Below are 60948 nucleotides of genomic sequence, written 5' to 3' on the forward strand. Positions count from 1 at the left end.
TCCCATTACTTCTTTCAGGATTATTTAAAGTAATTTGACATCACCCCAAAAGTGGTTGTGATGTGACTGGTAAAAACCCTCTGGGGTGTCAGTGATCATATTAACATGAGTTCATGTTCACTTCATATTACAAAGAGTTTTTATTACACACACTAGAAACTATGAACTGTTAAAATGGTTCCCTAAGCTAGAGATGGCTAGAATATTTCATACCCCAGTGAACTGGCATGAGACCTCACACACCTCTCACGGAGGTTGGCGCTCCATAGCATCCGATAAACAACAGACTGGTGGGAGTATACGACTCCCGCTACTTTATTGTTACAGAACACTGTATTTGACTGAGTGGGAATGAAAATGTGTTTTCTATCTAATGTTGTTTTTAAGTGATACATCAATGGGTTTCATACGTGAGAGAGGAAGAGAGAGAGAGAAAGACTGATACACACTATACCTAGCTTTACTGTCCGCACGTTACTAACTTCTAAGCGAAACTTTTTTTGAAAATGAATGTAAAACCGCAGTTATGAATTGGGAAATTACAGTAAGTACAGTTACAGTGTCATTTTTGTGCTTCATTTTGTGAACATTTTTAGAAAACTTCATAAGGTTGTTTTATTTAATCCAATATGGTGGTTACATATTTGTCCGACATGATAGGAGATCCCAAGGACGGTACATCACAACCTAAGGCCTTGTTTAGACTGCCAGCCCAAATTTGTGGCATTTCCAGATTGATTTTTTAAAAGTCTGGACAGCAAAAAAACATGTGAAATCCGATTTTTGTAAATCAGACACAAACCACATTTGGACATGTGTTTTAGTCAGCTCCTTGACTAACCAAGTCCAGTTCCTATGCCAACATTTTAGTTGTCTTAATGCTTCACCAAAAAAGCCCCATTTGTGCAATAGTTGTTTGGCCAGCTTTTGACTCATCATGCTCTTGGCACATGAAACAGCAAGTCTACAGTGTGATATCCCAACTGTGGCATGCCTGTCACGTAAACATGCATACAAAGCAAACAGAAGCAGAGACGATGCCATCTCCAACCTGCTAAACACCACTCTTACTCATCTGGATGGTGGGGGGGGGGGGACTATGTGAGGATGCTGTTCATTGATTACAGTTCAGCTTTCAATACCATAGTCCCCCTCCGCCTGATCGGCAAGATGAGGTCGCTGGGGATCAACACCCAAATGTGCAACTGGGTGCTCAGCTTCCTTACTGACCGCCCCCAGGTGGTGAAAGTGGAGGGTGGTGTAACCTCTGGGCCGCTGACCCTCAACATCGGTTCCCCCCAGGGCTGTGTTCTGAGCCCGCTGCTGTACAACATCTACACTTATGACTGCACAGCCTCCGGAAGTTCAACCTCCATCATTAAATTTGCAGACGACACTGTGGTGCTGGGTCTTATCTCTGATAACAACGAGCAGCCCTACCAGAACCAAGTGGCAGACCTGGCACTGTGGTGTCAGTCCAACAATTTGGCCCTAAATATAAAAAAGACAAAGGAAATGGTGGTGGACTTCCGGCGGAAGCAGGACAGCGGGTTCACCCCCCTCATCATCAACGGGGAGCCTGTGGAGAGGGTTCCTAGTTTTAAGTACCTGGGTGTGCACATCACTGAAGACCTAACCTGGACCCTCCACACACAACATGTGACAAAGTCATCTAGGCAGCGACTGTACTTCCTCCGGAGGCTGAGGAAATTCAAGGTCTCCCCTTCCATCCTGAAGACCTTCTACTCCTCAGCCGTGGAGAGCGTCCTCACAGGATGCATCTCCGTCTGGTACGGAAGCTGTACCGCTCAAGACCAGGCCAACCTACAGAGGGTGGTGCGCTCAGCTGAGCGGACTATCAGAGCGTCCCTACCCAACGTGAAGGACATCTACCACAAGAGGGTGGAGTCGAGGGCAAAAAACATCAGGAGGGATGACACACACCCCAATGCCAGCCTCTTCACCCTGCTGCCGTCGGGTAGACGCCTACGAAGCCTTAACTCAAGGACTGAGAGACTTAAGAGAAGTTTTTATCCACAGGCAGTGAGACACTTGAATTCAAATTTTTAATTCAACACCTTATTTTTAAATTTTATTTTATTTACATTTTTTATTTTATCTATATAAATTAACTAATTTATTTTATTTTATATTTTTATTTATTTTTGCACAGTGTGGAGCATTGACCCTTTAATATTTCACTTCAATTTATTGTATGTGACAAATAAAAACACTTGAACTTGAACTTGAACTTGAACATGCACTCGTGAGGAGTGTGTGCGACTTTCCATCGCCAGCTCATTTCTTCCATCCTGCCTTTTCTAGCAGATTAAAAGAAAACTCTTTTTGTGTCTGATTACGGATTTGACGCAATAACCCGTTGGGCTAGCCTTGTGGTAGAGAACGTGAGAGTAGCCTAGTTGATTTACTCTGAAGTAGGAGTCTGGGCATAAGCCTATGCAGTGGTGGACGAAGTAAACCAATTGTGTACTTGAGTAAAAGTACAGTTACATTGCATTGAATATTACTCAAGTAAAAGTAAAAGTATTCACCTAATTTTTTTACTTGAGTAGAAGTACAAAAGTATCTGCCTTCAAAAATACTTAAGTATTAAAAGTAAAAGTATTTTTTTTTTTAACTGTCACATCAAAACCCCTACTTGAACAGGTGAACAATGCTTTACATTTGCCTAATTAAACCCAAAATAGCTACTCAAAACTATATTATCTTTAAGTAAGACGAAGTGGTTTTGAAGCAACAACACAAAAAGCATTCCTTCAAGTTTCATTATTTTATTTTCCATTAATTTCACTTGTCATAAACAGAGTAGTCATAGAAATGAATTGCGAAGTTCTCTTCGCTTGACCATGAATTGTGTCCCCGGCGTTAACGTTTGGTGAGGGAGGCTGTATTAAACTGGCACTTAGCATCTCCACAGATAATTTGGGTGCTAGCATATTGCTTTGGATAAAAGCACCTGTTAATGTAATGTATTTCAATGTAATATAATCAACCGGGGCATATTTATAACCACTCTGTTAGTAGTAGTCATGTAATGGCGAATTTACATTGATGTGCTTTTTTAAATTTGATGGCGAGTTCCAGAATGCCGACAGCGTAGTGTTCTTAATGCAGAGGCGACACTTGAAGTAATAGGACTCTTTTTTCTTTTCGATGAATTCAAACAATTCGGCTAAATAAGGCAAGGGGTGTTGGGCACCAACTTCTGTTTCATCCAATGATGCTGCAGTCAGCTCCTCAGCCATTTACCTGACAAATAATATTAATAATCTCTAGGAGTAAGAACTCTCAATGACCACAAGCACGTACACCACCTTGTGCTTCCAGCTCCAGCGTGACTTTGCAATTCTTCAATCAGGACGACACCTGTTGTTAACTTCAGCAGATAATCGCGCGCTGGGCGCTGCCGCTGATTTGTTATAGTCGCGATACACTCAGGGGCGGACCGGACGAACGGGCAAACCGGGCAGTTGCCCAGGGCCTCGGCCACCAGGGGGGCCTCGTCGTATTTCAGATTTTTTTTTTTTTGCTAATTAAAATAAATCACTTTTCATTGTAAAATAATGACAATTCATAATAAGCATGAAAAACGATTATTTTCTTTTCAGTATCAGCTTAAAATGTATCTTAATTCCATCATGGAAAAAATTAGTCCAGGTCACGTGACTTTTCTGTCACTGACAATTTTTCTTGTGGTGACGTGTGTGGTTGCATGAAACGCTTTTTAAGTGGCAGCGAGAAAAGAAAGAGGAAAGGGCAGGATGAGAAGTTCAGGGAGAAATTGCCTAAGGTAACACACAATTTCCAATAAAGGAATTAGTCCGTTGAAGTGGAAGAAATATCTGATAATGTGTCGAGTTCATCTGATAAATGCGGCTAAGTCAAGTTTAGCGATTGTTAGCAGCAGCAGCAGACAAACAGCTTAGTGACACCAACTAGCTCTGCTGGCTTTGCTTCTACAAACGGTGAGCCATCATGTACCACAGCTGCCCATATCCGAGACACTGTCACACCCCTACTGACGACTCGCATGATACTGCCATGGTCATGAACACAGCTCAAGCACAGCTGGCTGATAACGACAGCAGTGATGTCAACAATGTGAGTAACATCGATGGTGGTGATACAGTGATTAGTGAAGACCCCTATGGCATGACAAATTAACAGATATAGAGAGAATTGAAATGGTTAAAGCAGGACCTGTAGGCCTACACATTTGGAGGTTTCAGTTGAAAACATTCAGAAACAGAACTATAAAGCATTAATCAAATGTAACAAGTAACATTGTTTTGATTAAGTAATACAAAAGTAACACGTCTAAAACACTGCACTCAAAACCTCATAATTCAAATAATTTACAACTGTTTAATTGTTAAAGTCATATACTCACAATAAATGTCAGTTCCACATAACATTAAAACGATGTTTTATTTTGGGGGGGGGGGGCCTCAACATTGTTCTTTGCCCAGGGCCTCCAATTGGCTAGAACCGCCCCTGGATACACTTTGACCTTTTGGTATTTTATTAAAAATAAAAAAGGAACGAGTAAGGAACGAGTGTTTCTGTAAATGTAAAGAAGTGAAAAGTAATAATTTTCGCTTTAAATGTACTGAAGTAAAAGTATAAAGTCTTACCAAATAAATGTACTTGAGTAAAGTACAGATACATGGAAATGTTACATGTACTTCGTTACTGTCCACCACTGAGCCTATGTAATACCCTCATAGCAAAAGGCCAGGTTTTCAGAGTGGTGAGTTATAGACAAACGGCCCACTGTTTTGCCACTCGCTTTCAATAATTTTTCCTTTACTCATGAATACTTGACCATTGTTCACCTTGAGAGCCTTTTAGTAGGCTACCATGAATTACTTTTGTTAGGCAATTTATATTCTGGGAAGGAGAATAATTCTGCATTGAATTTTGAATGCTAGAATTTTGTTTTACAATTGAAATATACAACCCCAATGAATTTCGGAGCAGAAAAGTTCAAACTTCATAAATGCTGCGAGTTAAAAAAAAAATTGGTTTCAACTGCAATGCAAGAGTTGTTATTATAATGATTTATTCAGCCATTTTGCATTGGGGTCGTCAGGCACGGTTATACTTCCATAGAGAGCGGACCAGAAGTTTGTATCTGATACCTTCTTCCCCAGAGCAATTCAGTGGAGCCATGTTACGTATATGCAGCTATTCACCCCATGGGATTTCCTGTCACTATGAGATTCTGGGGAGGTCTGTCTCTCTCTTTCGATCTACCTCTGAAAATGAATAGAGTATACAGGTCTTAAGAAGCAACTATATTTGTATCATTCCCAGATTTTCATAGTTTATGTTCCCGGAAGCCTTAAGGGATAGAGAAACACACCTATTGTTCCTATTAGTCATCTGGGCTATTCACAAGGGTTATGTAGCACTCTGGATCAGGAACCTTGCATAAATGTTAGATTAACTTTTACAGCACAACATTGCTAAACAAAGGTTAATTACATGATTTGAAGTTACTTAATCTAAATGAATCAATTTGCTATGAGAAGAAAAAAAAAAAGGCCTTTGATGATTTTCCATCCACGTGAATTGACAAAGTAGTCCTAAACCAGCCTTGGCAGTGTGATGTTCATTACACATTCATGGCAAACAGATCATTCAATAACTGAGAAACAGCTGCTGGATATGTTGTATATGTCTTTTGAGTCTGCTAGCAGTTGCTATTTCGGGCGAAATTCTGTTTTCGGTTAGCTGTGGCTAATTTGCATTTGGTATATTAGAGTAGGCTAATAGTTACTAGTACACTCAGCTATCAGGGAATAGAGTAAAATATTTAGTGGCATATTTGCTATTTCGGTTTTGGTTAGCTAATTTGCGGCTAATTTGCCTTTCTTAACAGTTTGTACTTACCTTCCCGTTGACTAAGCTATGGCTTAAGGCCCTTTCCTATTTGTCATGTATTAACATTTCCTTACAGTTAGGTTGAACTATGGTTAATTAAATCTTTACACCAGCATCCTTTTTCCTAATTAAGCTCTAATATTATGATAAGGTTAACAGTGGTTTGTTACAAACACTTGTAAAGAGACACAGATAAAGGTTACAGTGAGTGATAAGCGAGATGAAAGAGGTATGTCTTAAGTGCATGTTTAAATCTTTCAATCGTTTCAACCATTCTTATGTATTCTGGCAGAGTATTCCAAAGGCTGGGGGCATAGAAACTAAAAAGCTGCTTTCCCATGTCTCTTTTTCCTGGCTTTTGGAACTGTTAGGAGTTAAGTGCCAAAGGACCTCAGGGATCTACTGGGTGTGTACCTTGAGATAGGGAGACCAGGCTTGAGTTTGTGTAAAAGTGGACACTTAGGGCCTGATTTACTAACAGGATTGCGCCCATTTCTGGCGTAAAATAGCGGTCGTAAACATAAAACGGTATTTACTAAGGGGGCGCATTTGAGTAGAGTCGCATATTAACGCTTTGAGGGTGTGTCCTGCCAACAGGTGGGATGGCACGGACACGTGGGTGGTAACGTAGGCGTGAAGCGCACTTTAATGGGAGGAGTGCGCCTAATGATGTATTGCGTGGTATTTAATAAACTGCCTGGCGAGCGCACGTCTCCTATTTGCGCGCTAATTCTCCGCCTCATAAAAGCACGTCTTAACCAGGAAGCGCATTTCCATTGAGTCTGAAAACGTTGATATGGCAGCAGTGATAACAGCAAGGCGAAGAAAGAAGACAGAGACAGCGCACAGAAATATTTTTTTCAACTCGTATAACACATTTTCAGTTAAGCGAACCACAAATCATTAGACGGTACAGGTTAACCAGCCACGCAATACTTCAATTACTGGACCAGATCAGAGAGACATCCAACCCTCCACCCAGCGATCACATTCCATTCCATCAGTTGTTAAAACTAATTTGCAAATATTGGCCTCCGGATAATTTCAACCAGTTTGTGGAAAAGTGAATTCCCCTTTCCACCGTCAACATTAACATTGACTTATAACTCACGTTGCCCCACAGACACGGGAGAAAGACACTTCACTCTCGTTGCCCGCAGGAGCGAGAGAGAGAGAGAGAGAGAGAGGCATTGAACTCGCGCACACACACACACACCCACACACACACAGAGCCATGACTATCGCTAGTAGCTACCCATACAATGCCGCGAGTTCGGCTCTGAACGCAATTGTGGACTTTGAAATCGCAAACTTTCCGAACGTAATCGGAACCATTGATTGCACCCACGTCCATATATATTGTAGTGAACCCATGTCCCTTGTAGAAATTATTAATCTCGCCATGTACACATCTATATTTTTATAATAGACAGTTTATGCATTAATGCCACCAATAGCATATTCTTTATAATCGTGTTCTTGTAAACATCTCGCTGTAGGTGATGGCGGGCAGAACAACAATATAGCAGCGCACACATTGAATCAGGTTCAGTGATTGAGCGAACGTGAACCAATATATATATATATCCACCTCACTGAACCTTAATTTTCTCTTCCTAAATAAATACCACGGAAAATGCGCAAAAACGCCGTGCGTTACTGTGCGACAGCAGTTTAAGCAGCGGTCGCAGTGTTAGTAAATCAGGCCCTATATAGGGCGGAGTAAACACAGATTGCCCAGCGCGATCTGGTTTGATAAATACCAAGTAAAATGTGCAAAAACACCGTGCGTTAATGTGCGAGCGCAGATTAAGCAGCGGTCGTATGTTAGTAAATCAGGCCCTTAGTGACCCCGCTACGGATGACCCCTTCCTGCCCCCTCCCACGCAACTAAATTTTGACATATTTTTCACATGCAGATGACCCCGCCCCCTCCCCCGCAAGTTTTGACCTCTTTTTCACATGCAGATGTCATGCTATTGTAAACAATGAAACTAATGAAGGGGACCAGGTGCTAAGTGTTGCCACATTGGAAATGTCGAAGTATCATACCAAATGCTCAAAATGATCCTATTTGAAGGATAATTATCTTGCTTCTGGCAACACTGAGATGGCGTTTGACCAATGACATTTCTCTCTACAGTCAGAGCTTGCGCAAGAAGGTGGAAATTAAGGGAGATACCCTTTCCAAAACTTGTAAGGGCGGAAAAACTATTTTGTGAAAGACCCAGAGAAACACAAATATCCGACGAGGCAGAATCCCGGAAGATTTTGGAATCCCTGCCGGACACATTTTTGAGGACTTGAAAAGAGGACATGTCCGGGTAAAAGTCTGTTCACCCTACTTGAGAGCATGTCTGTTATATATTCAGGTGCATGACTATGGAGTGATTTATAGACTAGTATGAGAATCTTGAAATCTATTCTGAAACTAACAGGTAACAAGTGCAGTGATTTTAATATCGGTGTGATGTGCGCTCTCCATCTTTTTTAAGTGAGGACTCGCCCTGCTGCATTCTGTATTGTTGGCAGTTGACTAATGGCTTTTTTTGGTAGACCAGACAAAAGCGAGTTACAGTAGTCTAACCTGCCTGTGATAAACTAGTGCATCAGTCTTTCAGTGTCAGCCTGAGAGACAAACGGTTGCACCTTAACAATGTTTCTTAAGTGATAAAAAGATATTTTAATTATATTTTTGATATGGGTTTCAAAATTGAAATCTGAGTCAAATATGACACCTAGGTTTCTGGCTTTAAGGTTAGGGTTAGGTGCTAGTGTTTTTAAATGTGCAGATAGATTCTCTCTGTTTTATCTTGGTTGAGCTGGAGAAAGTTTTGTGACATCTATACATTTATATCAGAATTGCAATTTACCAAACAATCAATAGAGCTGTAGTTGTTGGGTGTTACAGCGATATAGAGCTGGGTGTCATCTGCATAGCTATGATAGTTGATGCTGTGCCTCCTAATGACACTACCAAGGGGTAACATGTATAGACTGAAAATGAATGGCCCTAAAATGGACCCTTGAGGGACCCCACAGGTCATACAAATGTATTTTGAGCTGTGTTTTCCGAGGGCGACAAAGTAGATAGGTCCTTAAACAGTTTAGAACTGGACCAGCAAGGCCAACCCGATTTTTAACTCTATCAATAAAGATTTCATGATCGACAGTATCAAAGACTGCGCTCAGATCCAGAAGGGCCAAGACAGATCATTTTGGAGTCAGCATTAATCCTGAGGTCATTTAGTCAAAATCAAAGTCAAGGTAGCTTTATTGTCAATTTCTTCACATATCAAGACATACAAAGGAATTAATAGGACGTTTCCCACTCTCCCATGGTGAAACATATAAGGCACAAGTCACAACAGATAAGACAAGACATTTCCTAATACTAAGTAAACATAGAAAATTCACGTACAGTGGTTATAAATAAGTAATACAATCTTAAACGTAATGCAAGTGCTAAAAGTGCAAAGTCCTGAGTGATTTTTAGGGGGGGATTTCAGCTGCCTGTCAGACTGGAGGATATGGCTATCAATTATATACCCGTCCACACTAGCCCGGGTAAATACAAATACGCGTATTCGCAATTAAAACAATCTCCGTCCACACTAGCATTATCAATACAACCTTGACTAATGCCGTTTCTGTGCTATGATTGGAATGAAAACCAGATTGGAAAGTGTCCAAGGCACAGTTAGTATCTTTGAAATTTAGTTTAAAGACAATTTTTTTTCCAGGATTTTGCTTGGAAAGGGAAGATTGGAGAGGGGTCTAAAATTGTTTAGAACTAAAAAGTCTAAATTGTTTTTCTTCAGGAGGGGTCTCACCAGGGCAGTTTTAAGTTCTGATGGGAAAATACCTGCAAGCAGGGAACAGTTTACAATGGAGTTTCTATATCAGACAGTGCAAAAAAAGCTCACACTGTTACAGCATGGCGAAGGGGATCAGAAAACAAGACAATTTCCTGAGCAATATTTATCCTAATGTTCGTTATCTTATCTCTGAAGCATGCTGCAAATTCCTCACATTTGGAGGTGGAAAGGAGACTCATCTACTTTACTATCTTCTATAAGCATTGATCACAGTGAATGGGAAGAGGTCAGAGGAGGATGAAGGCTCTCTCTCTTATAATCTCCAGGGAGGCATAAGTGGTGTGTTTGGTATGAACCACCCATGTTTATTGTACATTTAGCGGATTGGAAAACACCTAGATCTTGCCAGGAATTTACTACCACGTCATCTCACTATTCTTCCTGGTTCTCATAGCACATCAGACTGCCTGCTGGCTGCTTTTATCAGAAATGATGTGGGTTACAGGTAATACCAGCGCCAGGCAACATATGTTGCTATATTATTGGTAATATATAACAAAGCGAAAAAAGATGAAAAATGTCATCCCTTAAAGAAGACATTGTAAGTTAATGAATTATGTTAGTGCTGATTAGTATTATATGGGACAACCACACGTTCCCCTTTAGTTCATTAGTTAAATTACATGTTGTGTGTTTTATTTCTGATCATTTTGTGAATAAATGCTTTGATTGTATACGCTTGTGTCACATAACAATTAATACTGCCAACCTCTTCTAACCAAAACTCCTAAGACTTTCAACCTTTACTTGCTATTAATAAGGTAACTGTGGTTGTAGTTATTAAATACATAATTTATCAGAGTTCCAAATTAATAGAGCTAAAAGAGTTCCACACTTTGTGTGGTGCCCCCATGTGTTCAACTTAAATTATCTGCTCTCGTGTTGAATGGCTTATGCTATCCAATCGAGTGAGATCACCCAGATTTGACAAGGTTTTTGACTGCTGAAAACTTCATAAGGTTGTTTTTTAATCCATTATGGTGGCTACATACATTTGGCCGACCTGATAGGAGATTGGCACATCACAACCTAAGGCCTTGTACAGACTCAGTTGTTGAAAGTCTGGACAGTAAAAAACAGACACAAACAACATTTGGAGACGTGTTTCGGTCGGGATGCTCTGGCTGCTGAAATCAGATTTCAAAGTGTCTTTTGCAACCTGACAGAACGACGACATCAAACATGCTTATTCAAAATGGGGTCCAAACTAAAAAGGCAAGGTTTAGTGTCTGGGCGAACCAAAAATCCATAAAGACACCTTTGTGAGGCCGGGTCTGAAGATTATCTGTGCCAATTTTGCGGAAATTGTTATTATACTGTTGGACTGAGCTTGATGTAAGGGATCCAACCATACCTAACTTTTGTCACCTGGCCAAAACAAACTGTTTAGTAAAGGAATGCAGTATGACAGTAACACAAACACACACACCACCAGTATTTAATCTTTTATCCTTTTACTGATACCTTGACCAACCCAGTCCAGTTCCTATGCCAACATTTTAGTTGTCTTAATGTGTCACCGAAAAAGCCACATTTGTGCTGTAGTTGTTTCCTACTTGCCTTTTCTGATTTGACGCAAGAACCTGTTGGGCCAGCCCTTTGGTTGAGAACGTGGGAGTAGCCTAGTTGATTTACTCTGAAGTAGGAATCTGGGCATAAGCCTATGAAATACCCTCATAGCAAAAGGCAAGGTTTTCAGAGTGGTAAGTTATAGACAAACGATCCACGGAGTTTCCTTTACTAATTAATACTCAATACTTGACCAAGTCATTGTTTACCTTGAGAGCCTTTTAGTAGGCTACCATGAACTAATTCTGTTTAGCGACTGTTATTCTGGGAAGGTGAATATTTTAGGTCAGCCATTACTCACTTCCCACCTACACTTAAGGCCCAAAGTCTTGGAAGGAACCAATCATCATGCAGGTACATGTTCGTTACACTGGGTGGAAGCATTTAAAGGGCAGCATTCAAATGTGATCAACCTGACGGGCTGCATCCACATAGTTATTTTGGACAAAATCCAAGGATAAATTTGTCTTTGTTAAAGATGAATTGTGTTGCATTTAGTGGCATCTAGTGGCAAAGTTGCAGATTGCAACCAACTGAATACCCCTCCCTTTCCAAGCATGTACAATCAAAAAAATAAGTTGTTCAATATACTTCATATTGTTATGTCAATGATTTCCACATAACTGAGTTGTGTTCAAACTAATTAAATGCTATTATTACGAGGAAATTACTAACTTATGTGAAACCAACAAGACTGTATTAAGTAATTTCAATATTATTTGGTCAAGTTAGCCTTTATTGATCAGGCAGTGTTCTTCTAACTAAACAGACCTTCATTACACTGACCTAACTCACTTTTGTAATTCTAACTCAACTGGATTTACTAACACCAACGGGACAACTCCTTGTAGTTCCAACTAAACTGACTTGAATAAGCAGTACCTAAATGTTTTTTTTTGATTGTTATAAAGTTAGTGAATTTATGATGGACTTACTTAACCTAGTTATGTCAAGAATGTTCACACAATGTAGTTAAGCAAATTAAAATCACAATACAAACAAACCCGCGTATTGCCCTATTCCGCGGTTAATACGGGTCCATATTGCGCTCTGACGAAAAATTCAAAATCATAAGTGTTTTTTTTTTGCCCACACCATGAACTGTAACAAAACATACATCAAAACCAATGTAATGTTGCATTTGCCGAGATCCTTAAAACTATATTCTAGAATTATATCGCTCATGTCTGTCAGGTGGCATTTTGTTAATTGGCTAGCTCGTTAGCTAGCCAACATGCGCTCATATATGCTTGATTTAGCATGAATACAGTAGGACCAGCAATATCACTGTTAAACCATGAACAATTGTTTCAACATCAGAGAATAAAATATACCAGCTGGGTAAGACCTTGAGCACATTCATTTGAACACAGCATCACACTCAAAGTGGAGTCAGCTTCTGAGCATGTGCAATGTACGACCTACAGAAACCCATCTTGTAGGTGGGGTAGAGGTGATTGTGCCATTCACTAAACAGTGTTATATTGAATTAACTTTGCTGGCTTCTTTAGCTTTAAGACTTACTAAAGTGGACTAGATTTTAAAACCAAACACAGAAATGCAAATACTTACTTAAACAGCGTTACCTCACGGGTGAATCGTGTGTGTCAACGCGGCCTCCATATTGAACTAGTTGCCCTGTCTCTATGAACTGTAAGTCTATGGAGGCAGTAGGTCTATCATAATTACAATCAGTTTAATTAAGTTTAAAATTAATGATTTCAGTTGCAACATATTTGGTGGCCCGAGTGTCCATAAGTTGTTTTTAGAAACTTTACAATAAAAAATAAATTGCTTTTTGGTTTGGTTTCTGCTGCTTTTTTAACTGTATTTAAAACATTTAAACATGCTTACCCTAAAGTATTTTACCAATCAATTAACTAGTAAAGATAACAGTAAAAGTAAAAAAAAGTAAAAGATATATTTATTGTCAGTCCCCCCTTCCCCCCCAACAGAGAAGGACAAACGTGTTTAGTACTTAGAGGATCAAACCCAATTCAGAAATCAATTCACAACTTTGACAGCCATTTGCTTAGTTAGTCATCAATATCAGTAAAACACAATGGCCTGAGCCTGGATACTGACCTTTGTTCAATCAGGGCAAAAATAAAGACATGGCATTTTCAGCAGTATCCCTTTTGTATTGTATCTGATAGCATTTTCTGTTTAACAGCAACAGTTGTTCCTACTAAACACCCAGGTGAGAATAGCTCACATTAGCAACATTGCTAAACTAGGCTAAATACTTAATTTCTGATTAATCTAAATTCATTGCATACTAATTCACTATGATAAGAATTGAAAAAGGCAGATTTTACATCCGAGTTAATTGACAAAGTTCAATACATCAATGAACTTTATGTAATGAAAAATACATTTTCCTTTTTCCTGAAACTACTTTACAACGTTGCTTCTCCACTATCAAATGCAATGGGATGATGGGGTGAATACAGGTTGTTCTTCTTACCCATAGTTACCCAAAGTTTTTTGCGCAAGTGTTTCTGAAGAGGCTGCAGAGCTAATATCAACTTCCAATTCAGCTCAAAACATTGATAGAAGCTTCACGGTCCTCATAGAGGTTTTCTGATCCTGTCCATACTAAAAAAACACTAGATGGCTCTGCAGTCTCATTTTTCTATTTTCAATTGATGTTGCAGTGGTGTTGGTTGTTAGTATAATATTATATCAATTTCTGATTCTGATTTATCAGACTGATTCATAAGATCAGTAAAATAAATGACCTCATGTGAATGATTACTAATAGGTATGAGAGGTGTGCTTTATGGCAGGATAGCAGTGTGGTTGGAGTACAAATTATGTTGACAAATTTAGAAAAATTTAGAGAAAGTAAAAGTGAAAGTTATTCTTCTCAAGTTGGATTGCACAGTTAAACACTTATTACCCTCATGCATTATAAAATAATTATTAACACATATATCATATTCCATGATGATGATACCATGATACCATGATGTCATTGGTGCAGTAGATTTTGAATTAGAATTATTGACGTAATATCCATTGCCAGGCAGGGTGGTACAGTCAGGGAAATTAGGGGCAAAGACAGGGAGAGAAAAAAAGGGGGAAAAGAAAACTCAACAGATACTATTAACTGACTTTTTCACAACAAAATGCACTTTTAACATCAGTGTGTACTATATCCTAACATGCCATAAGAGTGTCTTGATTCAGTGGAAAGTTGTCAACCAAAAACAAAAAAAACTTACCTACCCATTCTTAGATTGACCTACATACAAAATAGAAAGCTTATCTTCATCACGTTTTTGTTTCGCTTCGCAAATGATACAATTGAACATTTATTCTTTTCAGACGGTGTAACTTGCATGGACGTGTAAGCATTGACGTTTACACTTAAATATCATTGTGTAAGTGCTGCAATTATGTACCAAATTCAATGTTAAACAGATCAGTTCACAGTGGATGTCGTGGTTGTTTATTGTTTTACTTTCATTATAGGTACACGTAGGAAATCCCCTAAACTTACAACAGAAACCACCTATCCTGTCATGGGTCACACAGCATTGTGTTTGGGCAGTGTTCATGGTAAAAGTCACGTAGCAACAGTCACGTGGGGCAGAGAGGGCCGAACACCCACGCAAATAAGCACACACAAACTGCTAAATGCTGTGTTTGTGTGTGGTTTGAGGAGACAAGCAGAAGCTATGTTACAGATACGGATACACTGTCATTTAGAATGGCCTTCATCTCAGCAGGTTACAGTTCAGATGGACTGAAATATGTAATGGTGTATTCATGAAGATGCAGTAATATTTTTGAAAGAGGTAAATGCTTGGATTGCTTCTTTGGAAGTAAAGCTTTCCATAACTACAGTCCATTGTCTGGATTGTGTAAATAAAAAAACAATGCATTCTAGAACCTAGCTTGAGGAAAAGTAGACTATACAGTTGCCTCTGCCCATGTATAAGAGATATTGAGTCTTCCACCACAACTTGTACCCTGTTTATTCATCGGTTTAAGCCTCAATATCACACTCGTGTTCCCAACACCTGCCACTTTTTGAAATTGTCTGAAGCAAAGAGGGAAAGGTGATGATGAAGCAGACATGTTTTATCACAGCAATTGGATACCCTTTCAAAATTAGATTAATTTTAACTTAAGCAAGACCAAAAGAGAAAACATAAAAGACTGCAACTAGTAGAAGTACCCATGTTTATTGTCCAGTCTGAGGATTGGAAAACACCGAGATCTTTCCAGGAGTTTATTGCTATCCCACTGTTCTTCCTGGTTCTCACAGCACATCAGACTGCCTGCTGTCTAAATGTAATCAGAAATGATGTGGGTTACAGGTAATACTAGTTCCAGCCAACATATAAGCTTTATTTTTGGTAATATAATATATAACAAAGCGAAACAAAGAGAAATCAATAAAAAAGCAGATCAATATCTTAAAGAAGACTCTCAATGGGCCCTTACGCTAACTAGTAAGCACACATCTCTTTATACTTTTTCCAAAACACCTGGTTGGTAATGGTGGGAATTTGTTTTGATGCTGAAAATAGTATTTTGAAGCTACCTTTGCGTTCCCTCGTAATACTTTTATGTTCTCTCGTAATACTTTTGCATCCTCTCAAAATATATTTGCGTTCCCTTGCTATGTTTTGCATTCCCCACATGTGCTTCGGCAATAGGCTACTATTTCTTACGGTCATGTCAATAGGCAAGTCTATTTAACGGAAAGAGAGAAACCTTCACTTGTTAGACTTGGCCGTGAGTAGCCTACACCGTAGGCTAACTATTGGTGTAAAGGCTATCCATCTTGGGTTTCTATATCACGTCAGTAAACGTTGTATTGGCATGAACAAAATGCAATATAGTGTCTTATACAGACGCGCAATGATTTACCTTCTCGTATGGCATTTTCAAGAAGGCTCTTTTTAACCTGAGATTTTCATCTTGGGGCGTGCGTCTTCCAACTTTTGTGGTACCTAGGCTACTGTGCAGCGATTGATTATTTATCCGTTCTGTGGACACTGTCAATCAAAATCCAATCTGTTACACAGTCTTTCTGTTGTTTTGCTATAAACCCCTTCTAATTTGGGCAAAGATATTCGTGACTATGGCTCCGTGTGATTGGACCTAACGACGCCATTGGTTTAGGTATTTAGCAGACGTTTTTGTTCAAAGCTACTAATTAAAAAATGTGAAACAATTAAATGCTTCTAAACTGTCAATTTACATTTACTTAAAATAACAACAATTCCAAATATCAAAACTATTATTACATGTATAAAGTAGCCTTCAAATTTACTAACATATTTTATCCTTGAGGTCAATTTGACCCCAGCAATTTAAACCTCCAAAAACATTTTTTTTTACCCAAACTTTATGTTTGTTTGTTGACTACCTAAATAGCCCTTTAAATAAAACAATACCACCACCCACCCCCCTTAAACATCCAGAATACCTGGTACGCGACTGTGGAGAAATAAGCAGATGACCATAAATTCTCACTGATTTACCTAAAATTGGAAAGAGATATCCTTTTGGTGTTTGCATCATATTATTTCTAAGAACATTTTGTTGTTATCTATAACATTTGGAATGAAAAAAATGTCAAGAATAATAACAATGTGTGTAAAATGTTGATATTTCTTGTATATTTTATACAATTAAAACAGCCTGGGGTCAAATTGACCCAGAAGAACACCTATGCGTACAGCATGTGTACAGGACATTGAACATTTTGTGTTTACCCAGTTTTCCCCATTAAATTAGACAAAAAAATGTATTTCAATCATTTATTTAGAGATGGTAAACGTTGAATGGGAGGGTTAGATAAAGATTATAGGAAGGTTAAGATAAAGATGGTTGGATTCAACCGCCAGTGCATAGCTGGTAGGTCTGAAAGGCAGCTCCTGACTTAACACCCAGTTCTCCAAGACTTTGATGATCTTGGACAGGCTTCCCATCAAGGATCAGGTTGAGTTTGCCACACACCTCGGCATGCAACTTGATGTATTCTCCCTTCAGTTTGGCTATGGTGTCTCTGCTGCTTAGAGTCAGGACAACCGTTTTGCCAACGGAGCCATTGATGACGGACAGTTGAATGGGACCTTCTACAAGTGACTCTTTCACAACCTCCAGAGTAACGTGGGTGCTCTTCTCCAGCCCAGGATGAAACGGAACATCGACAGGCAGTGGGTTTCCTCTGCACAGCCCTTTTGGGGTAGGCTAATGTACAGAAGATGATGGAGAGATGGTTATTATAGACACAAGAAAGAAAATGAGTGGTACAAGAGACTGCAAAGCCATTAAACCACTGCCTCTAAGCCTCTGTTCATGGGAAAACCTCACTCCATTAACAACAGTTGAATATTCAGTAATATACCAAAAACAATAACGAACTCTTACCACAGGAATCCTTATGCAAGTCTTAGTAGCCATCGTCACTGTAATGTCTTCTTCTAGGGTGAGGTGGTGCACATTTATAGACATTTATAGACACAACCCCCCCCCCCCCCCCCTCCCGCCCGGAAAGCCCCAGAATTTCCATTCCATTGATGGCTCAAGACAACCCATTTTCTCTTTCGATTTTGTGAGCTGTAAACCGTCAGCCAGTTCGTCAACATGCAACTACTGTCAAGAAGAAAAAGTCTACATTTATTTCAACCTATGCATGCTCTTGCCTATTTACAGAAACCTAACTTTTGACCAGGGGTGCCCAAACTTTTGCATGCCACTCAATACTATATTCTGAACTCAGAGGTGTAGTTGAGTGCACAACAGAAAGTGAAAGCTCTGCTTTTTACAGACACCCCAGTCCCCTGGTATTGCTGAAATTATTATCGTAGGTCAAACTAAGTTCATGCCCATGTGTCACCATTACACAAGCAATAATTTACAAGGTTTTCAATAATCATGATTTCACTATTTCATTCTAACTCCATATATAGAATAAATAACTCCAGTCAAAACACTCCTACTACCTTCCCCATATGATGGCCATGGGCACTCTGTTAATCTGATTACTGAGATTATGAGTACGTGGCGTTTTGGCTGAAGTTGCTTCTGAATGACAAGGCTCTCCTAAGTAACAAATACAAGTATTTACTTACTATTATTAGTTTTTTATTACTTTATCATTAGTATTATACTTCACAGAGGCCTTCTTTTTGTGCTGTGCATAATTATGTCAAAAAAAGAAAAATCATGCAACAATGGATTCATGTATGCGGTCCTGTGCCAGGTTTTTTATATCATCGGGAAAAAGGCAACATAAAGGGCAGTTTCTTGTTTAATAGACAAATTCAGATCAACCTGAGTTATACATCAAAATAGGCACTGAACTAAAGGCTCTCTCTACCTCCAGTTGCAAGCTGTGGTCAGCACTTCATTTTGAGTCAATGAGGGACATACGGAAGACTTTCCCATTTCCCATTTTATAAAGCCGACATACAAAAAAAGGGTTTGAACTGCCCCTATATCTCAATTACATACTCAGTGCCAACACCATGAAAACAATAGGGTACACTGATTTTACAGAATATGCAGTGTTCCCTCTGAGAAATCAGTCACACACTGCACTACATGGCGCTAACTGGGCATCATATTCTTAGTCCCCCTTCTGTGGCTTCCCAGGCAGCTTGCCGTTATTGGGCTTTGACTTCTGTAACATGGGTAAAGTGTCCCGCTTCTCAATCTTCCTCAGTTGCTTTTTCTTCATCCTCTTAATCTTTGAAGTGTTGCGGATCTGCAAAATATCAAGAGTAGGCAATTTGTAGTGAATATAACAGTAGTCTTGATTGACAAAGTGCATGCTGACAAGCCAGTTAAAATTAAAATGTGTTTAAGTTACTAAAGGATGCTGGTTACTTTTGGATTATCGAGAAAGCAACATTTTGTGGCTGATTTGGGACATGTGGGTTACAGATGCAGAAAGAGAAATAGGTGTTCTCGTTCAGTTGCCTGGTCCTCAAACCCAAAGTCATTTGAAAAAAACCATCACACATTGACTGGACAGACACTTTTCTGCAACAGTTGTGATGGTACACTGTGGAATCCTGTACTCTGACATACCTGCTCTTATTGGTCCTGCAAAGGAAACATTTTCAATACTCTATGCCAGGGGTCTCAAACTCCCGGCCTGCAGGCCAGACACAGGCCTCAATTGATATGAAGTATTATTTTACGGCTCTTCAGAATGTTGCAAAAAGTTCCATTGACTTTGAAGGGCCACCCTAACGTTTATAGGTTTCATTAGCAATGGGGTTTGAGCTTCTATTTCACATATTTCATTCTATCACTTGACGTAACCCTTTGATGTAACCGAATAATAAGGAGACTATTAATTGTATCACTATAGATGGAAAGATGCTGTTTTTCGACAGACAAATGAAATTATACACTTGAAATAAATGTCTTATAAATTAATGTATTTTATAAAATAAAATTCAGATTTTTGCTTAAATTGTATTTAGTTTTGTGCTTTGTTTTCTTTGTTTGCAAAATTGTTACCAACTATACAAAAGTGGTGCAGTACAGCATTTGCTTTGAAAATGTGCATGTATGAAGGAAAAATAGATGCAGTAGGTGATTATCCCACTATTACTGCTGTATATGTAAGTCATGGGCACAGTGACCCAAAAATGCAACTATAACAAACACCTTTATCCAAAAAGCATTTTGTATTGCCAGGAATTGAACCCTGGCTATTCAACACAACTAACCACTGTAACACTGATCACACACATTTGCCACACTCAAAAGTTGTATCTACAGTATTGTGATAGGCAAGCCAACAGATCAGAAAATCTGGCCTCATACTGACCAGACTGGACACTCATTGGCCCCTAGGTCATTTGAGTTTGAGACCCCTGCTCTAGGCCATGCAGTAGTCCTGTGATTGGTCCATTTTGTTCTCTCTATGAAAACAAACCTCCCCACAGTTGCTTGCAAGAGGAATTACCATTTAATCCACACACTACTGGGGCAAACTAACATAAAAGGTCACTTTTTATGGCATTAACTACAAGTGAAAATGTGTCTGGTTATACCAGGCTAATTTGCCTCTCCAATACAATGGCAATTCCCTGGCATTATAGTAACAATATGCAACAATTGAACCTTAAAAATAAATTAAAATTAAAATTAACTTAATTAAAATAAACAGCTTCAAAATAATTTTGGCGGTACACTGACTTGCAATAAGAAGAATGGCATATCTGCCAATGATATTGCACTATGTAACTTTGGGGCTCAGGGTGCGAGACCTCTTGAGTGAACTACGTGATGCTTTATGGCATACCTCATGCAACAACAACTAGACCCACGTGCTAGCTATGAGAGGAAGCTAGCGCAGTTTTCTCTTAATCACAGCAGAAGCGACGAAGAAACCAAGGAAGATGTTGTCGGAGGATAAGAAGAAGAAAAAAAACCAGAGCAACAGAGCAAGAGACTGAAAAAGAGTTGGTCACGGACCGACTTTTACTCGTTGGTGAGAGCTAATAACTTAGACGTCTTGCTTTGTTTTGTGTTGCGCTTGCTTGATGTTTGCCTGTGTCAGGAAAGTTGTTGACTCATTAGTTCTCATAAACATCTCTGCCTGTTACTTTTTTTTTAAATTTGACATAGGCTGCCTCACAGAGATTTGTAGTTTTTCCAGAATGCAAAAGAGTTTGATTAGTTTTCGTCAATCTCACACCAATAAGCCTTAGTTTGCAACCTTGAAAATCGAATTAAATTAGCTTAGATTACACACACTCCACATTTGAATGCTTAGAAAACAATGTATATGGGCTGAAAGCGCAAGCAGCATTTCAGCTAAATTTAAATTTGTCCTTTTTTTTCTTTGGTTGTGTGAGCATTAAGTCCAACGGCAACTAGCAAGAAACATTGGCAAAAAAAGATGTTTTGAAAGGGAAGTTCCACTTCAAAGCCCTGTCAATGGGTCTATCGACAAGACCAAAATGATTTGCGTTACTATCAATGTTCCCACCGGAGTACATCTAATCTTAAATACCATTTGCAAGCCAAGCATACAAACACTGTAGGTAGCCTTGTTAGCCTGGAATACCTCTCTTGTGGCAAGGCATGTTTGCACATGTATGCGCACATTTAGGTAAAATGTCTCGTCAAAGGTGCTGAATGCTGCCGCAAGCCTGGAGAATACTACCTTATGAAAGGATTATCAACATTTTGAGCTCTATCAACCCAATGTGACCTTTTGAAATACCTCTGGGCTCTGCCTCTGAAGGTCTGCTCAAACACTTCTGCGAATAATCACTATTGCCCAACCATGCCACAATTGAATGCAACCTTGAATAATTGTTTACATGCCCACATGGTCCTTACCACTTGCACTATCTCCGCTTTCCTCTCATTTTCAGCTCTTCTTTTCAGGGTCTCCTCTCTCCTTTTCCTCTTGTCCTGCACATAATAACAGATAAATCAATACTAACATACAAGGGTGGTCATGGCCAAGGAAACCCATCTAAGTAGTCCTGAAAAAGAGAACATTTGAAATACCCACCTGTTTCTCTTTAGCGCTCCCTTCTCTCAGCTGCAGGTGATATTTCTTCACAAAGTCCTTCTCTCTCCTGGCCTCCATCTTTTTCTCCCAAGATGTGCATAGCGGCTTGTCCCTTAACAGGGCTGAAAATCTTGTAGATAAATGGAAACAAGACCAAACATTTTAAGGGTCACACTGAAATGTTGGACTTCCAAGTAGTTTCTCCTCAAACCTTCACTTTTTTCAGTAATCAATATTTGAATCCCAAGGCTGTCTCAACTAGGCAATATATAAAACAGAACACTCACCTTTTGTAAAGTGTTGTGTACTTAGGTACAATGCACTTCCTTTTGTAAAGTTCATAATGTACAGACGTGGCCAAAAGTTTTGAAGATGACACAAATATACATTTTCACAAAGACGGTCCTGGTGCTTGTTCGACCAAAACATCCTCCAAGAGCAACTTCTCCCAACCATCCAGGAACAGTTTGGTGATGAACAATGCCTTTTCCAGCATGATAGAGCACCTTGCCATAAGGCAAAAGTGATAACTAAGTGGCCTGGGGAACAAAACATCGATATTTTGGGTCCATGGCCAGGAAACTCCCCAGACCTTAATCCCATTGAGAACTTGTGGTCATTCCTCAAAAGGCGGGTGGACAAACAAAAACGCACAAATTCTGACAAACTCCAAGCATTGATTATGCAAGAATGGGCTGCCATCAGTCAGGATGTGGCCCAGAAGTTAAATGACAGCATGCCAGGGCGGATTGCAAAGGTCTTGAAAAAGAAGGGTCAACACTGCAAATATTGACTTTTTGCATCCACTTCATGTAATTGTCAATAAAAGCCTAACTTATTAAATGCTTGTAATTATACTTCAGTCTTCCGTAGTAACATCTGACAAAAATATCTAAAGACACTGAAGCAGCAAACTTTGTGAAAATGTATATTTGTGTCATTCTCAAAACTTTTGGCCACGACTGTACAACATGCACATATAAGTGTAGCCAGCATTATTTGTTGCATACCCTGGAACCGAGCAAAACCAACTTAAAGAAAACGTTACTCTGCTTTTTATCAAAATACTGGTGGCGACAATAAACTAAATACAACACAAGATGTCGCTGTTTAAACCCAAATATATATGGCCAGATATTGTTGATAGCCTGCATCTACCCTAATGCTTCAATGAGGCCTTGTGATAAACCGAATAGCTCGTGGCGTTCAAGTAGTATTAATGATCTTACCTTTGCTTGTTACGGTCTTTCCAGACACGACCTGATTTGGGTTTTCCCAACGGTATCATCGGCGTGGGTTTCTCACTGGATTCTGAATGTGTCCTCTTCTTGGATTTCTCATTTGTACGAGTCCATATGTCTAAGGTTACATTTAAGCTAGCACAGTTTTCGTTGTCATTGCTCTTATCGGACCTCACACCTAGGCAATTGTCAGGACTAATCTTGTCCATCGGTACTTCTGAAATTATGAATTCTTTGGTGAAAGCCAATGCAACTTGTTCAGTGGCCTCCACTTTGGGTGTGTTGGTCGGAATTGACTTTGATTCTCCATCTTCAACACAACTTTTTGTAACAACAGCTTGACATTCAGCCGTGTCTTCTGTTTCTGAAGTGACGGGTACCTCTTGAATTACCGATTTTCTTGTTCGGCGCACAGCAGGTTTCGTGGTCACTTCAGAGTCGAGAAGAGCAGATGGGATCCGTACTCGACGACCACTACGTGTCCGCGTTACAACTGGAGGCAACTCGAGACTCGCCGCTTCGTCGGATACTAGTTTGTCATTTGAATTCATCTCATCTTGAACGTTTGTGGCCGACATCTTGTACTCTTTAGTTATCAACTACAATTTGGATATAGTCTCTTCAGTATTTGCCTATGTAGACTACAAAAACACCATCTTTCACCAGTCAATGTCCATGCAGCTCTTGTCACACGTGTTTATTAAACAGTGAATGATGGCTAGAGACAAGAGTTGTCGACTGGTGATAAAGTGTTGGTTTATTCTAGAGTGCCACCTACTGTTCTCCGTATGCCACTACCAATACATCTTCAGTCACATGCAGTCACATTACACATTTCACTTCCGCACCGCCTTAACTAAATAGCCTACTCTGCCTTCACATACACTCACACCATCAGTGCATGCTATCATCAACCTGTTGAACATGGTATTGGGAAAGAGTGCTGCTTTGTGGTTTTGCATTGTTGCTGTTTTTCAAATAACAGTAAGTGTTAACATTTTTCAAAAATAGCCTATGCCAACTTTGTACATTTGGTGTCAATTTTGAGCAGGAGCGACATAAATCCTCTCAATGGTATTTAAAATGTGCAACGTTAAGTGTTCTGTATGCTTTGTAAGGTGCAGTCAGTGCTCGACAGTGACAATCGTACCATTAGCGTAACGTTACTTCCCCCCTTATTTGCTTCGTGTGATTGTGAAGTTTGCTTTGCAACCTAACTTACAACTAGCTAATAACCTAACTAACTACCCTAAGCTATGTTTGTATCTTTGTTCTATCTTTTAGAATTCGAAATGTGAAAAAAGGAGTCAAATAGGTAAAGAAAGGAAGGTGGAAGTGACTTATTTTTTGAGATTATAAGGGAAATCTGACAAAATCTTACTCTTGGCAAAATTAGGTATTCCCATGAAAACAATGCAGGACTAGGGAACTAAGGTGTTGTCTTATAGTGTAACAAATGATATGATCGAAAATCAAGCAATCACGTTGATCTCACATGGAATTTCATGAAATGAATCATTGGTATATGCCCTTGTATTTTTCCCACTCTAGCATTTCTTTGTGGGCCTTCTCATCCAGTGTTGTTACAGAAGATGGTAGGCTGTTTAATTAACTCTTACATGTTAAGTGACATTCTGCTTAATTTCTCTCCAGGTAGCCTCACCTCCCACTTTCAACATTGACTACAAACATGACTGCTTCCTTAAGGATGGGGAGGTTTTCCGCTACATATCTGGAAGCATCCATTACAACCGGATTCCCAGAGTTTACTGGAAAGACAGGCTACTCAAGATGTACATGGCAGGACTGAATGCCATCCAAACGTTAGTATCACCTGTCTTCACCTGAAGCACAATCCTGCACCCACTGTACACCATTACAAGGCATCATTGGACAGTAATCTTAAGAGCCCCCCCCCCCCTGCAGTGGCTGATGATCGTGTTCTTTCAGGGCTAACAGCATTGTATTGTTTATTTCATATTATTTGCAGTTTCACACAGCTTAATTTGCATAAACTTAGAAAACAGTAATCAGTAATACTGCATCACACTCATGAAACACAGACACAATAAACACTGTATTTCGTACCATCAAGGCTTACTCTTTTGGTGGTCCTCAGGTATATACCGTGGAACTTTCACGAGCTGGATCCTGGGCACTATGATTTCAGTGGAGACCGTGATGTCACACACTTCCTTCAGCTGGCCCAGGATCTTGGGCTTCTAGTCATCCTCCGACCTGGTCCCTATATCTGTGGCGAGTGGGATATGGTAAGGCAAGGACTGAAATTTAGCTTGAGAATTAGAGGTCTATGCTAGTCTCAAAAGCACTATGCCACTATCTGGCAGATAGGCATCATTAGGTACACTATAAAATATTTTTGTGTTTTAAAGAACATTACAAACCATTTTTAGAACAGTCTCTTGCTAAATAACAAACAAGAAATGTGAAAGTGACCTGAATTTTTTTTTAAAAATGTCTCCCCTCTTCCTAATAGGGTGGTCTTCCAGCTTGGTTACTTAAAAACAAGGACGTTGTCCTGCGTTCTTCAGATCCAGGTGAGTGGCTGTTACACTACCTCCAGCTTGCCTATAGGTATTCTTCCCCACCAGGATTAACCTACGTTTAACCCCATGTGTTGTGATAGACTACATTGCTGCTGTTGACAAGTGGATGGGAAAACTGCTTCCATTGATAAAGCCCTTCCTTTATCAAAATGGTGGACCAGTCATAACTGTTCAAGTGAGTAATCTTAAATTACTTTTGTGCAATCCCTAGCCTTTGCTCTGCAATTATATTGTTTATCCATAAAATAAGTTACTTTGCGCCTAAGGTAAAAAAAAAAAGTAACATCTCTTGATGTTTCTCATGTATAAGCCCATGTGTCTGTCTGTCATTGTTCTCCTTTTCTCTGTTCTTCCACTCTCAGGTCGAGAATGAGTATGGGAGCTATTTTGCCTGTGACTACAATTACCTCCGTCACCTCACCTCACTGTTCCGTTCCCACCTGGGGAATGAGGTGGTGCTCTTCACCACTGATGGGGCAGGTGTGTCCTACCTGAAGTGTGGCTCTCTGCAGGGCCTCTACGCAACTGTTGATTTTGGGCCAGGTGAGCACACATGACTGTCACACAGTACTCACATAAAACCAGATTCAATTCAGGTTTGATCCATAAGATATCACATGAGGAACATAAAAGGGGTGGGTCAAGGAGAGAATTTGTTGTCAGGCATTTTTCAACATCTCATTCCTGGATGAGCTGGTGAATCATTTCCTTCTTTGGGCTTGTCATTCTGTAGATGGTCACATGTTGCTCTGGTGTTTCTGTGGCTTTTGAAAGGTGATTATTAACTTTAAGACCCACTCTCGACAGGCTCCAATGTTACAGCTGCTTTCTCTGCTCAGAGACACGCTGAACCACATGGACCTTTGGTAGGTTGGCAACACATCTCTGTAGTTGAGCTCAGCAACAAGGGAGCAGTCATAAACACATGAGGAATCTAAAAGTATACAATATTCATGCAATATAAAGCTCTGCTTTCAGTGCAGCTGAAGTCAGCTGTCCCTATCAGAAGGAAATAATGTATTTGTTTTGTGTGTGCTCATATGGGAGACAGTGTGCACACAAGAGTTTTCCCTTGCAGAACATTTTGTCTTCCCATTTTCCAGAGACAGTTGTGTAAGTTAGGCAAGAGATATTCCTGCCATTGGCCCTGACTAAGGCTGTTACCACTGAACTGGAGAGATGGCTCCCTGCTAATTGCACTGGGACTGTCCTCTGCATGAAAGTTACTTAAGATTGGTCCAGTGGACAAAGGATAACTTTGGTCTCTATAGATACACATGTTTAATGCATGAGAAAAAAGGGGCAAAATAAAAGTAGACATCTGTTTTTTCAAAGTATTCTTTTTTTGTGGTTGACACAGGTGAACTCCGAGTTCTACACAGGCTGGCTGGATCACTGGGGAGAGAAACATTCTGTAGTTTCTACGGCTGCCATTGTCAAGTCTCTGAATGAGATGCTAATCTTGGGGGCCAATGTGAACATGTAAGGATCTGTTCAAATATTATCACCTCTGATTCTACTCTTGTATGTGTGTATGCATGCATGTGGTATATTGGGTCTTTACAATACTTAACGAGGATATGTGTTTTAAAATGTATCAAAGGTTGAATTCTGAGATCCATGTCTAAAATAAGCATCATTTTACAGGTATATGTTCATTGGAGGGACCAATTTTGGTTATTGGAATGGTAAGAGGTCACAACATACAAGTGAATACAATACAGGACATGCAAAAGGTTGACATGATCAGTTGAGTTGTGGATTTCTATCATTTTAGGAGCCAATACAAAATATGCACCCCAACCTACAAGTTATGATTACGATGCACCCCTAACAGAAGCTGGAGATCTTACAGACAAGTACTTTGCCATTCGGGATGTCATCAAAATGGTACGGAATGATAATACTTAACTCTACACTTAACTATGATCTGTAAAGTAATGCACTTAGTGATGGCAAGTTGAAATCCAAAAGCTAGTCAAAGGCACAGTATAGGAAATATTTTCTGAGGGATTGCAAGAGCCTCACCAAATGAATATTTTGTCTGACACAGTACAGGAAAATACCAGAGGGTCCAGTACTGCCTTCCACACCTAAGTATGCATATGGGCCTGTGAAAATGACCCAAGTAAGTATCACACGGATGTAACTATAAACTGAAGAATGAATCCCTGTGATTGATAAGATTAGCTTTTTGTTTGTATATTGTCGATGGAATTTAAATTACACAAACATATGCTCTCTTAACTTTGAATCTGTAGCTTACAACAATCTCCAAGGCAGCTGACATATTATCCTTCGCTGGCCCTGTTAAAACCATGTATCCTCTCACATTCATTGAGTTAAACCAGGTACAGTATTTTTCTTCAGTGTGTTTTACCTACATTATTAAGAACATGACACTGGTAACCAAAGTCTCTGTTCTGTATGCACTTACACATTGTTACTGACTTGATCCTTATTTTCTCCCAAAGAAATTTGGGTATGTGCTCTACAGAACCACTCTACCCGTGGATTGCTCCAAACCTACCCCTCTGTCCTCACCGATGAATGGAGTGCATGATCGTGCCTATGTGTCTATCAATGGGGTGGGTTTCTTTGTGTGTGTTTAAAAAAAACTAAAAATATTCCGTATACGTGATCCAAATCATGGCTGTGCTCCCATTTTTTAACCACTGTTACTTTGTCAGGTTGCCAGTGGAATTCTGGAGAGGAACAAAGTTATAACAACAAACATTACTGGGAAAGCTGGAGACCAGTTGGATGTTCTAGTTGAAAACATGGGACGCATAAACTATGGGAAGGAAATTAATGACTTTAAGGTTGTACATTTTCAAAGCCATGCATCACCAGCAAGAATATGATTTTCTGTATGACTGACGTTCTCAAAATGCTGTTGGTCCTACCAATTGCACATTGAACTAAAGGAATACTTCACCTGCAACTGAATTTTCATGTAAACTTACTGACTGCAGTAGCTTGTGTGAAGATGACCATAGTGGTCAGTGATAATTTTCAGCATAACTTCTGCAGAATCGATCATTCTCCTATTTATCCATTTAATTCTATTTGTGGACTTTCTCTCTTTTACGCTGTACACAGGGTCTCGTCTCCAATCTCACACTGGCATCACAGGAGCTCCGTAACTGGGAAGTGTTCAGCCTGAGCATTGATGAGGCCATCAATGAAGGCCTTCTGTGGGAGGGGGACCCCTCACTGTCCTTAAGGTCATCCATTCTGTCCCCTCCAGCCTTCTATACAGGCAGCTTTATTATCCCAGATGGCATTCCAGATCTGCCTCAGGACACCTACATCCAGTTTTCTGGCTGGAAAAAGGTGGGAAATCTTGCGTGCTTCTCACTGGTTTGTGTGGTGGGGAACTTTCACATGAATCGTAAGGACTTGTTACATTACTCTGATTAGTTTCCCTTTGATTCTACTAGTAATTGTTTTATGTGTTGCGTTAAACAGGGTCAGGTCTGGATCAATGGCTTCAATCTTGGTCGTTACTGGCCAGATCGAGGACCTCAGGTGACATTGTTTGTTCCAGCTAACCTCCTCAGCACATCGGCATCCAACAACGTAACAGTACTGGAATTGGAGGGGGCTCCATGTAACCCTGGGCCCTGCACAGTGGAGTTCACCACCATGGCCATCTTAAACGCCACAGTGACATCCTTGTCAGATCAGACACAACAGTTGTTTTGTAAAGAGGATCTGTTGTGACCCTGTTGCCTGCCAGAAGGTGGTTGATTGTGGTTGTTCTGTGCAGTAGTGATGGCTCTGAATCACATAGCAATGCTGAGTCAATTGACATGGTCACGCTTTTCCTCATATTGTCATTGTTTGTTGAGCTTGAAATTGATATATGGATCATGAATGGTTCTACCTCATTGTCCCGACATGTCCTCTGGTCTAGTACTGTTCAATCTAAGTAGATAAAAGTGGCTCTTGCATCTTGTTGAGAAGCTGAACAAAAGGGAATCATTTTTAAATTAGATTTTAAACAAGTCATACTAATTTTGTGGTAATGTGGTAGTAACAGTTGACCAAAGGTGTAATCTGAAGAAGTGTCCTGTTTTCCAGACTGCTAACTAACAATCTGAACCAGCGTATTCATATCTGTGTTCACAACAGGGAATTGAGGTATTGCTTGTGCCAGCAGTCCGGGGCTGCCATGTTAATTCAGTTCGCGCCAGGGATAATCAGTTACATTGCTGCTTTTAAAGTTAAAGTGCCATTTTTTTTTATGTAGTTCAATTTCAGAGAGACAGAATTTGAATTGTGTTTTGTTTTCATGCTGCCATACACAGTTGATCATTTGTGACATTAGATGCCTCTTGGATAAACACAGCTTTTTCAATGACTGGATGATGACAATTGTTTGCACTCCCTTTGATCATTGCACTTGTCAGAGGCTCTATTGGTATGCTCATTTTGTTTGTAAACATTAAGATTTTATTTTTTTCATGTGTTTTTAGTGTTGATTTGCACAAATAAAAAAAAGTTTTTATCTATCAGTTAAAATTCATCAATTAACTATGAGAATTTGATGATGATTTGTCATTGCTTGGCAGTGGCATTGGTGAAGATTTTTTGAAAATGAAAATTAGCCAGTACAATGCAATACAGCTCACTGATAAAACCTGCCAGAAAAACCTTGACAACCCAGAGGAAGATCAGAGAAAGTACAAAAGAAGAATACATACAATCCTGGAATGAAGGTGGGCTTCAGGCTTGAGCGCTAGGTAAGGATGAGATCAGCTTGGCAAGTTGAACAGGAAAAGATGTTACAATTCTTTGTGCTATTGGTTGGGGACTTCCCACAGTGGCCAATCATCTCACCGTAACATTAAAGTACTCATACCCAACAACTTTACCTATCCAAACAACAGCCTAACCATAGAGCAGCAGGGTACACCAACAATGCACAACCGGCTGGTGACTGCTGCAACACATGTTGTACCCAGGATCCATAAAGGCCCTCCTTCACAGTACAACCTACGTCTGTAGGCCACAACTGCCAGTCACAACAACATGACTGCCCAACCATAGAACTTGAGCAGCCGGATACAACAACAGCAAATCTGCCTTTGTGAGCATTTCAGTGGGGTCCTCAAGCAGGAACCTTCCATCATCAGTGTTTCGTTGAATTAAGCCTATGGCACCTCCAGAAGGCTCAACAGTGGTGTCTGGCATCACAGACCCACTCCTCTCAATACTCATTATGGGCCTGAATCTTGAATCAGTCATAATGAAGGCCTTCAGCCTTAAATAATCAGTTCAGATACTGTTCCCATGGTATGGTATGGAAGGAAGCTTCAATAATTGAGTAGGATAGGGAAAATTAAGGAGTGTAAAATAATTTTCTGAATGAAAGCTCAATTCAGGTTAAGATGGGGCTATGACAAATAAGTATATAGAGTAGTGTATAAAGTGTAGAAATATCAGTAATAATAAGGAAGACAGTGTAAACCAGGATTCGGTTAGGTCATTGTGAAATGAATCGAGCACTGCATATCTTTATTGGCTACAGCGATATCTATAATCTTGTGGTCGATGTCTTGAAGCATGACCTAGATCCCTTGTAAAGGTGGATCACTCACTGTGAGATTGAGGTTAACTGCATCTCAAATTCACCTTCGTCAGAACACAGCTCATCCTTTCTCATGCTGGAACAAAGATACTGTCTGAGTATTCTAACTATGCTTCCTGCGTACAACTGTTCCACTGTGCTCAAACGGTTGACCGGCATCTGAGACAATTCAATTTCAGTTGAGTAACCTGTAAATCTGAAAAACAACATTCCAGCATTTCTTTGATTTCCACTACTGCTTTATCCTTATCAACAGTTAGGTATCTCGTTCCTCCACGATTGACTGACTTCCCTTAGTTGTACCAGTCCAAACACCCACCTTTCCCTTTTTTTAGAACTTGCATTTCCTTCCCATTGCTTCATTTTTGCAGGTGCCGTTACCTCATCAGACTGCAACTTTGTCGCAGCCTTGTGAGTATAGACACTTTCCTGCTCTATGAGTCAAGCGATGAGTTGGCTTGCCAGCAGCACATACTTTGGAGTCTGCATAACAAAATATATTTTCATATTCTTTTCATATTTGTAACATTTTAACAGATGCCTCTGTTCAAAAAGGAGAGGGATGCACACGTCCTTGCAAAGATGAGGGAAGATCCTACTGGAGCAGAGACTAGGAAAAGAAAATGGGAGCAGTAATGTCAACATCTGATGAAGCTTTATGTAAAAGCAAGAAAACAATCTGGCCATGGCAGTGAAAACCATACACGGAAACGAATCAAACTCAAAATCACACACACACACACACACAGAATATACAGTCTGTATAGTAGCCAAACAATTCACCTGTACAAATACATCCCTGCCAATATTCCACATGCATACAGTACTGAAACATAATCAAGGAATCAAGAATAGATCTTGTTAGATGATAAATGAACACAGAACTGCTTGTACTGTACTCTACTGAAACACCACTTAACACTCTTTGGTAGTGTGATATGTCACCAGGTGAGGGCGCTGGTGCCGCAGCTTTGAGGAGCAGCGGGCGGCTAGTCGATGGTAGGCAGCAGTTGCTCGTTTCCTCCAGCAGGGGGACTGGGCAGGAGGAAGCTAGTCAGAGGTTACCCATCTTGTGAGAAGCAGAGTTCTGTGTGCACTGCGTACCATTACAGGGCATGATTGTGAACACTGGTACTGATCCTTCAGGACTGACCAGCATATTTGTTTGCTTACATGCTTGTACATGGCTGCATCATTTGTGTTGTGAAATAAAGCATCACATCACAAAGCATCACACAAACACTATGATGTAATTTATTTCATACAAACAGGTCACAATGATGTGTTTTCATAATTACAAAAAGATGGCGTTTAAGGATAAACCTGATGTACAGTAGTATATTGCCCCGTAATGCTTTCCTTCATCCCATTGCCATATCACTCCTGTACTTCAAAGGGAAGAGTCTTCCAGAATACCACGAGATTTATTTTAAAGAACATTTACATTGAGTCATTTAGCTGACGCTTTCGTCCAAAGCGACGTACAAGGGAGAGAACAATCAAGCTACGATTAGTGTAACAATAAATACTATTTTACATAACAAATAGAAAAAAGTGCAGAAATGTAGCTAACTGTTAGTGCAAGTTAAGTTACTATATAGTCATCGTATACCCATTTTCCCACAGGTTGACCTGGTTCCTCGGGTTCTTAATGAAATGTCTGTTACATACTTCGGGCAAAGTACAAAAAGTGTGAGGGCACTTTGCGGTGCACTCATAAAGTTTTATTATTATGTTTTATCATCTGTTCTATATTCCATGTCACTTGCCCTTTCACATTTTCAAGATTACAAGACTATGCAGCCTCAGAACCAACCAGGATGCATGGTTGATCATCCCCTCCTAACTATATTCTTAGCTTCCGTTTCAAAATTATTAACTAATTGGCAACATTGTTGCAATGGTGAAAATAAATTTTGCCTCAGTCATGACTAGAGCTACTATATCCCTGAACCCAGCAAGCTGTTGTTTTCAACTATTAACAAATGAGGATAGAACCCGTCAGAAGCACGTCACATTCTATGATGTTCTGTTGCAAATGAGGTACTTTAGCAGGTATGATACCCACAAGTACCTAACAGATATGATACCCACACAGTTTCATGACGCAAACTCTGTACTCTAACTGTTCAGTGGTAGGCTGCACAGAGCAGCATACATCCTTGTGCACTAACCACTTTTCATGTTGACTGTTTTGCCAACCTGGACAAGTGTAACGCCAATGTCACAATAGCATGTAGTGGTTGGGGGAAATGTGTTCTACTTTAATCTATAATTTGTCAGGCAATATAAGTAGTTCTTTTTTTCTTCTGGTATGGCTACAGATTTTTGTCTTTTATGTATGTATTACCTATAGGCAATCAGCTCTTTCATAACATGAGGTACATGAAATAACTAATTATTAAGTAACACTATGCAACAATTTGACATTTTTGAAGTATGGTTTTAAAGGCAACTAGTTTTGGTACCATCCTCAAATTAATTTTGATAGCATATGGCCATGTGAAGGACAGATAAACACCTCTGTCCCACTAGCCATCCAGGATATGCCCTATGTATTTCTATGTACCGGGCTTGAACACCCTGCAAAAATGGAAGAAAAGCTTTCATGACATTTCCAACTATACTGCCAAAAGATACCAGTTAGTGTGTTGACAAGTTTATAATAGTGTCAGCTGGCTGTTGGGGTTGTTTGCAAGGTTTTTGCATGCCTTTTAGGTAGTTAGCTTGCTAGTTTTGGAACAAAACTCCTTATTGCTGCTTTAAAAGAGCTATGTGGTATTTAATGACACTCTTCTGACAATAAAAGTTTATATAAAGTTGTACCAACATCCCCCCTTTGGTCATCAGATTGGGTGTGAGATCCAGGTAGCACAACTGTACAAAGTCCATGAGTGAAAAGAGATCATTGGTCAGACAGTTAAAAGTTGTGGTTAATGTCTGGGCAGTTGTTCAAAATCAACAAATACATGTTCTTTGCCACTTCTATGACAATCACTGAACATAATTTGATACTACATATGATTGGTTAAATCAAAATCACGGAATATTGTGAAACTAGACAAAGTCATCCAAATATATGATTTTGTGTGGCTTATGAGGAATTAACATGTCCAACCCCTCATCCCATTCCCTCGACAAGTTTGTTGAAACTGTCCACTAGGAATTTTGGTGTTTTGTTCTTCCAGTTTGCCTTAGCAATATTGTTTCTTATGGTCATATCAATAAAAAAAAGTCTAATTAAACTTAACTGGACTGAGTGGGAGAGAGAGAAACCATCACTTGACAGATTATTTACCTCAAGTTTTATTTTCATCTGTGTGCACATGTCCTCCAGTGTCATGTGCTGCAGTGGTTGATTTCTCCCTCCTCCTTTGTAAGTCAAGCTCCACTCTGTTACACAGTCTGTCTGTTTTGCTATGAACACCTCTGTTTTCAGGGTAAAAATACCTGGGGCTAACGATGCCACTAGCCTTTTCCTTTCTATGCCTCTAAACTCAGTGTCAGGAAGGCCACTGTCATTGGCTTTTATGACCTATTCAAAGACATTAAGGCCAATCATTGGTTCCACATCTTTACTGACAAAGCAAACTGAACATACGTCAATGCACCCTTAAAATGGGATTCCAATGCCATTAACAGTTCCTCATTTTCCATAAGATCGCTTTTAGGGTTGACCGGAGGATGTTGTAAATGCTTGGACTTCCATTCCTCACTCAAATTTGGAGTCTTGTGCTCCTGTATCCCACAGAGTTTGAGTTTTCACTTTGTTCATGGCACACCACACTGGTACTTTTTACCATTTAACTGCAAAATTCTTTTGCACTTGGTGGGTGTCATTGTGAATGTCACTGTCACATTTAAAACTATGGTTGCAGTCTGGTATCCTGTCCCGCTGACACTTGTTGCAGTGTCTTTTGAGTTTTTTATTCCCCGATGAAGCAGGTTTGGCATAGGGCCTATAAACAGTAACCCTCTTACATTGGACAGTATAGATAGACCCATGGTGCTACTGGACAGGTAAGCTCCCTTAAAGCGCAATTGCTCTCCTCCAGTTTTGAAAACAAGGGATTTTCTCTGGGTACTGTTCGGCGACGCTCGCTTCCAGGCAAAAAAAAGACAACACCCCTTTATCGAGTTCGGCGAAGCAACTTTTGATTAATAACCATGGTAACCAATCGCTTAGCACTAACCTGCTCCAGGGCAGGCTAACCAAAGTTTATCTGGCTAAACTTGCCACACCCACGCCAAAAGGAGGGATCCCATTGACAAGGAGTCATATAGTTTGATTAGCGTAGGAAAAGTTCTTTGCGATCGCCAAGAAGATCCATTTTTCCATCATGATGAGTTCTTGTATGAGTGCTACCGATCCACCCAACAAGGAATAATTAATTTATAAGACCTTCTCGAGTCATTTATTGCATACACCACCGTAGAACATTGAATGTCTTCACTTTCTTGCGAGTGGTAGCCTTCATTTTTGTAATGTCGGCGATGCGGAGAACAAAGCACTCATAATTATATGACAGTGGTAGCCTATTAGTACAGTTGAGACATTGGTACAGTTGATAAACCCAAAATAACTTTCATGCTCAGCCTGAGATGTGATTTTTAGTTTGCACATGAATACTAACGTTTTCTTTGATCCAAGGAAATTTGAGCACATAACCCATCTCCATTACGGAGATATTGGGGAAAGTTGTTTAAGATCTTGATTTTATGTCCCTTCTACAATCACGATGTTATTAACCATACGTCATCAACAAATGCAACTTACATCATTGCAAACGTATAGTTTTGCAAACGTGTCTAGTTTTTGTGCAGTAGTTAATAAAGTCTACCTCAGTCTACTTCACAGCATATCATTTTTGTAGAAAAGGTGGATGCATGATAAGAAGAGAGAAATACACACAATATATTTTCATTGCTTCAATTTATTGAATTTCTTATTAAAACATTTACATTTAGTCATTTCGCAGACGGTTTTATTCAAAGCTATTTACAAGGAGATGTAAAACTACAATAACTAGGGAAGCGAAGGGGTTCGGACCAGCAACCTGTAGCATGCAATCCATGAGCTCTAACCACTGCACCAGTCACATATTAGATATCAGAAAAGATATCACATCTTAGACAGCCTAAAGACAGTTTCTTATATTGCTGTCACAGACGCGGCAGTGTTGAATTTTGACATGATTATGCTCTTGAATTCTTCATAATGTGTTCATGGTCATATCCTGCCTTAGCGGAGAAAAAAAATTTGTCTTTTTCTTTGAGTTTAGACTTTTGTTCGGGGAAAAAAAATCATGGTTTTGATGATCGACCTATCCTGCCTTTTGAAGCAGGACGTGCATGCGCAATTTTTAGCCTGGGACAATTTAACCTGAGGATTTTTTATCTTAGCGCACGTCGCCAGACAGGCTTGACCTGTTCTCATTTAGCGAGCTATATTATCTCGTGTCGCGAGCTAAATTAATTATCTTAGCTTCAGTTGTACCCGAACAGGGCCCTGGTCTGATTGGTAGCTCTGTCTGGAACCAAATCACCCTGGACAATTGTGTTGTCATTAGTTTCCACTAAATTCAAACTAAATGTATGTGAGGCTTTTCGGTAGATTATTTTCTGAGCCGCTGATTTTCTTTGTACTGTGTGACCTGCATTTTCCCTACCGGTCGTGGTGCAACCGCACACTCCTGCCCCATGTTTGCAACCACTAGCGCACCCAAACAGACATGGTTTGCACATACACACACACACACAAGGGTGGAAGTTTGTGCCATCTACTAGATGGTGTGTCCGACAGAGAGCAGCGCCGCCAGAAAACCCAGAACATTTATTTTCGGTTCTGACCTCATTGAACTCCTAATTGCCTAGTCTGGCAGAGGGGACACTAAAAATGGTCTTGGCCAACAGTTTTATTTATTGCATAAGTATTTCTTTGTTTTATGATGTTGAGGAAATACCATGTTTATGTCTCAGAGTCTTTTTGTCAGGGCCCCGTTCGGCGTAGAACTGAAGCTAAGTTAATCAATTGTCATTTTAGCACGTTAGGTTAATCTCGCTTAATGAGAACAGGCTATACAGGTCTGCCAACGGCTGATCCACGTCCTAATCATGTGGCTTAATGTTAGCCAGGCTTAACTTGCGCGTGCATGTCCTACTTCAAAAGGCAGGAAAGGTTGATCACCAAAACCATGATTTTTTTAACGGTAAAATAGGCTAAACTCAAAGAAAAAGACTAATTTTTTGTCTCAGCTAAGGCAGGAGATGACCATGAACGCATTAAGAAGAATTCAAGACCATAAGCATGGCAAAATCCAACAAGCCGCCGCTGCGAGAACAATACAAGAAACTGTCTATGGACTGTGTACACGGTGATATCTTTTGGTAATTGGAATATGTGACTTTGGTGCAGTGGGTAGAGTTCACGGTTTGTATTCAAAAGATTGCTAGTTTGATTCCCCTACCCTTCGTATCAATTGTAGTTTTACATATCTTTTTAAATCGCTTTGAATAAAATGACTATGACTAAATGCCGGTTCGATCCCCGACCAGTAGGAAAAATGTGGGCGGGGGAAGTGGTAGAGCACCGCTCTGTCCACATCCATGGCTGAAGTGCCCTTGAGCAAGGCACCTAGCTAACCCCGGTCACTGCTCCCCGGGGCGCCGCCAAAGGCAGCTCACTGTTCTGGGTTAGTGTAACTTCACTGTGTGTGTTCACCGGGTGCTGTGTGTGTCACTAACCTGGATGGGTCAAATGCAGAGGTGGAATTCAGAGTGTGTGTGTCTACACCACCTCTGCCATAGAGTCACTTTCACTTCACTTTTCATAAATGTATTAATAAGAAATTCAATAAATTGAAGCAATGAAAAGAAATTGTGTGTATTTCTCTCTTCTTATCATGCTGTTAAGATCCCAGCGATCTAAGACATTTGTACTGCTTGTGTTCTGTTTGCTACTGTTTTACTGTGTTTTCCTATGTTTGTTTTGTTCCTGTGATCAGGCCATGTGCGTTTGTTTATTGGTTGCAGACTCCGCCCTCTGCCTTTTCCCTGACCTTTCAGTAGGCCTACTCACCGGTTTCCCTTTTTACCCGTGATTTGTTGGCCTAATTGTTCTCCCTTGCCTTGTTAATTCCCCTTATTGTTTTCACCCGTGTATTGCTCTGTTCCCATTCTTTTCGCTGAAAGTTTGTGCATGAATTCATTTCACCTGTGTTAATTATCCTTGCCCCAATGTATCGTTGATTGCTTTACCTAAAATGTTTCACCTGTGTAATTCTGTTCCCCCTGCTATATATTGTTCTGTCCCTCTTTAGTTCACAGTGGGATTGTAATTCTTATCGATGCGAATCTATGTCTGAATCCTGTGTTTTCCGAGTACCTGGTATCGTATACGTTTTCTGTTTTGAGATCTTCTGTGTTTTGCCTTTGGGTTTCTGTTTGCCTGTAATCTCTTTTAGACTTTCTGATTTTTGCTCTTTTGGGATTTTGCCCTTTTTGGAATTTTTGTGTGTTCTGTTCTGAAGAAAATAAATCTAAAGAGGTTTTTGCAATCTGGTTTGCGATTGGGTCGTTGCCGTGAGAAAGCCTAACACATGCATCCACCTTAATCATTTTCTACAAAAATGATATGCTATGTATGGTGTAGTAGACTAGACTGAGTAGTTGAGACTTTTTGCTTAATTCACTACCGCACAAAAACTAGACACGTTTGCAAAACTAGACATTTGCAATGATGTTAATTGCATTTGTTGATGACGTATGGTTAATAACATCGTCATTGTAGAAGGGACATGATTAAATCAAGATCTTAGGTAGGTAAGACAACTTAATAATATAATTATGAGTGCTTTGTTCATTACAAAAACGTAGGCTACCACTCGCAAAAAAGCGCAAGACATTCAATGTTCGACTGTGGTGTTTGCAATAAATTACTCGAGAAGGTCTTGTAAATTGATTATTCCTTGTCGGCTGAATCGGTAGCACTCATACAAGAACTCATCATGATTGAAAAATGGATCTTGGCGATCGCAAAGAAATCTGCTAATCAAACTAACTCTAATATGACTCCTTGGTCAATGGGATCCCTCCTTTTGCCGGGGGTGTGGCAAGCTTATCTAGCTTAACTTAGGTTAGCCTGCCCTGTAGCAGGTTAGTGCTAAGTGATATGTTACTATAGTATTTTATCGGAAGTTGCTTTGCCGAACCAAAAAGAGGGGCGTTTTTTTAAGCCTGGAATCTACGCCGAATAGGGCCCAGGTATGTGCAACTATGTTGACCCTTTTTAAATGCTGATTGTTGTCCTCTCTTTAGGTGAGGCTTAGCAGGTATTTTTTATAGATTTGTACTGCTGATTGTTGTCCTAGTTTTGTGTCATGATTGTGCCTTAAATGGGCCTAGATTGTGCCAAGCATGTGCCTAGTTTGCTGTGATTAGCTGCATGAACAGTTTGTGCCCAGAGCTAGTTGCCTAGATTTTGTGTGTACTGTTTGTGTTTTGATTTGTTTGTTTGTTCTGTGGGGTCGATACCAGAGTTCCCCTTATAAATAAATAAATATATTTTAACTTCTATCTCCTGCACTGTGTTTTTCCCCACATCACCACCAAGTCCAGTCGCCCACATCCCAAAAATGTGGGGTGACCCCCTTGGTCCCTCAAACAGGGCTTCTTTGATTTCACTCAATAGTTCCTGGTTCAGGCATTTTCCTTAAAGCAGCACAACGGATCAATAGCTATTCGCTAAAGGTATGCTAGCAGCTAAAACTAACGAAATCTCTTGAAATGTGCTGACTTTGACATTATGACAAACTAGTTACTCAACGACTGTCCTTACACAGTCAAACATCAAGCAAGTGCAACACAAGACCAAGCAAGACGGCAAATGAGCTACTTACTAGATCGGCAGAAAGTAAACAAGTCAGAGAGGCGGGCTGCAGCAGGCAAAACTACAGAACGCAGTTATATGCCTATGGACCCTGCTATGGCAATGGCACGGAGGCGATTCTCCATATTAAAAGTCATTGTAGCGCCCCAATTTTTTTTAAGCTGTTATTTTAAGGTTAAACTGCTTATCCTAACCCTAATCCTGAAGTATAATTGTTGCATAATCGCTGACTAACGTGAGTAAGAGTGGGCATGCGCAAAGATGATGGAAATGTGCTCCCACCTGGTTTTGGACTTGGTCCAGATAATTAGCATAGTTAACTCAGCACTGCTAAATAGCTCTGCCACTTTTCAGTTAATACTGGGTTTCGGTATCCATCCCTACTAATAGTGCCGTAGCTTGCTTGAGTGTTGTTGTGTTTTCGTGGTTGTCATGTAGATAGTTCCCATGATTCTGTGTGATCCATGTTGATGTTCAAATCCAGAATGCGTCTAATAACCTGTGTTCGTATGTAATTCTATTATCCATTTGAGTATGTGTGCCATGCATATTTGGTTATGTGTGAATTTCTGTTTGTTAGTGTATTTGTCTACCCTTGTTATGTCATAGTGAATAAAAGGCGCTTAGCTCGTCTGGTAGTAGGACAGAGGACTGGGTCTCAATAGTTGCGTGTACATGTGTCTTTTTCGTAAGCCACTCTGACGGAATCGTCTTCGCGAGTAGGTGTGAAAAATTTTAAGGGAAACAGCTCTTGTTGGTACGTGTATATGAACCGAAATTTAAGCCTCTTACCTTGCCTTGGGCATGCGCAAAGACGACGGAAATGTGCTCCCACCTGGTTTGTTTACTAACAACATCAACGTGGATCCGCATCGTGCACAGGCAGTGTAGTGGCTAAAAGTTCCCTTTCTATCAGTAAATAGTTCTTAACATTTTCTTTGAATAACAACTCTCAGACGGAAAGAAAACGAATCTACGCGTGTATGTGTTTCAACAACGATAGAAAAACTGTGTTTGCTCCGTCTTTTACTGAATTCTGACCAGTGCAACAAATGTGACAGTTGATACATTAATGCATGAGCTTCCAAGCAATGCAATGCATGAGCACTCAGAAGTATTTTAAACTTAAATGTGAACTATAAATACAAATATGCTATCACTATAATTAACAATCACTAAATATGAATGTAAATGATATAATGTCTATATCTGAACAATATGAAAATGGCACTAACAGGCAGCTTCCGAGTTCCGTTTTGCAAAGCAATTCACGTTCAGAACAATAGGTGGAGTAAAGTTTAATTCACGTTAATGTTTTTGTACATGCCTGACATTTGCTCGGCAGATAGATAACAGGTTCTCTAACAGAAAGTCTAAAACTTGAAGTTCTTTCAAACCTTTACTTGCGAAGCACTGTAAAACTGAGTAGACATGCAGAATACATTTTAGTAATCTCATCTCGTAACATTCGTTTCACATAGCATTGCATGTGATGGCAACTATGTTAGCTTAATGCTAACGTATAGGAGACCGCGCTAGCGAATAGCATATTCATCAAAGTAAACAATTCAAACACATCAGCCTTGTTTGACCCGCCTTGTTTGAGCTCACCGATCGGCGTAGGCCACCTCTCTCGAAAAGCTCAGACATCGCCGGAAAATTGAGAGTTAAATTTAGGCGTGAGCTACATGAGGCAATTATAAGCGAGTTACGAGCTTTAACTGGGATAAACGCGATTTGGGTTAAATTGGGTGGGTTAAATTGACACATGTATCCGGGGCTAATGTAACCCCTCCCTTTATAGTCTCTTATGGCTCAGTCCACCCCAAATGCGCCTGGGGTCAGAGCCATGGTAGCTGGACTCCACCTTGGTTCTGTAAGCCCTTTTTTCTGCTTTGATGGCCTTCAAAAGGTCATATCTGGCCTTCCTTTACTGATCAGGGTCCCCAGAGTAAACCCAGGGTTTCTGACTGGGGAAAGACCAGACAGCCTTCTTAGGGACGACGTCATTGATGCAGTGTTGAATGTAGCTGGAAATGGTGTCAGTGTATTTGTTTATGTCCCCATCTGCTTCCCCCCCGAAACATCAGCCTGTGTCAAAACAGTCCGAGAGTCGCCACACTCTTTGATGTACTGTCCTCCTAACCGGTATGACCTGTTTTAGCTTTTGTCTATATGAGGGGAGGAGAAGTATGGAGGTGTGATCAGCCTTATCAAAAGCAGGGTGGAGGAGGGGGTTTTTACTACGTTTACACAGAGCCTGGATTGCCTGAATCCAGAAACATTTTTGTATCCGGTGTAACAGGCCATAGTATACCCCCAATAAAGGCCAAGCTAGATTAAACCCCGGGTATATTATGGCCTAGGCCAATTTATACTTCGGGGTATAAATTGGCCTAGGCCAATTCATACCCTCAAGCCAGATTATACCCCCATGATATCAATAGTGTTGAGTGATATACACAAGAATTATAAAATAAATTAACATTTTATTGGGGGTTCAGCTTTGTCAGGTAAATTAAGTGAGAAAGTGAAAAAGTGAAAGTCATCTCTATGGCAGAGGTGGTGTAGACACACACACTCTGAAATTCACCTCTGCATCTAACCCATCCAGGGAAGTGACACACACACACAGTGAAGTGAGGTTACACACTAACCCGGAGCAGTGAGCTGCCATTGGCGGCGCCCGGGGAGCAGTGATCGGGGTTAGGTGCCTTGCTCAAGGGCACTTCAGCCGTGGATGTGGGCATGGGAGAGCAGTGATCTACCACTTCCCCCGCCCACATTTTTCCTACTGGTCGGGGATCGAACCGGCCACCCTACGGTTTCCGGCCTGAAACCCTAACCAGTAGGACACGCTAACTGACTTAAATCTTAAAACTCTAAAACATTACTTCAACCAGAAAAACTGAAAAAAATATAAGACTTCCACAAAGATCAAAGATTATTACATCCTGAAACATCCACAAAGATCACAGATAACACTTCTCAGTTTGTTGTGTTCTTCCAACCTATTTTGAAGCCACACGGTTTCTCTCCCGTTATTGCAGTGCGTTGTGTTTTATTTTCTGTCAAGTTATAATAAAAGAGTGTCTAGATATCTATTATTTTTCTTCCAGTACCAGAGTCCAGAGTGCTTGAACTTAAGCCATCATCTAACATTTGTTAGGACGTCTTTTGCATGTCTGGGCATCTCAGGAAGTGGAGGAGGGATACAGAACTGAGAAACATTCAACTCATGATATTAAGAATGTACTGCACTTGTTTCGAAAAATATATAAATTTGTTGTCAATGGACTGAACGTTAAACAAGTAAGATGGTTGGAAAAGCAGGTTTGGAATACCGTCTCCGAGTTCGGACGAGAACTCTAGCACGTCGACCTTGTTTCTTCTTCCTCCATCTTGTAGGTAAACAAAGCGGCAGACAAAAAGCCCGCTGCAGTCCGAGCTCGTACTCCAGAATGTCGTAAAATAGTCCTTGCCAAGTGACAATCTAATATCCAGAAGTGTCCGCTGGTCTTACTGAATGAGCGACCCTGCAACATGGACGAAACAAACTACTTACGATACCAGAACAAACAAAAAGCTAGGTAGCAGCGACGGAGCTCTCGTCAGTGCGGCCATACTGCAGGCACACCGGAACCTTATGAAAATTATCTTTATCTTTGTTCAAGTTAATAATTTACATTATCATGCATATTTTTTTTTCTTTCAAGTAACACTATTTGTAAAATGGTTGGACAATTTATGGGTACCAAAGACGTTAATTCCGTGAAGCCTGCCGCCATCTTTGTGTCCGACTCAACCATTATTCCAATTGTATTATACGATTTTTGTACCCAATAGTAGCTAGTTAGTCATATACATAGTAATAACTTATTATTAATAATAATAATAATAACACTAATAATAATAATATAATAATAGTATTGTTTTTTTTTTATTGAAAGGTTCTTCAAATTTAGACTTTTTAAAAGCAGTATTTTCTCATTTTGGTGGTAAGTTAGTTAGCTTTCATAGTTAGCTAACAGACTGGGTCATGACTATGGACATAGCACATCTGAATGAGGCAGAAAGACAGCAATATTTTGAAAAACATTGATTAATGCCTGGGATCCATATTTCATTAGTTATTACCTTCAACTTTATTTTGTCCCATAAAGTCTGCAAAGCATCTGCCCTAACTTTCTTTTCCCGACATTTACATTTATCTTGTACATAATCCATCCCCCTACAACAGAGATTTCAATGCCTGTCAATATAGGGTATGCAGTTGCAGGATGGGCGAGACGAAACCAAGATGTGGCATTTGGAGACAAAAAATATGTATGTGATCACAGGACAGGTAGCTAAGTAATTCAAACAGCGATTATCAACCGTGTTATTTAAGTGGTGGTCAAGAGTGCCAATATGGGCTAACGAGTTGTAGCTAAAAGGGCTAAGCCGCTAGCTAGCTATTAGCTATCTAGCTTGCTCAGGAGAGTTCAGCTTTGATAAGACACAGCAATTATTCATGATTGTATCAATTGTATATCTAGGTTTCTTTGGTGACTGTTGTCACATCCAACAGCACAACACATCCCGGGCATTTTGAACTCTCTGTGGGTTGTGACCGTAAACAGCTCGCTAGCTATTAGCACTGTAGCTTGCTCAAAAAAGTATAGCTTTTGATAAGACACAGCAATTATTCACGATTGTATGAACGTGCTGAATTTCACTTAACGGGTCAGTCATTCCCTAAATCTTTAGAAATAGAATGAAATTGTATCTGGGGTTCTTTGGAGACTGTTGTGGCATCCAACAGCACAACATATTCCCTAAGCGTTTTGAACTTTCTGTGGGTTGTAACCGTGGGTTGTGACCGTAATGTGTCTGTGTCGGACACAAAGATGGCGGCGCTTAGACATAGTGACGTCACATGGTTTCCATGAATACATTCATAGTTCCAGTTATGAAACTGGGAGAGGCACAGTTCACTGCTTTGCTTGTGACTACGCCATTTTTTTCAGCATCATCTCTTTAGATATTAGCATAAATGTGATTTGATTGGCAAGTGCCTGGGCTCCTGTATTTGCATAAATCAGTTGGATTGGCTGACGCATGTGTTGCCTATCGAAAAGTTGAAACATTTTCAACTTTCGGCACAAACAACGCAACAGAACGCAATAGAACCACAATTCAGTTAGAAAACGGATGACATCACCCCATTCAAAGTCAACTGGGATCTGTCAACATTAATGGATTAACGCATACATGTCAGCCAGGCGCAACAGCTGGCTTACATGTATGCGATGCTTGATGGATGCTCGGCGGATAATGGAGAGTGTATCCGGCACATGGGAACGTTTATAGTGAGAACGACAGATCAACAACCAATCACACCGCTAGCAAGCAGTTTACCTTTTGGGTAGCATGATAGCATTATATAGCCGGCTCAGACACCTTGCAAATCCCCTCAGACGTATTTGTCAGGTTTAATAATGGGGTTTTTACATTGTACAGTGTCTATTTCTCGGTAACTTAAAAAAAATCTAAGCAATAAAAAGGCAAACAACTTTTATGTCCAAAAACGTCCATCTATTTTTTTCAGCGTCGCGATCTTTAGATATTAGCATAAGCACAATTTGATTGGCTAGCACCTGCGCTGCCGTATTTGGAGAATATTTGATTGGCTGAGGCATGCGTTGCCTCTTGAGAGGTTGCAAAATGTTCAACTTTTGGCGCAAACAACGCACCGCAAATTAACCAAAATTCAATTCGACAACGGATGGCTTCACCCCATTCAAAGTGAATTGGGATCCATCAACGTTGACGGATCAACACAACCGTCTGAGAAGTCAGCCAGCGAGATGTCTTCATGGAATGAACACAATGGTGAAGCAACCTCTTTGTCACATGATCGGCAATATAATGAAGGAAAATCACAGCTGTAAAATGTGAAGGAGATAAAGTTTTCATACCAAACTTATAAAGCTCTGTTTTTCATAAGATTATCCACAGTATTTAAGTCGATAGTAAAAGCTAATTAAACACTGATATCGGGGTCAGCCCTATGTTCCCACATTTCTACGTTTTTTTTTTTCACTGACAATTTTGAAAATTAGGCCCTATGTTCCCACAGCCTTATGTTCCCACAGACCTATGTTCCCAGATTCATTTTGAAAAATGAGTCCCGATGTTCCCACATTTCTGAGCTCAAGAGCTAGCTCCTTCAAATCGCCAGCTACGATATGGTGAACCCTTAACTACCAGGTAGGGGTAGTAATGTTGGAACTGTAGGAACATCATGCCTAATTTTGTAATGAATATTAGAGTTGTGAGAACACAGAGCTGTGGGAACCTAAGACCTAATTTTGTTAAAGCTCTTAGAAATGTGGGGACATAGGGCTGTGGAAATATAGGGCTGTGGGAGCATTGGGCTGTGGGAACATATGGCTGTGGGAACATAGGCCGGTCCCCTGTCATCTGGATGTATTAATGGGTTGCCTGATTACACAAATTCCCTCTTTAAAATATGTTTAATAAACTCTTATATTTTGATCTAGGTGGAGTAACAGAATAACATTACTCAGATTCAAAGTGTGTTAAAACTAGCTAAATTAGTTCCTTATAATTACAGCCAACAATTAGCCTACACAATGCGACGGTCAACATAAAATGCTCAAGCAACTGAATGGAAGGAAATTGCCTGTTTCTCCAATACTTACTTCCTCGCACACAGGGCATGCGGTCTCCGAAATTCGCCGAAAAGGTTCAATTTGTTTTAAATGTAACCTACTAAGAATGAAAAGAGTTCGTGCTGACTCACATACGTACACAACACAGATCTAGTCAAACGAGGCGGTAGGCAAAAAGAAAGTGAAACGATGACCTGCTATGATTGACGTCGTTCTAGACCAATTGGATTTTAGGGAAAGGCTGAAAAGACACGTAAGCAGTGCCTCTCGATTTGGTGCACTGACAAATGATCACGCCCAACGATAGCCTAGCCTATTCGTCGTTCTAGGCAGCGTACTAGACACTTTCGTTTCTTGTGTTAAGTTTTGCTTTTTGTTTCGGTGGTTTGGACGTTCATGGACACTTAATGGTAAGAAAAGACCATATGTATGTAGGGGACCCCTGCTGACGATGAAGTACTGACTACAAATAGTGATTTCGCGATCATATAAAGAGAGTGGAGTTTGTATCAATATGGAAGTAACCTTAACCCTCACGTAGCGCGCTAAGGTTACACTAGCATGTTCAATGAAAAAAAAGTATATGTTTAATGTTTGTGTAGTTCTACAAGCCCACCAATCTCTCAAAGAAAATGTTTTAATGAATCAAACGTAGCGTATGGTAGTGTAGAAATATATGTAGCCTATGTAAAATTGCACATTTTAGTTGATCTGGTCCGTCTTTTTTAGCTACGTAGGGAGTGTTGGGTAAACGTGTTTTACTATGCAACCGATTTGTCCCTGTTGATTTAGGTTGCTATCGTTTCTTAGTTATGAGTAGAAACTGACACGGCCGAGTTCCACAATGGAGGATGATAGGGTCATGTTTTCAACAAATGAAAGTCGAAGAAGACATGGAGTCCGAGTGGACCTTGCTCTGTTTTACATGTTCTAGAAACAATGTTCCGAGAATGTCAACTGTTGTAAAGTGGTAAAGTCCCTACAGCCATCAGCCACACGTTTCCATCTACTAGGGTGAAAGGTAGGTTAGGTTGCTTCTTGCTTGATTAAAAAAAAAAAACTATCCAAGAAATTAAAGCTAAATTGAGATCCACTCCATAATACATCATAATACAGGATGCCGTCTTAAGTTCTTATGTTTCTTTTCCCAGCCTAAAGCCATCATGCCGGTGGATAGGATGCTAATGCGCCCTTGGCTTGAAGAACAGATCAACAGTGATTCAATAAACGGCCTAGTGTGGATAAACAAGGTATATTGTTGTTCTACATGTAGAATGATAACATCATCTTGAAATGAGTATTATGTACACATGTGGCTTTGGATATGGCTAGTAAGCCAAGTTAAGTATTCAATATTTAAGATGCAGATGTCATTAAACCACAAGTGTTGGTCTAAAAATGGAAATATATTTTGTACATTTAAGTGTATTAATTTGTTGTTGCATTTATTCAAATTGTATTCATTTAGGTAGATAGACCTTTCTACCTAAATGTATGATGTATAAAGTCTGCACATTATTTACCAGAAACTGTAACATTCTTCCAATAGCAAAAGAAGATATTTCAAATTCCATGGGTGCATGCTGCACGTCACGGATGGGAACTGGATAAAGATGCACCTTTGTTTATGAACTGGGCAATCCACACAGGTGTAGAATTAACAAATATTTATCAGTTAAGACAAACCATCGTTAATCTATCAATCCGTCATTTATTAGAAATACACCACCCCACGGCCTTCCCTTGAAAATCCATGCTCTTTTAGTGTTTTCAACTATTTGTATTCATACTGAGACCGTTACCACTGGAGACTCTATAGTCTTCATGTCTATGCCAACCTTCCCACACTGTTTTGATGCAAATAAAAAATATCTTGTATTATGAAATAATTAAAATGTTGTATCACGAAAGGTTATATTCTTGTTTCTCGTAGGGAAATACCATCCAGGGGTTGACCAGCCTGATCCAAAGACCTGGAAGGCAAACTTTCGCTGTGCAATGAATTCTCTTCCTGACATTGAAGAAGTGAAAGACAAGAGTATTAAAAAAGGCAGCAATGCATTCAAAGTTTACAGGATGTTATCGACACCTGAGCGGGCTATGAAGAAAGGTTGGACCTATTTTATTTTATGAATTTCATGAAGTCTGTGTGGAAATCAAAAGAACTTGAAGTCACAAGGATTCATTCCTGTGATTTGTAATTGCAACAGTACATGTTTGTTAGGCATAACTTGCCTTTCTTGGTTTACTCAACGCCAAAGCCTCTTTATTTACTTGTCATATATTGCTATGCCTTTCTCAGATTTTACTTTTTTTTTTCTTTAGAAATAAGGAAGTTGGAGAAGGAGCAAAATAAGGCAAAAGTGAGTTCATACTTCATTATTAATTGTTTCAGATTTATGTATCTTAAAAGTATTGCTGTCAGTTAAACGTGTATTAACGGCGATATCGCAAACCCATTTTAACACCGTCAATTTTGTATCGCGAGATTAAATGTTTTTGTTTTTTTTATTTAAAAAAAAAAGATATATATATTTAAATTAACTTTTGCAAACTGTGTAGTAGGCTAATGTTACAGTTTGAGTGAATGGTGAGCGTGATACGGCGAAATGGATGATAAAAAAGCTTTGAATGGAAATTTTACTTTTAAAAGTTGTGTTGTGCAAAAGAAGCGACCTGCGCTATTGTCTGAAAATGTCAGGCAGCTGGCTGAAAACAAAGAAGTAGTAGGCTTACCTTTTATTGGTAACCTAACTGTTATGGTTCATTGTTTCTGAAAAAAAAACTGCTATGTTCCCAGCAAACTTGAAAAAAAAAATATTAAACCATGGTTTGACTGCACTATAGGCTGAGTCCTTGTTTCCCTGAAATGTGCATTATTTCATTTGATTTTGTACCGCCCTGTTTGGCAAAGTTGTTTTTCAATAAAATAAAACATTTGCATAAAGCAAGCCAATCCACTTTTCCATGTTGATAAGAGCATGCGATTAATCGTGATTAATTTTGAGTTAACTACGACATAATTTAAATATTTTTATCGTTTGACAGCACTACTTTAAGGTACAGTCTGTATACAGGGTATTAAGAAAATTCTAGAACCAGTTTGTAGAACTCACAAATGCAGTCAGCCGGCTTTACACAAAGCCTTGTCTTTCAGTACCTTAATATTTCTACCACTTATTTCCTCTGCCATCTTACAGAAGCGAAAATCGGGCGACGACATCAGCTCCAAGGAATCTGATGGGCCAACCCTTGAAGAGGAAGTAAAGGTGAAGCAAGAGGCTGATAGCACAGTGACAATCGGTGAGCAGTCATAAAAATAACCACCATTGCCACCATTGGCCCTGGGACAAGGACTGTCCTGATAAAACAGAACATTTTCCAAATCATAGTTCAGTCTCTGATAGCTCTTTATAGAATTGTAGTAAACATTGAAGTACTAACATTTTTCAAAGTAGTCAATTGAATGATTAGATTTGATATGTGCTCTCTGAACATTGGCACAGTTAATATTCTGTTAATGAACACAGCCTAATTTGTCATGTATTAGCTTTAATTAGCTTGCATGCTAAGTAGTCAGTTTGTCATAGCTAGCTGTAGGCGATGTTTCTGATGGTGAGTGGTTGTCTCTGGTATTGACATGGGTCCTAACCCATCATGAGTATGGAGGGCTGTAGGTCGGGTACACCAGACACCACTGTTGAGTTTTCTGGAGGTGTGATGGGCTAATTCATCTAAACATTAATGAAGGACGGTGCCCACTTAACAACCCCCAGTGAAATGCTCACAAAGGTGTTTATTGTTTTTTTTGTTCTCAATTTAAAATGGAGAAGATTATTATCAAAATGGAGTGTTAGGGACCCCACGTTTTGGGATGTAGGTGACGGGAGTTGGAGGTGAAGATGGGGGAAAAAACACGTTATACAAAAATATATTGCATTATACAAAAATATGTTTATATTCATTTAAAAAGGGTACTCTCTCCAGTAACCCCAAAACAAGGGCACACAAAATAAACAAACCAATCAAAAACACATTCAGTACGCAAAGTACTCACAAACACTTGGCAAACTCGGAAAAAAATTGGAACTAGGCCATATTTCAACTAGGCCACATATCAGGCACAAAAACACTAGGAACAAAACATAGGCACATACTCCCTATGCACAGATTCACTTCACCTCACACCAGATAAGTGTTCCTTCTCGTTCCTTCTCAATGCTCTGATGCTTTTCCAATCTTTCTCTTGCAACTAAGCAATGAGGCACCCTTTAAATAAGGCAGCCCATATGGCTAAATTGGTCCAATTAACGTCATTGGACCCAACCATTTTAGTGGGGGAGTCCAAGTTTCTCTCTCGCTCTTGCAGGGCAACATCAGTCACTTATTTTAGTGCACTGGTGAGAAGGGGGTTTTCACCTTTTCACATGGAGTTATAGATATCCCTAAATATTTGTTGTCAGATTAAAATGTTAGCCAGCTAAAACATAAGCTAACTACTCACAAAGTAGACATCTTGCAGTGAAGTTCATCCACAGTCAGCCATTCATAGCGGTGTGATTGGCTGTTGATCGGTCAATCTCGCTATAGCTACTGCATTAGCAGGAGGGTAATAAACTTCCCCAAAAATATTGCGCAAGTCCACCATGAATTATTAATGCAAAAAGTATGTGTGAGTGTACTGTTATTCAGTTTAAAAAAATCTTTGCTGACAATGGAGTGACGTGTTAATTGCTTATTTAAATCAAAAGCAACAAGGTATAACACACCGTCCAATGAGATATGGAATACTTTATCGTTGTACTTTTGAGCAAAAGTGAAAGTGTAAAAAACGGCAGGTAAATGCCATATTAGTCTGATGGTGTGCTGTTTGAATGAATTATTTGGTGTCTTCCGAGCTAATCATGCCAACAGACATTCAGCTGAGCTAGCCATAGGACACAAAGAGAAGGTGGTGGTTATGATGAAAAGTTTATGACACTGAAGGAAATTCATCATCTGACTTTACCTAATTATAAGGTTGCATTTAGAATTTCAAGTGGCATTTCATTAACAGAACATATAAAGAGAAACAATTGACTGAGATGAAATGAGAGATATAAAGAGAGTGTCTGACCAGGCTTTGTAGGTTAACATAATCTAGATATTAAAGATACTATCACTATACTGTACATAAGATTAAGGCTATTCTTTCATGACACTATCTCTTAATACAATAGTTCTAGTTGCCTTTAAGATAAAAACAGCTCTATGTTGATGGTGCTACAATACAAGCAATGTAGATTAACTTTGACATGTTTGCTATGATATGTCAACTTCACTATGTTGGTGTCAGCAGCGTATGTCAGCATCAACATATATTTAATGTGTTTTTTCATTTTCAGCGTATGTCAGCATCAACATATATTTAATGTGTTTTCATTTTCATTTTGATGGCCTTGATGGTTTAATTGGAAATCATTTAAATATTTTGAGCAATTTCTTGTTTTCTAGATTTCCATCCTACAGTCAGTGACGACTCCGCTGACAACCAGCTCGTAATAAATGAAATGCCTGATGTGTGTGCTGTGGTGGAGGTCACCACTGAGCTTGAGGAAGTTTCGGACAGCATGGTTTCTACTAAGAGAGATGAGCCACCAATTACCTCCAGCACTGTTTACCCTCGTTTGCAAGTCTCCCCAATTTCATCTTGTGGAGGTAAGTTGGGTTACAGATGGCCTAAATAATCAGGAATGTTTCAAAAAAAAAAAAAAAGGCCAGCAGAGTTGTTGTTCTGTGATAATGAATTTGAACACACAGTTGGTTTCTTTACTTTGCTCCCTGTTATGAATGAACAGTTTAATGTAGTTCTCTCAATTTATGGTGCGTGTTGTGGTAAAAGTAGTAGAAAAACTGATTTGGTTTTAACAAAGCACTGAAGAGGATGTTTTTGTGTTAAACCCTGCAGAAAGTGATGCCGAAAGTGAATACAGTGATGAAGACTCCAAGGAGGTTGGTTATAGTGTGCTTACAAACCCCATCAAGTGCATAGTCTTGCATGTTTACTACAACAAACAACTGCATGATGGCATCAAATGAAATGGAATCTGTAGAATTTCTATAACAGCACCATTTAAATTGTTGTATATTAGGGTGTTGAATTACTTATTACCAAGATTTTATATCGCAAATGATTACTTACTTACGTTCCTAATAAGGTAGTATCAGTCAATTTCACATAACAATATTTGGATTTTTATAAAAAATGAAATTTGTTTTAAAGGAATGGGACATGCGGTGCCTGTCCGAGCCCCGGGTGACGTGCTCTGTAGTAAGATTCCCCTCCTGCAAGCCCCCCAGCAACTCCACCTTTTTCAACTCTGAGAAAATCAACTTTAAGGTGACCAGCCGCCAGGAGGAGTCTCCCATGATTGCCTACAACATTCGTCCCTGGTGGAGACCTCACCTTGCAATAAGGCCTGTGCCTGGTAGATTACACTCCGGCCCCCAAGTCCAACCCCGATATAGTTCCCATAAGCGTCCCAAACATATTCAACATGTCGCTTCAGAAATCTGTCCCCCTGTGCATCCTCACACAAGTACCCAGGTGCCCACCAGAACCAAGATCAATGTTCGCGCCCAAACTATTTCTCACATGTTTTCCCCCAGGAGTCCACATATGCTTGACCTAACAAGTCCACATCTGCAGCCCCGAACAAGTTCCCCCTTGCGCCCACAAATTAGTCTCCTCGTGCATCCTTCTGTGGTATCACAAAATAGTTCCCACATGCCCTCACCAATCGGACCCCAAACCAGTCTTCACATGCTTTACCCAAGCAGGCCTCATATGCTCCAACAGAGTGGCTCTCATAGGCACCTCCAAACAAATCCCCAGCTATCTCCTCATACCAGTCCTCATTTGTCTCCACAAATCGGTTCTCATGTTCATCCCGTATCTATTTCTGTCACGTCCCTCAATAGTAATCCTCATGTGCCTGCCCAGGCCCATCCTGATTCACATACCCAGAAAAGTTCTCAAATGCGGGTCCTAGCCAGACCTGATGTCAGTCCCCACAGCAATCCTGATGTCATACCCCATAGCAGCCCTCACACTAGTGTCCAAGTCCCCATTATTGAAACGCCGCACATCAGTCCCATAAATCTTGTGCCTCTGAGACAATCCTCTCCACCTGAAAGGACCTGCAGCACTGATGGCCGTGCGAGCGTCATCGTCAACACTGGCGTGAAATCGTAACTATTGTTGACCCCTCAGTAGAGACAATGTACTGTTATAATCTGAGGCAGATGCTTTGCTGCTACAGAAAATGAACTTGAGCATAAATGCCTTAGATGTTGCCCTGCCTCTTCATGAACAGAGAGCACCAAAGGCTTGACAGCAATATTAGTCTTACTTTCAATAAGATGACAGACATTTTTGCAAAGTGTTTGAAGTATGCCTTGATGACTATTTTTGATTACTACTAAGGAATATGTTTTTCCAGGACAGATGCATATTTTTGTATAGAGAATGTGGTACTAATGAGTTTCAGATCAGTTTACATTTTTTTTAACTAGCACACTAATTCTGTAACATGGATGATGACACATGAGGACTCCCCGGAGAGCTCTGTTTATTTATTTGATGGTCTGTGTGAATATTGTCAGCCTGGCATTTAACATCTCTGCGGAAATTTCACCCAACTGTGGTGTAGAGTTGTTTTCAGTATACTTCAGAAAGGTTGGAAGTTGAGACATTGTGCAAACTACTGTTTTTCAGATTCTTATTTTTTAAGTCAGTTGAGAGTAAATCTCTAAGTTGCAAAAGAGTGCATACTGTGTTTTCCTTAACATCTGTTGATTTGACTTTTCTGGTATCTTCATATGGTCATGGTTAAACGACATTCACAAAGAATATTTGCTGTATAATATGTCACTCTAATTGAAGGATCTCACTGGGTTTAAAAAAGCCTGAAAAAGAGCAATTAAGTGTATTGGAAGATAAGTATGTACTATGTATGGCCATGTGATTGTGCAATGCACTGCTGTTGCCGGTAAAACAGGGATGTTCAACATCAAATAAAACTGGGTTACTCTTGAAGACAAATGAAAAATGTGTGTAAATGTTCCCTATTTGTTGTAAAAATGTAAAACTTTGAATTGTTCAAGGTTAAAATACTTGACACCCTCAATAATGTAGAAAGACATGACATCAAGACAAAGGCAGTTAATGGTTGAAATTATCCCAGACAGACAGATGTCATTCTTTTATTTCATCCTTAAGGCTGTTTATGTTTTCAAACCTTTGGTCTGCTGATGTAGAACAATATGAAGATATCTAAAATGACTCCTCTTACTATCCACCGCAGTCTAATTGAGGGTTTATTGTCCTCTGCCGACAAGGGAACAGAAACTATAGCGTCTGTTCTAGTTTTACGATACTGCTGGCGTAGCACAATATTTATCTTTTTTTAGTGTGCCCACTAAAGCTTAAATAACCTAGCCCTTACTAGTGTAACACTTGCCCAAAGACTAAATGAATACAGAATGTAAATTAGTTTCTATATACAAATTATATTTGGGTTTTAAAATGTTGATAGGCTAACAATATGTTGTGTTAGAATGTTTTGTTTGTGGCCTTGTGGGTTTCTATTAACATCTCTCTTCCTGGTTTTTCTAATATCATATTCAGGGTTCCGATAGCAGGTTGGGAAATGTGGTATACTTCACTCATGTTCTTTGTTTTTCTAATATCATATTCAGGTTTACAATGGCAGGTTGGGGAATGTGTTATACTTCACTTATGTTCTTTGCTGCTGTTACTCATGAAGTAAGTTTCCTGTAATTCTTTTACCCCGTTCATGTTTCCAATTTGTACACTTGGCCACTATATTGGGTATATATTTACACCACTTCATCTTGTCTAGAGTAAATGCTGGTAGCGTCGGTGACATGTCATACTTTCTTTTATATGTGAAATGAGGTAGGGTCCTCCAGCTGGCATATCGTTGATTAGACTTTTTGTGGCCATAATAGATGTTTTGTTTAGAGATGGGTTTCGCACCAGAGGCAGTAGATGATACATACACTGCATGCCATGAGGAGATGCTGCAGGATATTTTGGCAGGGGGTGGAATTCTTCAGGAGGAGCTCAAGATCAACAGTGTGTTCCAGAAAGAGTGGAACACATCTAGCCACTGCCAAAAACAGATCCCTGGAGGTCTACTGCTCCATTCACAGGCTTTGCAAGCTATTGGTAATTCTCGTTCTTTGTCTAAACAATTCAATGAAGCTGATTCTGGTAAGACCAATGGTGGGACTCCCAGCATCTACAAAGACCAGTTCCGTTTTAAGTCCCTCCATTTCCTGTTGATGGACACCTTTCGGTTGCTGAAGAACGACTCACAGTGTAGTACTGTGTATTCCGGCATCTTTGAGGACTTCACTGCCGTGAAAGGAACTGAGGTGCGTTTCAGGGGTTCTTCTCAGCAAACTGATAAAAGTATAGAGGAAGAGGGCTGTGCAGATGGTGGAACCCTGTGGAACCCAACTTGGAAGAGCCTGCCTGTTCTCCAGAACATACTGAGCTGTTAATATCACCAGTGGAGGTGTTTAAAGTGGAGGATGTGAAGACTGGTAACACAGACTACACAAGAGAGATTGTGTTGACCTCAAGATTCCATAGCAATCACAATTGTTGTCTATTCCCTAGGAAAGACAATACAGAATGTTAAGATCAACTGTGGCTGCTACCGAATTCTGAAACACATTAAATTTTTGTTTATTTATGATTGTTGATTAAATATGGGTTGTTATTTGGTGTGGGAAGGGACTTCATTTTAGTATACTGGCCCTTTACATTTTCAAATGTGCGCAATGTAACTTATAATGTGCATATTGTAGATACTCTTGACTCCTGCCTAAGTATGTATTAATGTGTGGCTATATTAGCTCTATTAGAACGTTAGCATTTAAGGGTACAGCATTGTATAGTGAGAATCTGGGAGCCACCTTTTGCTACCATCTCAGTTTACACTAGGATTATACAAGTGACTGTGTATGATTATACCCAGCTACATTTGTCATCATAAGACACATTTCACTATTGTTGTTCATGTTTCCTGACAGATGCATGATCTGTTTTCTGGGTATAACTAGTGCTCACATTGTATATTCGTATATCTCCAAATTCATCTCATACTGTTAAATAACTAAGCTTGTGTTCGCGAGCCATGCTAGTGTTTCACTGTTCAGGGTAGACAGGGCCTGGAGACCAGTGTACTGCTACTTGTTGCAGTCGTTGATTGTCATCGGCCGTTTGCTCTGGGGCCCCACAGGGGCAGTCTGGAGCATCACATTTGTTCATCCTGTGCATATTGGCTCGGAAGCGTCCATGTCCTGTCCGGCATCTGTTGTCGTACCCAGGGGTTTCTGTTGAGGTTGTGTCCTGCGGGCCTTGTGGACTCGATGTAGCCATGTAGCGTGGTGTTGGCTGAGCCCCATTGTTTGGTCCATTGTGTGATGGTCCAGGGCCCAGGTGGCTGACCATTTGCCTCATGCAGCAGACCCCGTAGTCTTGCAGAGATTGGTGCCCTCGACGGTAGGCGTGGTGGTGGGTCGTTTGAGTTGATGTCATGATAGTAGTAGGTAGCTGGCTCTGCGTTGAGCTCTCTGTGCAAGGTTTAGGCAGGCTGCTTCACGGCGGATTGCGTGTGGTGGGTTTCCACTGAGGATTGGAAGGTATGAGGTTGGTGTAGATCTTATACATCCTGTTGTTGAGAGCTATGTCAAGCTTGGTGGTATGAGTGGATTTGCACCAAATAGGTGCATAGTACTCTGCTGTTGAGTAGGCCAGTGCTAGAGTAGCAGTTCGGAGTACAGGAAAACTGTAGGTGAGGCTTCTATCCACTCCCTTGACATAACTGGTACTGCCCTCTCCTGGTTCACCTCCTATCTCACTGACCGACATCAATTCATCTCCATAAATAACTGCAAATCCTCTACCTCCCCTGTTACACACGGTGTCCCCCAAGGTTCCGTGCTCGGCCCCCTCCTCTTCATCATTTACATCCTTCCCCTTGGCCAGATCATCCGCCGCCACGGACTTGATTTCCACAGTTATGCTGATGACACCCAGCTCTACCTCTCTTCAAAGGCCATCACCCCAGTCACTCACTCCACTCTCACCATCTGTCTAGCTGAAATAAAATCATGGATTTACTCCATCCTCTTTTCTTGCCCCACGCCAATCACATCACCAAAACCGCCTTCTTCCACCTCAAGAACATTGCACGCCTCCGACCCTCCCTGTCCTTTGCCACCACCCAAACTCTCATTCACGCCCTCATAACCTCCAGACTGGACTACTGCAATAGCATATTTTACGGCTCCCCAACCTCTGTCATAAATAAACTTCAATATATCCAGAACTCTGCTGCTCGTCTACTCACCTCCACCCGTCGTTATGAGCACATCACCCCGGTCCTCCAAAACCTTCACTGGCTCCCGGTCAAACACAGGATCATCTACAAAATACTGCTCACCACCTTCAAAGCCCTAAATAACCTGGCCCCTCCCTACCTCTCAGACCTCCTCCCCCGACACGCCCCTACCCGTTGCCTCAGGTCCGCCAGCGCAACCACTCTCAAGACCATCAGGACTAAGTGCCGGACCTGGGGTGACGGGGCTTTCTCTGCTGCTGCTCCCTCCCTCTGGAATGACCTCCCCATCCACATCCGTCAGGCCCCCAACATAACACTTTTCAAACAGTCCCTCAAAACTCACCTTTTCAAACTCGCCTTCACCTTATAATTTCCCCTGCTCCCTTCCCTCCCCTACTAACATGTCCAGTTTTGCTTTTTTCTAACTTGTTGTTGTCTGTTTGTTTTGGTTCGATCTGTTGTCTTTCTTATTTTTCAGTTGTGTTGTGTTGTTTTGTGTTGTTTTGTGTTGTGTTGTGTTGTGTTGTGTTGTCTTGTTTGCTTGCCTTGTCTTGTCCTTTTTGGTTGCTTTGTAAAGCGTCTTTGAGTATTTAGAAAAGCGCTATAGAAAATTGAATTATTATTATTATTATTATTACTTAGTGAGCTAAAAGAAGTTCCGGTAGGAGTGCTGGGATGATGAATGTGAAACATTTGCTCTTCTCCACGACAATGCCACATCCTACGAGGAATCCCAGAAGCTGCCACTGCTCTCCTCAACCATCTTGGTGTAACCAACACAGAGAGAAATGGAAAGAAGAAACTGAAGATATCAACTTCACACACTCCAGTAGAAAAGCATGGCGCAAACTGAACAGGCTAACTGGAAATGTCAAACTTTTCACCTCAAAAGCTCCAGTTAAGGCCAATGACATAGCTAACAACCTGATAAATAATGGGAAGTTCAATACACCAAACTGTTAGATTTCGATGTTTTAGAAATAATTACCATAACTCAATCAGACCTGGCTTTGTCTTAAAGACAGAATCATCAAGATGATCAGACAGAGAAACGTCTTGATTAATGGCCCATTCATATCATGACACCGTGACCAGACCACCGACACACCCATTTTCTGTATAAATACGATGAAAGTAGTGTGTCATTTTATGTTATGCTGAAGGAGTTATCTTGAAGAGACACCAGCCGCTACGTGCGGGGAGAGACGGAGCAGGGAGCACGGAGGAGACATCGTGGCCTATGAAGATTAGGCCAACAAGGAAGAAATCTACACTATGGACAATAACTCCTAAACTCTTCTCTCTCTCTCCATCGTAGTGTGTTGCGTGTGCTCGAAGTCTGATGCGGATAATAAACCGATACCCTATACATCAGATCAGCATTTCATCGAGTCCTTTGCTAAACATACGCAACTAACGTCAGAGCTAACTAGACATATGTTATATTATAACATTGGCGTTTTCACTGGATTCAACGAGATTTATCAAAAGAAAGAATTTACCTTCAAGATCAATAAACACTTGAAAGAAGCATGGAACGCACCATCAGCTGACCAAGATCTGTGCTCTGACTTCTCCATGGCTGAGGTTAAAGCAGCCATTGCTACACTCAAACAAAACAAAGCTCCAGGACCAGACTCTATACACCCAGAATTCTTCCAACACCTCCCAGAATCGGCCTTACTATGGCTAAAGAACATTTTCAATATGTGTCTCAGGACAGTGAAGATCCCAAAGATATGGCGCACCGCCAAAATAGTTGCCATACTCAAACCAAACAAACCTGCTGAAGATCCAAAAAAGCTACTGACCAATTAGCCTACTCAAACTCTTGAAACTTGAAAGACTGATCCTCAACCGCATCTATGACACCGTTGATGAGAACCTCCCTAAGGAACAAGCCGGGTTCAGAAAAGGCTACTCTACCACCGGCCAAGTTGCCCGACTTACTTAGGATATCACAACTGCGTTTCAACGCAAAGGAAAGGCTCATATTGTGATCCCAGGGATCCTACCACTTCTGTTCCAACAGCTCATACTACTTCAGCTACGGCTGATTCCCCTGCTGGGGGATCTTCCACCCAATGGGTGAGCTCCGGTGGGGTTGTTCTCCTGACTGCAGTTCTTCACATCTGCCTCATTTGTCTTGCACCGTGACTCAGATGCTGATCTGTGAAACCCTAAATAAAATCACACACACACACACACACACACACACAAATATCTTTCAGACCCTTCCTCAACACACGATGAGCCGTGTGCTTTAAAACAAAATATTTGCATTGAGAGGATTGGCATTGGCTCTGGAATGCATTGGAAGAATCAGTGTATAAATTCCATACAATTTACATTTCATTCTGCATAAATGAACTTTCCCCTTTACGGTGGAGGGCTATGTGATAAGATAGAAGGGCTATAAAAGTAATGATTTACAACTTCCTTTGGTTGGTGATACCTCTGGTTGATAAAACTTTGCTGGATGAAATGTTTTTTTCAAGGGATTGTGTTTGGGTTAACCTGAAATATGTTGAGATTTCACACCTTTTTAGAAAAAAACACTTCATAGACAATCTTCTGGGTTTCTATTCCTCTAAATGATGGTTGTGCCTGTCCTTGGTTGGTTGGTTCTGTACATGTATTCCACTGTTCAACTTGGAAAATAAAGCACATTTTGCTTACTCAGTTCTTACCTTTCAAAC

General features: G+C 40.2%; 3 protein-coding genes and 1 pseudogene across 6 annotated transcripts; 3 read left to right on the plus strand and 1 right to left on the minus strand.

The window, feature by feature from the left end:
* Positions 1 to 18617: 18617 nt before the first annotated feature.
* On the minus strand, positions 18618 to 23797 carry ccdc86 (coiled-coil domain containing 86). Its single transcript, XM_080836431.1, has 4 exons — positions 23094 to 23797; positions 21865 to 21994; positions 21687 to 21761; positions 18618 to 19086 (listed from the first exon to the last, which is right to left on the minus strand). Exons 1-4 carry the CDS (start codon positions 23681 to 23683, stop codon positions 18949 to 18951), a joined length of 933 nt encoding a protein of 310 aa, XP_080692557.1. The 5' UTR covers positions 23684 to 23797; the 3' UTR covers positions 18618 to 18948.
* Positions 23798 to 24029: 232 nt separating this feature from the next.
* glb1 (galactosidase, beta 1) lies at positions 24030 to 30017 on the plus strand (the record flags this gene model as incomplete). The annotated part of the gene is made up of 16 exons (XM_080836482.1): positions 24030 to 24089; positions 24759 to 24928; positions 25225 to 25375; positions 25603 to 25663; positions 25753 to 25847; positions 26035 to 26215; positions 26480 to 26538; positions 27033 to 27154; positions 27320 to 27360; positions 27450 to 27562; positions 27726 to 27800; positions 27934 to 28023; positions 28147 to 28260; positions 28363 to 28494; positions 28775 to 29008; positions 29144 to 30017. 16 exons carry the CDS (start codon positions 24030 to 24032, stop codon positions 29396 to 29398), a joined length of 1953 nt encoding a protein of 650 aa, XP_080692608.1. The 3' UTR covers positions 29399 to 30017.
* Positions 30018 to 47160: 17143 nt separating this feature from the next.
* On the plus strand, positions 47161 to 54889 carry LOC308363945 (interferon regulatory factor 2-like). 3 transcript variants are annotated; one of them, XM_080836867.1, is made up of 10 exons: positions 47161 to 47242; positions 47767 to 47853; positions 47984 to 48082; positions 48382 to 48481; positions 48766 to 48942; positions 49158 to 49195; positions 50033 to 50135; positions 52326 to 52529; positions 52780 to 52823; positions 53095 to 54889. In XM_080836867.1, the coding sequence occupies exons 3-10, from the start codon at positions 47996 to 47998 to the stop codon at positions 54064 to 54066; spliced, it is 1725 nt and encodes a 574-aa protein (XP_080692993.1). In that variant the 5' UTR covers positions 47161 to 47242; positions 47767 to 47853; positions 47984 to 47995; the 3' UTR covers positions 54067 to 54889. The 3 variants fall into 3 exon arrangements, with proteins under 3 accessions (XP_080692993.1, XP_080692991.1, XP_080692992.1); XM_080836865.1 differs by having other exon boundaries at positions 47167 to 47242; positions 47625 to 47853; XM_080836866.1 differs by having other exon boundaries at positions 47173 to 47242; positions 47643 to 47853.
* A 689-nt stretch (positions 54890 to 55578) lies between these two features.
* On the plus strand, positions 55579 to 60406 carry LOC308364614 (ecto-ADP-ribosyltransferase 5-like; annotated as a pseudogene). Its single transcript has 3 exons — positions 55579 to 55638; positions 55845 to 56520; positions 60256 to 60406. The product of its transcript is annotated as an ecto-ADP-ribosyltransferase 5-like (transcript).
* The last annotated feature ends 542 nt before the right edge of the window (positions 60407 to 60948 follow it).

This window comes from Sprattus sprattus (assembly GCF_963457725.1).
Source record: "Sprattus sprattus genome assembly, chromosome: 4".
NCBI classification, from domain to species: domain Eukaryota; kingdom Metazoa; phylum Chordata; class Actinopteri; order Clupeiformes; family Clupeidae; genus Sprattus; species Sprattus sprattus.

Coding starts and splice junctions, on each gene's coding strand:
- LOC308363945 (XM_080836867.1), top strand. CDS start 47,996: ATGCCGGTGGATAGGATGCTAATGCGCCCTTGGCTTGAAGAACAGATC. Junction 48,482..48,765: donor GAACTGGGCAATCCACACAG/GTGTAGAATTAA, acceptor TGTTTCTCGTAG/GGAAATACCATCCAGGGGTT. Junction 52,824..53,094: donor GTGATGAAGACTCCAAGGAG/GTTGGTTATAGT, acceptor TTTGTTTTAAAG/GAATGGGACATGCGGTGCCT.
- ccdc86 (XM_080836431.1), bottom strand. CDS start 23,683: ATGTCGGCCACAAACGTTCAAGATGAGATGAATTCAAATGACAAACTA. Junction 21,995..23,093: donor AAAGACCGTAACAAGCAAAG/GTAAGATCATTA, acceptor TTTATCTACAAG/ATTTTCAGCCCTGTTAAGGG. Junction 21,762..21,864: donor GGAGCGCTAAAGAGAAACAG/GTGGGTATTTCA, acceptor TATTATGTGCAG/GACAAGAGGAAAAGGAGAGA.